General features: G+C 37.4%; 2 protein-coding genes and 1 long non-coding RNA gene across 3 annotated transcripts; all 3 read right to left on the bottom strand.

The window, feature by feature from the left end:
- Positions 1 to 46,934: 46,934 nt before the first annotated feature.
- Positions 46,935 to 47,285, bottom strand: LOC122023380. Its single transcript, XR_006123104.1, has 3 exons — positions 47,251 to 47,285; positions 47,083 to 47,173; positions 46,935 to 46,991 (listed from the first exon to the last, which is right to left on the bottom strand). It is a non-coding gene; the product is annotated as an uncharacterized LOC122023380 (long non-coding RNA).
- A 942-nt stretch (positions 47,286 to 48,227) lies between these two features.
- Positions 48,228 to 48,715, bottom strand: LOC122023117 (60S acidic ribosomal protein P2B-like). Its single transcript, XM_042581205.1, has 2 exons — positions 48,576 to 48,715; positions 48,228 to 48,508 (listed from the first exon to the last, which is right to left on the bottom strand). The coding sequence occupies exons 1-2, from the start codon at positions 48,661 to 48,663 to the stop codon at positions 48,228 to 48,230; spliced, it is 369 nt and encodes a 122-aa protein (XP_042437139.1). The 5' UTR covers positions 48,664 to 48,715.
- A 57-nt stretch (positions 48,716 to 48,772) lies between these two features.
- On the bottom strand, positions 48,773 to 49,214 carry LOC122023116 (ethylene-responsive transcription factor 3-like). Its single transcript, XM_042581204.1, has one exon. It carries the CDS (start codon positions 49,076 to 49,078, stop codon positions 48,773 to 48,775), a length of 306 nt encoding a protein of 101 aa, XP_042437138.1. The 5' UTR covers positions 49,079 to 49,214.
- Positions 49,215 to 72,089: the final 22,875 nt, after the last annotated feature.

The following is a 72,089-nucleotide window of genomic DNA, read 5'->3' as shown; positions in this document are numbered from 1 at the left end:
GTGTTAATCTCCATGTGTTTAAGATATCGAATGCCCATTAATCAAATGAGTTACTGACACTCATTTAATTAACATCTAGCTCCAAGAATAGTACCACTCAACTTCATTGTCATGCCAGACTAGGTCCACCTGTAGGGTTTACATGACAATCCTTATGAGCTCCTCACGGGGACATCATCAACCTAGATTACTAGGACACAGTTTCCTTCTATAATCAACAATACACCATATAAATAATATTATTTCCCAACTTATCGGGTCTATTGATCCAACTGAATAAATCTCACTCATTGATAAGTTAAAGAAATAAATACTAAGTATATGTGCTTGTTATTATATCAGGTTTTGGAGCACACACTTCCATAATAACAGAGGTCATGTTCTTTTATGCAGTCAGCATAAAAAGAACAACCTCAAATGGTCCTGCTCAATACACTCATAGTGTACTAGTGTGATTTTATAGTTAAGATAAACTAATACCAAATTACACTACAACCATTCTAATGGTTTGCCCCAATCTATCTTGGTTGTGAGCTACTATTTATAATTTATAAGGAACTGATAACATGATCTTCTGTGTGACACCACACACTATGTTATCTACAATATAAATTAAATGGACAACTACATTTAACATAAATGTAGACATTTGACCAATGTGATTCTTATTTCAAAATAAATGTTCATACAAAAAGCTAGACTTTTAGTATACATCCTAACAAGAAGATCGATGGGTGATAGGCATGACCACTATGCTTCCCCTCATAAGCTAATATTGTAAGATAAGCATCACTGCATTATCCGTTGGTTAATTTATTCTAATCAAATATCGTTAACAATGAATTCATATATAATATGATTGTATCTGTTGACCATACTGCCTCTTCTGTCGAGATGCACTAAAAAAAATAACGAAGAAGTAATGTGTCTTGTATCAAAGTGGAACAAAAGATCAAAGCATGAGAATAAAAAAATATTAATGTAAGAACAGCCATCTAACTTTAACTTCTTGATCCAATGCACTAAATCATCAACAATTGGGTCTAATTTGCTACCAAATTGGTTATAGACTATCTTGACAATTTTGTTCTTCATCTCATCCAAGAGTTGAATTGGATCTTTTTCCTTTTATTCAATGTCTTTACTTTTTGGAACATCGGTGTCTTTGTCAATTACTTCATGGCCACCAGCAAATTCTTGTTGACCATCCATTTCACTTCCACCCCTCTCTGATGACTAGGTAGACTCTACAACAACTAATTGCTTATCAAGCCTTTGGATTTTGCCTTTCCTCTCATAGGAGACTTTTTTTTAGCACAAACCTTTCTTTTTTTACCAATACCGATAAGCCATTGTAGTGTTGGTGCTGGTCCTAGATGCTCTGACTTGGACTGTTCAGTATTCTCATGTAGTTAAACTATTACACCCGCATTTGATTCTATTATATCGAAAGCACTAGAGGGGAGGGGGGGGGGGGTGAATAGCGCTCGTGGCTTTCACTTACGTTTCGAAAAAGATTAAGAGTAAAATGTAGTGGAAAAGTAAATAATAATGCAAACACACAAACACCAAGTTTTTTTCTTAGTTCGGAGCCTCGGGCAACTCCTACTCCAAGTCTCATGCTCATTGAGTGTTTACTTTGGGCAATCACTATCAATATGGAAATATTACAGTTTATAGTACAACGATTAAGTACAGTAAAATCATAACAAAAGTTATACCGACAATGAAAACTGTAGACTTTGAAGCTTCGAGTTGTCGGTGTCTTATCACAGCTTTATCGGAATGTTTTTCTAGCAGCACATGGAAGAAAGATCACAGATTTGAGTTATTCCCTTGCTGTTGCTCGAACCTGCCTTATAGACATCCTTAATCCGAATATGCTTCGAGGCACCCTCTATGGATTCGTTCCTTTAGGATAACCCACAAACAAGCGAACTTCTGTTTGTGATTCCAACTTATCAGTGTCTTCTTTCAGCACATGTGCTGGACTATCCCAAATCTGAATATGCTTCGGACTAGGCTTACGCTCATCCCATAATTCTATGGGAGTAGAGGGTACTGACTTAGAAGGTACAATGTTCAGAATGTATACTATCGCTTCTAGAGCATATCCCCAAAATGAATTTGGTAATTCTGAATAACTCAGCATTGATCTAACTATTTCCATAAGAGTCCTATTCCTTCGTTCTGCCACACCATTCTGTTGGGGTATACCAGGTGCAGATAGTTGGGATTGAATCCCAGCCTCTGATAAGTAACTCCTAAACTCTCCTAAGAGGTACTCTCCACCACGATCATGTTGGGATGTATACTAAAAGCCTAGCTTTTTGTATAACATAAGAATCACATTGGTTAACTGTCTGCATTTATGTTAAATGCAGTTGTCCATTTAATTTATATTATAGATAACATGGTGTGTGGTGTCACATAGAAGATCATGTTATCAGTTCCTTATAAATTATAAATAGTAGCTCACAACCAAGATAGAATGGAACAAACCATCGGAGTGGTTGTAATGTAAATTGGTATTAGTTTATCTTGACTATAAAATTACACTAGCACACTATGTGTGTATTGAGCAGGACCATTTGAGATAGTTTCTTTTTATACTGACTACATAAAAGAACAAAACCTCTATTATTATGGATGTGCGTACTCTTAATCCTGATATAATAACAAGCACATATACTTAGTACGTATTTCTTTAATTTATCAATGAGTGAGATTTAGTTCATCAAATCAATAGGGCCGATAAGTTGGGAAATAATATTATTTATATGGTGTGTTGTTGATTATAAAAGGAAACTATGTCATAGTAAATCTAGGTTGATGATGTCCCCTTGAGGAGCTCATAAGGATTGTCATGTAAACCCTGCAGGTGGACTTAGTCCGGTATGACAATAAAATTGAGTGGTACTACTCTTGAAGTTAGATATTAATTAAGTGAGTTGTCAGTAACTCATTTAATTAATGGACATTCGATATCTTAAACACAGGGAGATTAATGCACTCATAATAATAAGAAGCTCATAATGTAATTTGGGATTGATGCGGTAGTTCAATAATAATTCTTTAGCGGTATGAGTTATTATTGATGAACTTGAGTTGAGTGTTCGGGGCAAACACAGGAGGCTCAAGCCCATCGGGAGACCAAAACCAATTTCTCCTCTCGGTCCCTGTTGTAGCCTCTATAAAGCCTTGTATCCACAAAGTCCACTTCTTACCTAAGTAATGGGCTGGACGCATCCTTGCTTGGAGCAAGGGGGGCCGACTAAACATTATTTGAAGCCCAAGAGGTGGTCGGCCCCAAGAACATCTTGGTATCCAAGATGTGGCCAACCACATAAGTTAAAAGGAAGTTTTAATTTTTGTTTAAAACTTTCCTTTTTAATGGCCACATGAAGAATAAAAGGAATTTTTAATTTTGTGTTAAAAATTTCCTTTTATAGCCATCCTCATGATTTTAAAATATAGTTTTAAAATTTTAAAATCTTTCCTTTTATAGCAATCTACAAAGGATTAAAGAGAGATTTTAATTTTATTAAAATCTTTCCTTATTTGTAGTTATCTAAAAGAGATATTTTAATTTTTTTAATAAAACTTTCCTTTTTTGTAACCATGATTTAAAAAGAGTAGTTTTAATTAATCTTTTCTTTTTTTTGTAGTTGTCGACATATTTTAAAAGAGAGAGATTAATTTTAAAACTTTCCTTTTATTGTCATGTACAATAGGAAATTTAAAAGAGAGAGATTTTAATTGTTGATAAAATTTCCTTTTTTAAAGAGAGACCATAAATAAGGAAGTTTTAATTATGTTTAAAACTTTCTTTTTTTGCCATGACCAAGGATTATTAAAGAGAAGGAGAGGGTGCCTCATGAGAGATACAACCTAAGTCTTGTCTCCTCTCTTCTCTTCCTTGTGGCTGGCCCTCTCTCTTCCTCTTCTCACTTTGTTTCTTCTCTTAGGCTTGCGACACCATCTTCTTCTCTTCCCTTTCTTCTTTCTAAGGTCGGCACCTATCTCATTTTGGTGGCCGAAACTTGAAAAGAAAAGAAGAGATCCTTGGTGGTCGGTTCTTTAGAGGGGAAGAAGAAGAAGAAGGAAATTTCCTATTTTGGCATCCCTTGGTGGTTCGAGTTTCTTGGAGGCAAAGAAGTGGTTCGGATGGAGTTATCTTGGTAGATCGTCGCCCACACGACGTCTAAGAGGGGGAGAGGAATACAACAGAAGATCAAGAGGTCATTAGCTACAAAGAAAGGTATAACTAATTAATAGTTTCTGCTTTGAATTAATTAATTAGTTTTCTTTGCATGGATTCTGAAACACCAACACAAGAGGCTAGCAGTTTTATGTTTCAATTTCGTGTTATCGATTTTGTATTTCGATTTTGCGTTTTGATTTTATGTTTCTATTGTGGTCTCTGTAGTTAAACCTAGCGTTACTGTAAGAAGTTAAATATCTAATGTCTTTGAAAGGCTTTGTCTAGGAAGTGGTGGATGATCCCATAACCAAGAAGGCCTAGTGTCTCGCCATGTTTAACCTGGAAGTCAATCTTTGAAATAGATATTTAATCAACTTCTGTAATATGGTTTAACTTGGGAAGATCACATCGGTTAAACTTGGAGTAAAAAATGTTAAGTATCATTTTTAATCCAAGTTTAACTTCTAAAGAGCAACTTGGATGAATAATGTTAAGCATCATTTGCAATCCAAGTTTAAATTCAGTAGAGCACATGGGTAGCTAGGTTAAGTTATATGATTGTATAAATTTTTGTACAGGGGAAACAGAACGGTGTTCCGAATAGCAACCAACAATTGGTATCAGAGCTAGGTTTATGCCTCTGTATGTTTGGTTTTCAGTTAATTATGCACTTTTCATACATAAGTTTAGGCAGGATAATAGTAGGATGTGCAAATAGATTAACTCTGTGGTTGCAGGATCCAACTATTATGACCTATTGTGATTGTGTGTGATTGGACCGTCGGATATGTCGAGGGCATTTTATATGTGTGCATAATTGTAATTATCAAATACAGCAGGAGCTGTATTAGTTTTAGGATTTTATATTTTTGTTCGATCTAGATTACATGTACATTCCTTTGTGGAATATAGGATCGATAAATGTAAAATTTTATTTTGTCGTGGATCGTATCCTTGCGATGCGTGGTGCTATTTAAGGACCAGAGGCGCCGCGGAAAAGGAAGTAAGATAGATGTGACGACATGACCCATTGGCGGTGGCTAGGGTTGACGACACACAGAGGATAGCTATGGATGAGGCCATAATAGTTGGAAAATTAGTTTTCATATTTATTGCCTTTTATGTTGTGATGCGCTGTGTTTGTGTGCTTGTGTGCATGTTAAAATTCCTCGTTTCTAAATAACTAAGTGGGAGAGGAATTAATTAAATTCCATGATCTCCATTACTGGTTTGTAACTAATGTATTCAAACTTGCGCGTTGGCTCTGAGTGCCTTCCTTCACATCGGATGAGTTTGTTTGCAGATCACTAGAACAAACTTCCTTAATGGATGATTATAGGAAATTATTTAGGAGCGTGTGATCTTCTCCAACTGAGAGGCACAATCCTATTTAATGGATTTAGTATCAAATAATAGTATATATTTAGGCACATTTAATAGTATTCTCTCCATCGGAGTCACTACTATTATTTGTGTGACTGAAGAAAAATCAACTATTAATTTGTCATAAAGTTAGGTTGACAAGATAATAAAATTAATGGGTAAAATCCCCTCTTACAAATGTTTGAATTTGTATACGTCCACACTAATGTGACATATAAATTTCATGGTGTTTGAGGTAATTTTATTTGTCATAAAGTTAGGTTGACAAGATAATAAAATTAATGGGTAAAATCTCCTCTTATAAATGTTTGAATTTGTATACGTCCACACTAACGTGGCATACAAAATTCACGATGTTTGAGGTAATTTTATTTGACATAAAGTTAGGTTAACAAGATAATTAATGGGTAAAACTCTCCTCTTACAAATTTTGATTTTGTATACGTCCACACTAACGTGCCATACAAAATTCACGGTGTTTGAGGTGTTGGTGAATTTAAATGATATTTTTGAGGAATCAATATTATTTTAAATTCTAAAGTCTTGACCAAATGTTTTGTGATTCTTAGGATGATCTTCAATCCCCTTGCTGTTATATTGAAAGAGAACAAACTTACTAGTCCCAAGTACATTGATTGGAAATGAAACTTGGACATTGTCTTAACTGCTGAAGGCTATAAGTTCGTACTTTTTGAGATATGTCCAAGCTTGCCTAATAGTGATTCTAGTGAAGAGGAGATTGAGTGTCATAAGAAATGGGTCAGAGCAGATGAGATTATGCAGTGTTACATTTTGGCTTCTATGTCAAATGTACTGCAACATCAACATCAGGACATGCTTACCGCTTATGACATGATGCGTAATCTCAAGGAACTCTTCAGACACCAGAATCAGGCTGCTAGGCAGGAGGCTATGAGAAACTTGATGATGAGCACCATGACTAAGGGAACACCTGGAAGGGATCATATCCTCAAAATGATGGCTCTTTTGAATGAGATAGAAGTCCTTGGAGCAGAAATCGATGGGGAAACCCAGGTCGATATCATTCTCCAAACACTGTCTAAAAGTTTTGAGCAGTTCTGCATGAATTATAACATGAACAAAAGAGTTTATTCGTTGGCGGAACTTTTGACAGAACTTCAAGCAACAGAAGGGTTATTTCGTCAAAGTTCTCAAATTCACATTACTGAAAACATTTCTTATTCTAAACTAAAAGGGAGAAAGAAGAAAAAGAAACAAGTTGATTCAGCAAATCGATCTCTCGGGACTGGATCGAAAGTAGGTGTGAAGAAGTCGAAGGGCAAGTGCTTCACATGCAAGCAGTCTAGACATTGGAAGATGGACTGCCCTCTTAGAAAGGAGAACAATAAAGGTATATCTTATTCTCTAGTAGTTAAAACATGTTTAGTGGTGTTATCTACCAGAACCTGGTGTGTAGATACGAGATCCACTGATCATGTCTGTAATTCATTGCAGGGGTTCCAAGAAACTCGACGACTACATGAAGAGGAGATTACCGTCTACATGGGCAATGCTATGAAAGTGACGGCTATTGCAGTGGGAGATATTTATCTATCTTTAGATAGGAATAAAATATTGATTTTAAGAAATTATCTTTATGTACCAAGTTTTAGAAAGAATTTGATTTTAGTTTCTAAAATTATGAATGGATATTCTGTTTCTTTTGGTAAAGAAAATAGAGTAGTTTTGGTACGTTGTCTGACAATTTGTATACTCTAAATCCAATAACTCCCACAATACAACAAAATTCATTTTGGGGATATGCTCTCGAAACAGTAGTGAACATGGTACCTTCTAATTCAATATCCTCTACTCCCATAGAATTATAGAATGTGCGTAAGCCTAGTCTGAAGCATATTCGGATATGGGATAGTCCAGCACATGTGCTGAAGGGAGACACTGATAAGTTGGAATCACGAATAGAAGTTCGCTTGTTTGTGGGTTATCCTAATGGAATGAAAGGTGATTTATTTTATAGTCTTAAAGATCAGAAGGTCATTGTTAGCACTAATGCCCGATTTTTAGAAGAGGACCATGTAATGAACCACAAGCCCATGAGTAAAATTGTTCTTAAGAAAAGACACATCTACTTTAGTACCAACAGTACAAGATGAGATACCATAAGAAACTGCAACACGTGTCACAAATGATACATAATTACAAATAATGTCTCATCGTAGTCGGAGGGTTGTTTTTGGGAGAGTGTTCAGGACTTGATCCCTGTTGAACATGAACCTGATCCCTGGACATATGATGAAGCAAGAGATCTTGGAACATCCGGTTTAATGAAGTGATCCTGTCTTATGGATTTATTCAGTGACCGGATGAGTCTTGTGTATACAAGAGGAGTGACGGAAACGTGGTGGTATTTCTTGTACTATACGTAGATGATATTTTGCTCATTGGCAACAATGTCAAAGTGTTGTCAGATGTAAGGGTATGGTTGTCCAAGTGTTTTGATATGAAGGACTTGGGAAAATATGGACATATTCTTGGGATCAAAGTAATAAGGGATCACAAGAAAAGGATATTATCCTTATCGCAAGCTTCATACATCAATACTATCCTAGCTCATTTTAACATGCAAAACTCCAAGAAAGGTTTTCTACCTTTTCGGCATGGAGTACCCTTATCTAAAGAGATGTCTCCTCAGACATCAAAGGAGATAGAGGAGATGAATGCGGTTCCTTATGCTTCGGCTGTAGGAAGCCTAATATATGCAATGCTATGCACGAGACTGGATATCTATTTTGCCATGGGCATGGTTAGTAGATATCAAAGTCACCCAGGACTGGGACACTGGACTGCCATAAAGCATATATTAAAGTACTTGAGAAGGACTAGAGATTATATGCTAGTTTACAAGGCAGATAATTTGCTCCCTGTGGGTTACACGAATTCAGATTGAATGGGACAATAGTAAGTCGACCTTGGAGTTTTGTGTTTACTTTAGGAGGTGGAGTCATAACAATAGAGGAGTGTTAAGCAAAAATATGTTTCAGACTCCACCATGGAAGCTGAGTATGTGGTGGCCTTTGAGGCAATCATAGAAGCTGTATGACTCAGAAACTTCATGATGGACTTAGATATGATTCCTGGTTTGCCCAAAATTATTATAATTTATTGTGATAATAGTGGTACAGTAGCAAACTCGAAGAAACCATGAGTCCATAAGGCAAGTAAACACATAGAGCGCAAGTACCACCTAATACGAGGAGAGTTTGTTGTCGCCAAGATTACATCAGTAGATAACCTGGCAAATCCTTTCTCTAAGACCTTTCCAGCGAGAGCTTTTGATGGGCATGTTGAGAGGATAGAAATCTGATGTATGGCAGTATATATGGCAGCATTGTCTTTTAGTATAAGTGGAAGATTGTTGGGATGTATACTAAAATCCTAGCTTTTTATATAACATAAGAATCACATTGGTCAACTGTCTGCATTTATGTTAAATGCAGTTGTCCATTTAATTTATATTGTAGATAACATGATGTGTAGTGCCACACAGAAGATCATGTTATTAATTCCTTATAAATTATAAATAGTAGCTCACAACCAAGATAGAATGGAACAAACCATCGGAGTGGTTGTAGTGTAAATTGGTATTAGTTTATCTTGACTATAAAATTACACTAGTACACTATGTGTGTATTGAGCTGGACCATTTGAGGTAGTTTCTTTTTATACTGACTACATAAAAGAACAAAACCTCTGTTATTATGGATGTGCGTACTCTTAATCCTGATATAATAACAAGCACATATACTTAGTATGTATTTCTTTAATTTATCAATGGGTGAGATTTAGTTCCTCAAATCAATAGGCCCGATAAGTTGGAAAATAATATTATTTATATGGTGTGTTGTTGATTATAAAAGAAAATTGTGTCCTAGTAAATCTAGGTTGATGAAATCCCCTTGAGGAGCTCATAATAATTGTCATGTAAACCCTCCAGGTGGACTTAATCCGATATGATAATAAAGTCGAGTGGTACTACTCTTGGAGTTAGATATTAATTAAGTGAGTTGTCAGTAACTCATTTAATTAATGGACATTCGATATCTTAAACACAGGGAGATTAATGCACTCATAATAAGAAGGAGTCCATAATGTAATTTGGGATTGGTGCGGTAGTTCAATAATAATTCTTTAGTGGTATGAGTTATTATTGATGAAATTGAGTTGAGTGTTCGGGGCGAACACAGGAAGCTCAAGCTCATCAGGAGACCAAAACCAATTTCTCCTTTCGGTCCCTGTTGTAGCTTCTATTAAGCTTTGTATCCACAAAGTTCACTTCTTACCCAAGTAATGGGTCGGGCGCATCCTTGCTTGGAGCAAGGGGGGCCGACCAAGCATTATTTGGAGCCCAAGAGGTGGCCAGCCCCAAGCACATCTTGGTGTCCAAGATGTGGCCGACCACATAAGTTAAAAGGAAGTTTTAATTTTTGTTTAAAACTTTCCTTTTTAGCGGCCACATGAAGAATAAAAGGAGTTTTTAATTTTGTGTTAAAAATTTCCTTTTATAGTCATCCTCATGGTTTTAAAAGAGAGTTTTAAAATTTTAAAATCTTTCCTTTTATAGCTATCTACAAAGGATTAAAGAGAAATTTTAATTTTGTTAAAATCTTTCCTTATTTGTAGTTATCTAAAAGAGATATTTTAATTTTTGATAAAACTTTCCTTTTTTGTAACCATGATTTAAAAAGAGCAGTTTTAATTAATCTTTCCTTTTTTATAGTTGTCTACATGTTTTAAAAGAGAGAGATTAATTTTAAAACTTTCCTTTTATTGCCATGTACAATAGGAAATTTAAAAGAGAGAGATTTTAATTGTTGATAAAATTTCCTTTTTTAAAGAGAGGCCATAAATAAGGAAGTTTTAATTATGTTTAAAACTTTCTTTTTTTGCCATGACCAAGGATTATAAAAGAGAAGGAGAGGGTGCCTCATGAGAGATACAACCTAAGTCTTGCCTCCTCTCTTCTCTTCCTTGTGGTCGGCCCTCTCTCTTCCTCTTCTCACTTTGTTTCTTCTCTTAGGCCGGTGACACCATCTTCTTCTCTTCCCTTTCTTATTTCTAAGGTCGGCACCTATCTCATCTTGGTGGCCGAAACTTGAAAAGAAAAGAAGAGATCCTTGGTGGCCGGTTGTTTAGAGAGGAAGAAGAAGAAGAAGGAAATTTCCTATTTTGGCATCCCTTGGTGGCTCGAGTTTCTTAGAGGCCTTTGTGGTTCGGGTGGAGTTATCTTGGTAGATCGTCGCCCACACGACGTCCAAGAGGAGGAGAGGAATACAACAAAAGATCAAGAGGTCATTAGCTACAAAGAAAGGTATAACTAATTAATGGTTTCCGCTTCGAATTAATTAGTTAGTTTTCTTTGCATGGATTCTGAAACACCAACACAAGTGGCTAGCGATTTTATGTTTCGATTTTGTACTATGGATTTTGCGTTTGGATTTTGTGTTTCTATTGTGGTCTCTGTAGTTAAACCTAGGATTACTGTAAGATGTTAAATATCAAATTTCTTTGAAAGGCTTTGTCTAGGAAGTGGTGGATGATCCCATAACCAAGAAGGCCTAGTGCCTCGTCATGTTTAACCTGGAAGCCAATCTTTGAAATAGATATTTAATTAACTTCTGTAATGTGGTTTAACTTAGGAAGATCACATCGGTTAAACTTGGAGTAAAAATGTTAAGTATCATTTCCAATCCAAGTTTAACTTCGGAAGAGCAACTTGGATTAATAATATTAAGCATCATTTGCAATCCAAGTTTAACTTCAGTAGAGCACATGGGTAGCTAGGTTAAGTTCTGTGCTTGTACAAATTTTTGTACAGGGAAAACAGAACGGTGTTCCGAATAACAACCAACAGATCAGACCGTAGTGTCTTGATACTTTTACCATGATGTTTCTCCACATCAGCCTTGTACTCTTTGAACTTATTAAAACACTCAGACTTGCGGTGCATCAAGTAAATGTACTTATATCTCGATTAGTCGTCTATAAAAGAGATGAAATATTTGAAACCACCTCTTGCCTGGATAGTCATAGGTCCACACAAATCAGAATGATCCAATTCCAACACATCTTTGGCTCCGTACCCCTTAGCCTTAAAAGGTCTCTTGGTCATTTTTTCTTCCAAGCAAGACTCGCAGGTTGGAAAGTTTTCCACCACCAATGAACCCAAAATTCCATCGACTATTAACCTTTGAATCCTACTCAAGTTAATATGACCTAGCTTTAAATGCCAAAGATATATTTGGTTCATTTCCGAAGGTTGCTTTCTCTTATTAGAAGATGTGTTATTAATTTCCATTTGTTGTATCATGAGAGTTATTGGATTTAGAGTATATAAGTTGCCAACCAATGTACCAAAACAGATAACTTCCTTATTTTTCTTGATAACAACTTTGTCATCAAAAGAGACAGATTATCCATCCTTAAATAGTTTAGAAATTGAAATCAAGTTTTTTCTAAAACTTGGTACGTAAATATAATTTCTCAAAATCAATGTTTTATTCCTATCAAAAGATAAACATCTCCCACTGCAACAGTCGCCACTTTCGTAACATTGCCTATGTAGATGGTGATTTCCCCTTCATTTAGTCGTCGGGTTTCCTGGAACCCCTACAATGAATTGCAAACATGATCAGTGGCTCCCGTATCTATACACCAGGTACCGGTAGATAACACCACTAAATATTTTTCAACAACTAATGAATAGGATACACATTTGTTATTCTCAATTTTGCGAGGACAGTCCACCTTTTGTTTCTAATCAATATAATTAGGACTAGTAAATTTGTTTTCTTCTAATATAATAGCTAGGGGATTGAAAGTCATTTGAAATCTTAAGAATCATAAAATATTTGGTCAAGACCTTAAAATAATATTGATTTCTCAATATCATTTAAATTCACCAACACCTCAAAACACCGTGAATTTTATATGCCACGTTAGTGTCGACGTATACAAATTCAAACATTTGTAAGAGGAGGTTTACCCATTAATTTTATTATCTTGTCAACCTAACTTTATGACAAATAAAATTAATAGTTGGTCTGTCTTCGATCAAATATTTGGTTAAAACCTTAGAATTTAAAATAATATTGATTCCTCAAACAATAGCATTTAAATTTACCAACACCTCAAAACACAGTGTATTTTGTATACCACAATAGTGTGGACGTATACAAATTTAAACATTTGTAAAAGGAGGTTTTACTCATTAATTTTATTATCTTGTCATCCTAACTTTATGAAAAATAAAATTAATAGTTGGTTTTTCTTCGGTCACACAAATAATAGCAGTGACTCCGTTGAGGAGGATACTATTAAATACGCCTAAGTGTATATCATTACTTGATACTTAGTCCATTAAATAGGACTGTTCCCCTTCAGTTTGAGAAGATCACACGCTCCTAAATAATTTTCTATAATCATCCATAAAGGAAGTTTGATCTAGTGATCCACAAACAAACTCATCCGTTGTGGAGGAAGACACTTAGAGCCAACGCGTAAGTTTGAATGCATCATTTACATACCAGTAATGGAGATCGTGGAATTTAAATAATTCCTCTCCCACTTAGTTATTTAGAAACGAGGAATTTTAAGATGCACACAAGCACACAAACACAACACACACATCACAGCATAAAAGGCAATAAATATGAAAACTAATTTTCCAACTATTATTGCATCATCCATAGCTGTCCTCCGTATGCCGCTAATCCTAGCCGCCGCCAACGGGTCATGTCGTCGCGTCTATCTTGCTTCCTATTTGCTGTGCCTCTGGTCCTCAAATAGCACCATGCCTCACAAGGATATGATCCACAACAAAAATAAAATTTTACATTTATCGATCCTATATTCCACGAAGGAATGTACATGTAATCTAGATCGAACAAAAATGTAAAATCCTAAAACTAATACAGCTCCTACTGTATATAATAATTACAATCATGCACACATATAAAATATCCTCGACATGTCCGAGGGTCCAATCACACACAAACACAAAAGGGCCATAATAGTTGGAACTAGGATGCCTGCAACCACAGAGTTAATCTATTTGCACATCCTACTATTATCCTGCCTAAATTTATGTATGAAAAGTGCATAATTTAACTGAAAACCAAATACACAGAGGCAAAAAACTAGCTCTGATACCAATTGTTGGTTGCTATTCAAAATTATGTTCTGCTTCCCCTGTACAAAAATTTATACAAGCACAGAACTTTCCTAACAACCTATGTGTTCCTCATGAGTTAAACTTGAATTGGAAACGGAACTTAACATTCTGACTTCAAGTTCAACTCATGTATTCTTTAGTAGTTAAAACTTGGATTGTAAATGATACTTAATATTATTAATCCAAGTCCATCCTATGTTACAGAAGTTAATTAAATATTTATTTCAAGGATTGACTTCTAGGTTAAATATGACGAGGCACTTGACCTTCTTGGGTATGAGATCATCCACCACTTCCTAGACAAAACCTTTCAAAGAAATTAGATATTTAAACTTCTTACAGTAACCCTAGGTTTAACTACAGAGACCTCATGTAACACCCACTAAGCTTTTAAGATAAGTATATGAATGTAGGATTTTGCCTTAGAAAAATAAAAGGAAGTGGGTTGAAGCAAAAAGAAATAAAATGAAATAAAAAGAAGAGGAGGTCAAGGATTGAACCTTGAACCTCTTATATTATAATTTATAGAATTAATTAGTAGAAACCAATTGGGATAGAGAGAAGATATTGATAGCAAAGGAGGGAAACTCATGATAAGGGTGAGAGTAAAAGTTAGCCAAAAGAAAACAAGAAAAGAGCAAGAGAAAGGCAACTTGCCTTCCTTCCTTCTCTCCCTCTTTCTCTCTTCTCTTGCCGAAAATAAAAGAGGCTAATTAAGGGGATTCATTCCCCCTTATTTCACCATGAATGATGAGGATAAATAAATAAATAAAAATAAAAAGAAAATAGAAAAAAAGGCTAAGGGAGAAGGAAAGCAAAAACTAATTTTGCTACTTCTTCCTCCTTAACATAAAAGGGAGCAAGTAAAGAGAAGAATTCTAATTTTTCTCTCATTTCTCTCATTCTCCCCTCTCCATCACCGAGAACCCCAGCCCCCTCTCCTCCATCTTCGGCCCCAAGCCAAGGTTTTCTCCTAAGAAAGCCTAAGATACAAGGAGGACTTAGCAAGAGGAACAAGGGAAGGGAACTAGAAGAAGAGGCTACTTCTTCCATCACCATACCTTAGATCCACAAGCGAAAAGGATGTACGCTTCCCCTCACCTGTGGTACAAGGCTTTTTATGTGATTTTCGGATTTTATGAGGATTAGAAAACCTAGAATAGAATTTAAGAAAATTCGGCCAAAGAAGAGTTTCAAATCTAGGAAGGTTTAAACAAGTCATCATTTCATGATATTTTTCTATGCTATGTAGGAAGGTTTTCCTTCATGTTTTTATACCTATATGATGCTTGGTCAGAGGAGTACCTAACCCTAGAATTTCGGCCAAAAATGTTTTAAAGAGGTTAGGGAAATCATTGTTTAACCAAACTAGTACAAGATTCCCTCCATGAATTACTAAGGATCTTTTATTGGTTTTTCTTGCTTGAAAGTTACTTGGAACCAAAGGAAATCCCCTCATATGTTTCGGCCAAGAAAAGAACTTAGGGTTAGGAAGACCTTTAAAATTTAAGTAACCATGTTTATATGATAGAATATAGAGTTCTCTTAAAGAATTGTATGTTGAATATTGCTAGAAATTCATGAACTCTTCATTAAGATTTTCGGCCATGTTAAGATGGATAGCTTAGGAAAGCTTAAACAAAATTTTAACATGCTCAAGACCTTTGTGATATTAAGATATGAAAGTGGTTTAATGCTCTCATGCTTAATTAGGGTATAGAGAATTTAGTTACATGATATATGACTTGTAAGGTCACAAGGGTCCTAGCTTGTTTATGAACCAAATTTGTATATGATGTTCTTAGTAATTTTTGCCATGAAACTTACTTAGGTTTTCCATGCTTTAGGCCACTTAAAACCTAGTTTAGAGAATGGTAGGTTTCGGCCATGAGGAAAAATAAAAGAAAAAGGAAAAGAAACCTAGGAAGCCTAAGATACAATGCACATGTATGTTTATTATGCTTGTCTTTATACATGCTATGAAACTTGTATGACTTCTTATGCTTTTAGGCTATTTGAAGCAAAGTTAACCACTGATGGGTCTCAGCCAAGTAGGGTTTAAATGACCTAGAGGCCTTAGAATTGAAACCAATTGTGTTAAAAATGCTTCTTATGGAAATATGATAATGTGTTGATTGTGTCACATACTTGTATAATTTTTCCATGACCTAAATGGACCATTATACGTCTCGGCCATGAAGGGATAGATGCCCTAGAAACCCTAGAACAAAATTTAAATATGCTCATGTCACTCTACATGAAATATGACAAGTAGAAAGCCAAAGTTCTCATGCTATATGTTGCTTAATGACCTAAAATGAGGCTAGGGTAAGTTTCGGCCATACCCTTTGTATGATACCTTATTATGAATTTATATATGATGTTAGTTCAAGTTCACATGCTTGTATGCTTGTTTTTAGCCCTAATGAATACTTGTGAAATTTTGGCCATGACATATGTTAAGGGCTTGAAGAACTTAGGAATTAGCTCAAATATGATTACTATGTTACTTGGAAGAAAAATGCTATAAATATGGTGTAAGGTTTCCATGCTTTCATGACATTTGGGACCTTGTTTCACACCTGATAAGGTTCGGCCACATGAAGTTTAGGGACTTGGAGAACTTAGAAACCAAGTTAATCATGCTTATAATGCTTCCTATGAAATTGATGTGATGATAATTTAGGTTCCACATGCTTGGAGGTTGTTTTTACCTAAATTGAGATCTAAGGGGGTTCGGCCATTATAAGAACCCAAGGGATTAGGAAGCTTAGAATCCAAGTTAACTATGTTACCATGTTTCTTATGATAGTATAATCACATGATACACCCTTATGCTTAAACATGTATGCTTGTGATTCATACTTTCCATGATATGACATGTGCTAAAAATATGCATGCTTTTATGATATGCTATGTGGATAGAAATATGCATGCTTTTATGATATACTATGTGGATAGAAATATGCATGCTTTTATGATATGCTATGTGGTGAAAATATGCATGCTTTTATGACATGATGTATGCCTAAGTGATGCATACCTTTATGATATGATGTATGCCTAAGTGATGCATACTTTTATGACATGATGTATGCCTAAGTGATGCATACTTTTATGATATGATGTATGCCTAAGTGATGCATACTTTTATGATATGATGTGTGCCTAAGTGATGCATGCTCTTATGATGTGTGATATGTATAAGTATGACATGTACTTTACTTTATATGGCTTGTACCAAGGGTGGGCTCCATAAGCGCCCCGGGGTCGATGGAATAAGACTCGGGCCTCGTTAGGGATGGACTCCTAAGTGCCCCTAGGTCGATGGAGTAAGACTCGGGCCTAGTATGTTTGCCTTGTAGGGTTCAAGACTTGCTACCTTGGACCTACATAGGTTGCGCGCAATATGTAAGTGGTACATAGCCGGGAACCCCTTTAAGTTGAGAATATGTTCAAGTATATATGTAAGAAGAAATGGTTTTAAAGATCATGAGACATACACATATTTTTCGGATACATATTTTTAAAATTATATTGCATATACCTTATGATCATGTTGTGATGATGCTATGATTTATGATATGCCATGATTAGATATGATTATGTTATGTTTCATGCTATGCTTGATATGCCATGCTACCTTATGATGATGCTATGATATGCCATGATTAGATATGATTATGTTATGTATCATGCGATGCTTTAAGAGATGATATGCCATGACTAGTTATGATTTTGTTATGTTGCATGATATGCTTAAAGAGTATGATATGTTATGCCATGACTAGTTGAGATCATGTTATGTTGAGATATTCTTTGATCATGTGATGATTTTCGATTTTAGTGAGTAGGAAAGGAACTTACTGAGCCATGAGTGCTCATAGCTTACTTTCCTTGTACCACAGATAAAGGAAAAAGCTGAATGAGCTAAAGGAGCAGCAGGAGAGGCAAGGAGATGTGTGTGGCGGTGGCTAGGCAACCAAATAAGAACCTGCTTTAAGAACTTTTAAGAATTATGCTTTGGTTTCGTAAATTGTAGTACTATATGGGTAACTTGATGTTATGTTTCTATTTATCTTGTTATCATGTTATGGAAACCATATTAGTGTAGTTCGGATTTGAAAACAAAAGAAAAGTTTTATTAAACTAAGAAAAAAAATTATTTTAAGTCTTCTGCTGTAATATGTACATAGAGTATCGTAGCCCCGTCCCTTAGGGTTAGCAGGGAGGGCGGGCGTTACAGGTTGGTATCAGAGCCAGGTTATTTTCAGCTCACTACACACACATCAAGCCTCCGACCTACCGCTCCAAGTAAGAATGCTTATGTTTAATTTTCTTGTTATATGTTGATGCTTAATTTTCATGTTATATAACTTATGCTTTATTTATTTTTCTTCCTTGTTATATTGCCTATGCATTATTTTCCTTGCTACATTGCTTATGCTTTATTTCCTTATGTTATACTGTTTGTCACTCTATTCCTTATTTTTCCTTAGGTTTTTTTTTTATGCTTTAGTTTCATGTTTTGCTTGTTTATGTTTGATGCTTTATTCCATGCTTTTAGTTATAATTTAGATTAGGATTACGTATTGGTAGCTTAGGAATAATACCAGAACCAATAGATAGAAACAAAACAGTACATTAGATGGGCTAAAAATGATAACCACTTACACTAGTCTGTTTGTCCTTATTTAGATAAACATGGTTAGGACACGCAATGCTCGAACCGGAGGGACAGCGACTCCACCAGACCTGACGCAGGTAGTCGCAAACCTCCAGCATCAAATCGCGGAGCAACAACAACTGATCACTACCTTAATGGGTCAGCAAGGCAACCCAGTTACCCCACCGGCAAATCAGAATGCACTACCGGTTATACCTACAGCCGCGCCAGTGCCCTCGGCAGCTCCTACTCCGATGGTCCGACAAGAGGCCTATCTGATTCAGTGGCAAAGGCTCAAACCGGAAGCATTCTCGGGAAACTGCGAACCATGGGATGCACAAGCCTGGCTCAACACCGTGGAAAGCATAATGGAACTACTGGATTGGCCTGAACTTTAATCTTTTTGCTCGTCCCGGGCAAGTAAATAACTAAAGAAATGACCGAGGTTGCACCCCCCCCCCCCTTTACCTTTCTTAATCATATTCAGAAGATAGTAAAAAGAAGTCACCTAAAATCATGAAGTTTCAAAAACTCAAGCAATCATGAACATCATTCTTACTTCGGTTAATCACTCAATGATTTCATCCATCATGAATAAAATGAAAATAATAACACAACTAGTCCTCACATGGTAGTTTTCAGTAGCTCTCATCCTAATTTCAAATTCATGTAATGGTAGAGATCACTCAAGCTACTTATGGAAAAGGCACTACCATATGCTTGCTCTTCATCTAATTCTCACCTCCTTCTCAGATATCAAGATACATCCTTATGAAGGTTCATTAAAAGTATAAAGGAAAACAACAGCAAAAGCAAATGGAAGCATTAGAATTAGAAAGGCAAGTAAAAGAACAAAGTTTAGAGTAGAAGTGGAAGACATGGAGTTAGGATGCTGTATGATACTAATTTTCAGCCATGGCTTTCAATTCTGTACTCTTAATCTTTGTTAATGTTGCAGATTTTTCTCATGGCAGACACTTCAATTAGCACTTCCTTGTTGGTCTCACTTCTGTTTCCAGCATTCTGCATTTAAATTTGAAAGTTGGCACATTTCCATGCTATATCCTTCATTCCCTCTTTTAATTTGCAGATTCAACAATTTTTTTTTTTCAGAACGTTTTCAATCAAATAAAACAGATTTGGTTCTGCAGGTGGCTCCAAAATGTCCTTTATGGCAGATTCAGCCATTGCATGCTATTGCTTCCATCTACAGCAATTTCATGATATCCCCTGATAATTTACAGATTTGCTCAGAAATAATGTGAATCTGTACTCGTTCGTCTGTGATAGGACATTGAATTCAAGCAGAGATTTGGCACCAAACTGATTTCAGCTCCATAGTTAAACACTGCTTCTGTATTTTTGTTTCCAGATGGCATTTCTGAATTTCATCATTTTTTTTTTATATTTTGAGCTGCCATAGAAGGTAGAATATCATTTATTTCAGCACAATATAGAGCTTAACTTGAGTTTCTCATTGATTAAAATATGCCACTAGATTTTGATACTCCATTTGATACTCAATAATTCCCAGCTTCTTAATTCTACATACACAGATTGCACTGATTCAGTAGAGTTTGGCTGCCACAAAATTTGTAATTTAAGAAATCAGATATTAACACTTAAATGTTCCAACCAAATTCCCTAAATTCCTTACTCACAACCGAAACAGATATCAGTAAAGTCTCATTATAAGCAATTCAGTGTTTTGGACAAAACCCAAGCTGCAGAATTATTTCAGATTTAACTTTTCAGCTGTATTTTTCTGTTTCTGTGTCTATTTCACCGTCTACAAATCATGCAAGTTATAGAGAAACAAGATCATCATTTCAACACAATCAATCAACAGCTGGATTCTGATTTTCCAATGATCCAATAGCTCTACACCATATAGCACAGTTTAGTGCCATTCTGAATTTCTCATATAGCCCTGACTTTGTACCAACTACACATCATTAGCTGCCCTAAATTCTCAACTCCTCTTCATCTAGCTTCTTGTGATCCCTATTGATGCATACTTCACAGAATTACAAGCTTCAGCAATTCTAACTTGTTACAACTTGATCTCCAGATTAGCACAACAATAACCATTAGCAGCATTTCTGAAATTTCTGCCTGGCTGATTTTTCAACTTTCATGTTTGTTTTAAATTGAACCTTCCAAAAGACTATTTTATCCATCATCCCGTAACAATCAGTTACCATTAAATCCCTTCCATCCGAAAAGATCAAGATGCAGTCTTGCACATTCCTGCATATCAACTACTAATTCTGTGATTAAGCATTTTCTGCATATGCTTCAACCTTAGGACTAATATCCTTGCTCTCTCTTCTCTGGTCTCACTTGTCCCATTCCATTCCCTATACACTCAAGAATCCATTGAAACTGAATATATCTTAACTTCATTTCTCTGCTTCTTTTTTTTTTTTCTCTGCAGTTCTGTTTTTGTTTCTGCATTGCTTCCCTTTAATCCATTTTTAGATTAGACTTCATCCGATTCCTGACAGCCACTACAGCCACTGATTATATGCAAAATGGTCATGAAAAGTCTGAAATACCATTTGTTTCTGCATCTTGTACTACTTCCCTTTAGCCTCTTGATCATTAAAATGTTGCATATGATTCTTGATACACTTTGATACCAAACTTCAACTCTTCATTTTCTGCACAGTTTCCTCATTTTGATGCATCTGACCTTCCTGTTTTGCACTCCCAGCAATCTTTGAATGCAGTATCATTTCATAACTTGATATCCATCAATTAAGGCTTCCCAATTCAGGCTTTTCTTTTGCTGTCCCTGGTCACTGCTGCTGTTACTTTCAGTAAATAAGCTTCAGACTTTGTAGTGGTTAATGACACCAGAATTCCCTTTTTCTCTTCCATTCAAAACCCTCAATGAAATTATATTAAGTTGAGCATACATAATCACACTCCTGCTCACAGATTTGAATGTATCAAATGTTGGCACACAACTCATCAATCATCCTCAATCAAAGACTAAATATCTACCAAATATCTCCCCCACACTTGAATTTTTTTTTGTCCGTCCCGGTCAAAATAAAAGCATCACACAACATCCCTTGTATCCATATCCAAGATAATAAAACAAAGGAAAAGATAAACGATATGATGATATAGGAAAAGACAATTAGTGATAACTAGTGGGGAATTGAAATAACCTTCATTCAAATGATTTAATCTCCGATCAAGTGGAATATTGAAAAGATTCAAGCAAGTTCTAGAGTGACAAAGACCATCAGTGCATCACACAATTTGGCTCAATCCTCACTAGGCAAGCAAAAGTTATTATCTCAAATTATCAATTAGAATCCATCACTAAATGTTAAACTTACGCAAGCCTAGAATTCATTTATGCAACAAAGACTTGAAACTTCATGCTCAAATGTAACTTTATTTTAAAACCTCTAAAATGATATAAAGAAGTGTAAAGGGAGGTACCAATTATTAACCAAAAACTACCAAATTTGATTCAATGGTTTTTACAGGGACATGATTCCTAAAATTTGAATTATTATATGTGAAAGTAAAACTACTAAGAAAACTAAGAAGTTAAATCGGCCACCAAATGATGATATCTTATTCACTATGACCGAATTCATTATTAGAAAACATAAAAACTACCAAAACGAACAAGTGAATTATTCATGTAATTATGTAATGACATGTATATCTACAAAGACATGAAGTAATGAGAAATAGCAAGTCTTCCCTGTCACATTGAATAGATGGCTTTGGTACTGTTCAATTCTTGCATTACCATCCCTTTTGCTCCTTCATGAAATATCTTTAGCCTATGTCCATTTACTTTGAATTTCCGATCAGTAGACTATTCCTTTATTTCCAAGACTCCATAGGGGAAAATGTTAGTCACACTAAAGGGTCCTTCCCAACGAGATTTCAATGTGTCTTTCATCAATTTAAGCCGGGATTTATACAAAAGCACTTTGTCACCAATTTTGAACTCCTTCCCTATAATGTGCTTGTCATGAAAATTCTTGGTCTTTTCCTTGTAGATCCTTGAGTTCTCAAATGCCTCTAGTCTAATCTCTTCAAGTTCTTGGAGTTGTAACTTCCTCTCTTTTCCAGCTGTGCTAGCATCAAAATTACAAGCTTTCACTGCCCAAAATGCTCTATGTTCAATTTCCACTGGAAGATGACAAGCTTTACCATACACCATCCTATATGGAGACATCCCTATGGGTGTTTTGAAAGCTGTCCTGTAAGCCCAAAGTGCATTATTTAATCTCTTACTCCAATCTTTCCTGTCAGGTCTCACTGTTTTCTCCAAAATTGACTTCACTTCTCTATTTGATACCTCGGCTTGTCCATTTGTTTGGGGATGATAGGGAGTGGGAATTCTATGTGAAACTCCATATCTGCTCAGCATAGTCTTCATGCGTCTATTACAAAAATGTGACCCTTGATCACTGATTATTGCCCTGGGCACGCCAAACCTGCAGAAAATATGTGTCCTGACAAAACTACAAACAACTGAAGAATCATCAGTCCTGGTGGGGATGGCCTCCACCCATTTGGAAACATAATCAACTGCTAGCAAAATATATGAAAATCCAAAAGAGACAGGAAATGGACCCATGAAATCAATGCCCCATACATCAAAGACCTCACAAAATAGCAAAAAATGTTGAGACATTTCATTTCTAGGTCCTATGTTCCCAGTTCGTTGACACCTATCACATGATCTACAAAAAACATAGGCATCACGAAAAAGGGTGGGCCAATACAATCCACACTCCAAAACTTTCCTTGCAGTCCTCTGTGGTCCGAAATGTCCCCCACACTCAAATGAATGACAAAATGCAAGTACAGACTGGAACTCAAAATCAGGTATGCACCTCCTAATAATCTGATCACTACAAAATTTCCACAGATAAGGATCATCCCACACATAATATTTTGAATCACTTTTCAATTTGTCCTTTTGATCTTTTGAAAATTGTGCAGGAAAAACATTACCTACTAAAAAATTAACCAGATCTGCATACCATGGAGACTCACCATGCACCCTGAAGAGCTGCTCATCTCTAAAATCATCATCAATAACCGTGTGGTCCAAATCCCCTTCAATTCTGCTCAAATGATCTGCAACCAAGTTCTCCTTCCCACTCCTATCACGAATCTCCAAATCAAACTCCTGGAGGAGAAGCATCCATCTAATCAATCTGGGCTTAGCATCTGGCTTCTTGAGGAGAAACTTCAAAGCTGCATGATCAGAAAATATAACCACATGAGAACAAAGTAAATATGATCAAAATTTATCTAAAGCAAAAACAATGGCAAGAAGCTCTTTTTCTGTCGTGGTGTAGTTTGCTTGAGCAGAATCTAAGGTCTTCGATGCATAACAGATCACATGTGGTACTCCCTCTACTCTCTGTGCAAGTACTGCCCCTATTGCAAAATTCGAAGCATCACACATCAGCTCAAAAGGTAAAGCCCAATCTGGTGGCCTGATGATAGGTGCAGAAATCAAAGCCTCCTTCAATCTCTGAAAAGCTTCCTTACACCTCTGATCAAACTGAAACTCCACATCTTTCTGAAGCAACTGAGACAGTGGAAGAGCGATATGACTGAAGTCCCTAATAAATCTCCTGTAGAAACCTGCATGGCCAAGAAAAGCTCGAACATCCCGCACGCATGCGGGGTAAGATAAAGAAAATATAGCACTAACTTTAGCAGGATCTACCTCAATACCTTTTCTAGAGACTATGTGTCCTAAAACAATACCATGCTCAACCATAAAATGACATTTTTCAAAATTAAGTACCAAGTCAGTCTCAATGCATCTATCTAAAACCCTAGACAGATTTTCTAAACATGCATTAAATGATGAACCATATACAGAAAAATCATCCATGAAAACTTCCATGCAATGCTCTAATAAATCACCAAAAATACTTACCATGCATCGCTGAAAAGTTCCTGGAGCGTTGCATAATCCAAATGGCATCCGTCTGTAGGCAAAGGTACCGAAAGGACAAGTGAAGGTGGTCTTCTCCTGATCCTCTGGGTCAATGCAAATCTGAAAATATCCCGTGTAACCATCAAGGAAGCAATAATGTGACTTGCCCGCTAGTCTCTCCAACATCTGATCAATAAAAGGTAGGGGGTAGTGGTCCTTTCTGCTTGCTTGGTTCAGCTTCCTATAATCCACACAAACTCTCCAAGAATTTTTCACTCTGGTGGGCACTAACTCATTCTCTTCATTAGTCACAACTGTCACCCCTGATTTCTTTGGAACCACGTGGATGGGGCTTACCCACTTACTGTCAGAAATAGGGTAAATGATACCTGCCTGTAGTAGTCTAGTCACCTCTTTCTTTACTACATCAAGGATCAGTGGGTTAAGTCTCCTCTGGGGTTGTCTCACTGGTTTCACATCCTCCTCCAAGTAAATCCTGTGCATGCAAATAGAAGGACTAATACCAGGAATATCTGCTAAAGTCCATCCAATGGCCTTCCTGTGCTGCCTCAAAATCTCTAATAATCTGCTTTCTTGTTCTGGTTCTAGATTCTGGGCAATGATGACAGGTAGCTGCTGGTTCTCTCCTAAATAAGCATACTTCAAGTGTGGAGGCAATGGCTTCAACTCATCTTGTGTCTGATCGATAGAAAGCGATCCTAGGGGTAGAGCTTCTCCTAAGCAATCCCCTACGCATAATTTCTCTTCTCTGGGCGATCCTAGGGATAGAGCTTCTCCTAAGCAATCCCCTACACATAAATTATCTCTCTCACTCGGAAATACTCCACAAGACTCATCATCCACTCCCAAGGCTGAAATATCCTCCTCTTCTGAAAACAAAAAATCACCTATACCACCCTCTGCAGCATCTGAGTCTGAATCAATCACTGAAAAGAAATTTATACTGTCCAGCTCCTCTGGAATATCCAGACTAAGAATTGAATGATCCTCTCTAGGATGCTTCATAGCTTCAAGAATACTGAATCGGACCACTGTGTCTCCTATCTCCATAGAAAGTGTGCCCGCATGAACATCAATCTTGGTCCTTGCAGTCTTCAAAAATGGTCGTCCAAGAATGAGTGGAGATCTATTGGCCAGATAGTCTCCCTCCATATCAAGGATATAAAAATCTGCAGGAAAGATAAGTTCTCTCACCTTAACCAATACATCTTCAATAACTCCAGCTGGGTGAGTCTGACTGCGGTCAGCTAACTGAATGACTACTCCTGTAGGTTGTAATGGTCCAATCCCTAATGTCTGAAAAACTGATTTTGGCATTACATTAATTGAAGCTCCCAAATCCAGCATGGCATCTTTAAATAGATTACTCCCAATTTCACAAGGAACCGTAAAAACTCCAGGATCTTCGCATTTCTGAGGAACTGTTTGAAGAAGTGCAGACACATTCTTTCCCATGCTAATTAACTCATTCCCCTTCAATTTCTTCTTGTGCACACAAAGATCCTTCAAAAATTTTGCATATTTTGGAATTTGCTTGATCATTGTGAGTAACGGAACATTTACTTCCACCTTGCTGAATAAATCCACAAGCTCTTGGAACTCCTTTGCTTTCTCCTCCTCTACATTCTTCCTTGGTTGAACTTTGCGTTGAGGGAAAGGCAATGGAATGCTATGCTCTGAATTCTGAAATCCTGCATTTCCAGATTTGCTGCTTTCTGAAGTTGTTGCTGTTGGAAACTGCCCATTTTGAGAAAACTTGCTGGAAATTTCTGGAATGCAACTATTTCTTCCTTGTTCACGCTCCATATCCATTGGATCAATGCAAATTGGGGTAGAACTCGAAGTTGGCACATTCTGCATTTCTGAAAATTCTTCATTGCTGGAACTGGATTGCTGGATTTCTGGAAAATTTTCAACAGCAGCTCTTCCTCTTGAAGATTCTGAAACTTTTCTCCCACTCCTTAAAGTTAATGCACTAACGTTCCCTTTAGGATTCAGAATTGTTTGAGATGGCAATTGACTCGATCCCTGAGCTTGAATCTGATTAATGCTAGAAGCCAATTGCCCAATCTGCCTTTCCTGATTTTGTTGCTGCTGAAGAATTTGCTGCATTAATTCCTCCAATCTCGCTTGCTGTGGATCTGAATTTGAAACATTATTGGAACCTCCTTGAGTTAAACTCATCCTTGTAGGTGCTGGAAGTGCTGGAATTGCTTGCTGGAAATTATGATTTTGAGATTGATAATGCTGATTCTGATTCTGATTCTGAAATTGCTGATAAGGCTGATACGATTGCTGATATTGATTTGCAGGTTGGTAATGATGCTGAAAACCTTGCTGGAAATTCTGATTATGCTGCTGGAAACCTTGCTGAGATTGCTGTAAATTGCTGGAATTGTGGCTGAAATGCTGATTTGAAGATGGATGTTGATAGAATGAATTGCCATACTTCAAATTTGGATGATCTTTCCAACCCGGATTATATGTAGATGAATACGGGTCATGTTTTTGTTGGAACTGAGCTCTAGAGAATGCTGCCAAAGATTCATCTTGATGGAGATTTGGACAAAGTTCTGAAAGGTGATCTTGACTCGAACAAATGCTACAAACTATGCTTTGTTTACATGGAAATTGCATATTCGGCACAACAGAAGGTTGAGTAGCATTGTTCAAGGCTAATTGTTTCACCAAGGTCGTTAATTCCATCAATGAATTCCTTATCTCCTTTTGTTCATTAGAAACCATTTGAATTTCACCAACTCCTCTAGTAGTGAGTGCTCTACTTCCAAATTGCTGTGAATTTTCAGCCATGTTCGAAATTAGCTCCCGTGCTTGTTCTGGAGTTTTGTTCACTAAAGCTCCTCCGGCTGCTGCATCTATCATACTTCTGTCCATAGGTAATAAACCCTCATAGAAGTATTGGACTAGTAACTACTCACTGATTTGGTGTTGAGGACAACTTGAACATAATTTCTTGAATCTCTCCCAATAGTCATATAATGTCTCTCCCACCACTTGCTGAATCCCACAGATGCTTTTCCTAATAGTTGCAGTCCTTGAGGCTGGAAAGAATTTCTCTAAGAAAGCCTTCTTCATATCAATCCATGAAGTAATAAATCCCGGTGGCAAATAATACAACCAATCTTTTGCTACTCCAGTAAGTGAAAATGGAAAAGCCCTTAGCTTGATATCCTCTTCTGAAATTCCTTGTGGCTTCATGGTTGAACAAACCACATGGAATTCATGCAAATGTCTGTTTGGGTCCTCTCCAGATAATCCTTGATATTTGGGAAGCAAATGAATCAACCCTGATCTCAGCTCAAAATCACCAGCTAGAGTTGGATAAGTGATGCATGAATATTTAAAAGCCTCATCAGGAGCTGCAAGCTCCTTCATTGTCCTACTATGATCAGCCATGGGGGTATCTGAAGATGATAAAGAACTTCCTGAGTCCTCTGAAATTTTCTCCTGAATTCTCAAAGCTCTGAAGGTCCTTTCAATTTTCGGATCAATATCAAGTAACTTATCACATGAAGACCTGGTCATACCACGAAAAATCAATAATTAGAACAAAAGTGGATAGGCAATAAAATCGAGAATGTGAAAGCAAAGAAAAGATAAACTATGCACAATCTAAAAACAAACAAACTCTACTAGGTTCCCCGGCAACGGCGCCAAAATTTGGCAAGTCCACAACTAGTGTCACGAATGAACTTCAAATTAATTCAATGTTTGAAACCCCTTAACTACTCAAAGATATGACATAGCATAGAGCCCAAGTCGATTTCTCAAGGAACCTAGCAAGTGAATGCTTGATTTAGATCCAAATCCATGTTTTTGAACTAAATCCTAGATAAAGGTAGAAGTACCAACTAACAAAGACAATGCAGAGAAATGAAGTAAATTGCAGAATCTAATTGCAGAATCTAAATTGCAGAAATTTAATTGCAGAAACAATAAATTGCAGAATTCTAATGACTAAAATCTGAAGAGAAGTAAATGAAACAAAGCAATTCTCTAACATTGTCGACTACTCAAAATTGAAACGATTAAAGTAATTCTAAGCAAAAAAAAACACTTGCAATCAAACAATCACTACTCCTTAATGCTAAAACAATAACATTATTCTCTGAAACAAACTGGAAACGAATTACACTAGAAGACTCTATTGAAATTGTTGTATCAAAGAACAAAAATAGAAACTAACTAATCCAACATAAACTACTGAAATTACTGCCTCTAGAACAAAGAAGAAACATGCTGGAAACTCTGCAGCAAAGAGCAGGAATCGAAGCTGTAGCTACTACAAAACCCAGAACTATTTAAACTCAACAAAATTCACTAGAATGATTGAATTGAAAACAAGGATCGTAGCTAATTTATTAACAAAAGCTTGCTGGAAATGCTGCATTACAGAACAGGGATTAAAAGAAAAACAATTCTGGAAAGAAACTAATCTCTACACTAAACTGAGCTACAAACGAAATCTAGATCTAGCTAAAAACAGTAATAAAATGCAAGATTAAAACTAAACCAATTCCAATCACAACCAATTCTTGAATCACAACTCTTGTCGTCACACAAGAGTCCTCACTTGAAACCTCAAATGCGAAATCTAGAAAAGCAGAAAAGGGAACGCAGCTGATCTGAGTTCAGATCTGAAACCCGCTGATCTTAGCCAAAGAAACCTCTCTGGAAGAACACAAGTTCAGATCTGTGCTAAATTGTCGAAATCTGGATATGTGATTCAAATCTGTGAGCAGCTGTTGCTTGCTGATGGAGCGATGATTGCGGCTGGAATCAAGTCGGTAAACACCAGAGAGACCTCTCTAACTCTTCCCGATGATGGCTGATGATCTCCTGCTATCAACACCGTTCGAACAGGGGCGGAAATGAAGATTTGAATCGCAGCAAAGCTTGCCGTCGAGACCTCTTTGGCAAGCCTCCAGCTTCAGGAAATTAGGTCAGCAGCTTCCTTGCATCTTCCTCTATGGATCTGGAACTCAAGATGAGATTATCACTGGAATCGGGGGCATGCGCGCGCGCTCACGGAGGAGAAATCGCCGATGGCACGATGAACAGTAGGCGCAACCACTGTTCATCCATGATTTTTTTTGGGTTTTATACCAAGGTTTGAACCGGGATTTGCATTTGGCTTAGGGCTTAGTTTAGGAGGAAAATTAGGGATTTGATGATAAGGTTTGACATGGGTTAGCTCAAGAGGAAAGCTCCATTTAATGGATCGGGCCCAATCCAAATTCTTGTAGTCCAATGAGCCTATTCCTTCAAAACAAATAAATACCATTATTAGATAAGATTCCACAAGAAATATATAGAAAATGCAACAAGGCTCTAAATAATTCTCAACTCATAAGATATAAGATAAAACAAGAATTAATCATATGAGAAGATGCAAAATACTCAATTCAAGAGCCCAATTATGCACAAAAAATACTAGATATCAATGGGTCAGCAAGGCAACCCAGTTACCCCACCGGTAAATCAGAATGAACTACCGGTTATACCTACAGCCGCGCCAGTGCCCCCGGCAGCTCCTACTTCGATGGTCCGACAAGAGGCCTATCTGATTCAGTGGCAAAGGCTCAAACCGGAAGCATTCTCGGGAAACTGCGAACCATGGGATGCACAAGCCTGGCTCAAGACCGTGGAAAGCATAATGGAACTACTGGATTGGCCTGAACACGAGAAGGTCAAATGCGCGTCGTTCTGCCTTACCGGAGATGCCCGGATGTGGTGGGACAGAGTAAAGGCGAAAAGACAAATAAACCAAATGCAGTGGACGGATTTTAAGATAGAGTTTTTAGAGGAATTCTTCCACATGCAAGTGACCAACAAGCACTATGATGAGTTCACTGAGTTCCGGCAAGGTGATATGTCAGTTAACGAAGCCGTCAAGAAATTCAACCGCCTAGCACGTCTGTGCCCAGAACTGATCCGTACTGAAAAAGAAAGGGTCCGGTTAATGTTAAAGATGCTCTGACCCGAGATAGCTCTGAACGTAGCCGGCGGAGTTAATAGACCGCAAACTGCAGAGGAGCTAGTCAGCAGTGCCCTGATAACCGAGCACTACCAGAAAGCAAATAACAAGGGCAAGAACCAAGCACTGACCGGAGGACAAAAATCGCACAATACCAGAACCGACTGGAAAGGAAACTCAGGTGGAAAGAGGAAACAGTGGAACAACACAAAAGGTGGTCCGACCAATAAGCAAACCAAGTACCCTCAGTGTGCCACATGTGGAAAGATGCATTCTGGAGTATGTCTCCTAAGCACCCGAAAGTGCTACAATTGCGGAAAGGAAGGTCATTTGGCAAGAAATTGCCCTACTCAGTCTCAGGCACTACCTCTGCAGAACTTTCAGAACAGGAGTGCCGCCGCACAGCTTCACCAGATGCAAGCTGCCATAGAAGGGACTTCAATTAGCCAAGGAAGATTGGAAGCCCCTCCCACTATGACGAACGGCAGAGTTTACTCTCTTACCAAGGAGGACGTGGCGAATGCCTCTACTGTTGTCACAGGTCAGCTACTTATTTACAATCAGTATGCTGTAGTATTATTTGATACCGGGGCAACACACTCGTTCGTCTCAACACCTTTTATGAAGAAGCTAGATATACCACTCCGAACTCTAGAGGACACATTCTTAACAACCTTACCATCCGGGGAGATTATGCCATCGGACCATATGCTGCAAGCAGTACTCATTCGGATCGCAAACAGAGAACTCTACTGCAATCTGATAGTACTTGATATGCAGGATTATGACATAATATTGGGCATGGATTTCCTTAGCAAATACAGCGCTTCAATCGAGTGCCGCAAAAGGAAAGTGATTTTCCGACCCGAAAATGAACCAGAGTTTGAATTTTTCGGGGAATCAAAAGGAACGGAGAAGTTATTGTCATCTATTAAAGCACAAGGGATGTTAGATAAAAGATGTATGGGGTTTCTAGCGCACGTGGTTAACACCAATCAAGTCAAAGACCAGAAATTAGAAGATGTCAGAATAGTATGCAACTATCCAAGAGTATTTCCTGATGAACTACTAGGGTTGGCCCCTGACAGAGAGATAGAATTCAGAATCGAATTGATTCCTGGTACTCAGCCGATTTCAAAAGCACCTTATCGTATGGCTTCGGCTGAATTAAAGGAGCTTCAGGAACAGTTATCCGAATTGCTTGACAAGGGACTTATTCGTCCTAGTCACTCTCCATGGGGAGCTCCAGTACTGTTCGTAAAGAAGAAGGATGGGTCTATGCGAATGTGTATAGACTACCGAGCGCTGAATAATATGACGATCAAGAACCGGTACCCACTCCCACGGATCGATGACCTGTTCGATCAACTGAAGGGTGCGACCATTTTCTCAAAGATAGACCTACGATCCGGTTATCATCAAGTGAAGGTGAAACCAGATGATATACCAAAAATAGCATTTCGAACCCGATATGGACACTATGAGTTCATAGTTATGCCTTTCGGAGTAACCAACGCTCCTGCAGTATTTATGGACCTGATGAATCGGATATTTACGGCATATCTTGATAAATTTGTAATCGTCTTTATTGATGATATACTTATCTATTCGAGAACCCCAGAAGAACATGCTGAACACCTGAATACTGTACTACAGATCCTTCAAGAGAAACAACTATATGCAAAATTCTCCAAATGCGAGTTTTGGCTTGATCGAGTAATATTCCTAGGTCATGTCATCTCCAAAGACGGAGTTATGGTGGATCCAAGCAAAATCGAAGCTGTAAATAACTGGAACAGACCAAGGAATGCCAGCGAAGTCAGGAGTTTTCTCGGGCTAGCAGGCTATTACAGGAAATTCGTAGAGAATTTCTCCAAAATTGCAGCCCCTATGACAGCCCTCACCAAGAAAAATACAAAGTATGAATGGACAGAAGCTTGCGAGAAGAGTTTCGCGGAATTAAAAAGGAGACTGACCAGTGCTCCGATTCTTACTCTCCCGGAAACCAACAGAGGCTTCGATATGTACAGTGATGCTTCCATCACAGGACTTGGAGCTGTACTCATGCAAGATGGCAAAGTCATTGCCTACGCTTCTAGACAACTTAAAGAGCATGAGAAGAATTATCCCATTAACGACTTAGAACTAGCAGCCGTGGTCTTCGCTCTCAAAATATGGAGACACTATTTATATGGAGCCCAGTGTAAGATTTATACCGACCATCAGAGTCTGAAATATTTCTTCACGCAAAAAGACCTGAATATGAGGCAACGCCGATGGCTCGAGCTAGTTAAAGATTATGACTGCGAGATTCTTTATCACCCAGGAAAGGCGAACAAAGTGGCCAATGCACTCAGCCGAAAGTTCAGTGCCACCTGATGTAGCTATTTTAAAGTTCGAGGACGAACTTTTTATGAGGTACGGGGTACTGTAACACCCACTAAGCTTTTAAGATAAGTATATGAATGTAGGATTTTGCCTTAGAAAAATAAAAGGAAGTGGGTTGAAGCAAAAAGAAATAAAATGAAATAAAAAGAAGAGGAGGTCAAGGATTGAACCTTGAACCTCTTATATTATAATTTATAGAATTAATTAGTAGAAACCAATTGGGATAGAGAGAATATATTGATAGCAAAGGAGGGAAACTCATGATAAGGGTGAGAGTAAAAGTTAGCCAAAAGAAAACAAGAAAAGAGCAAGAGAAAGGCAACTTGCCTTCCTTCCTTCTCTCCCTCTTTCTCTCTTCTCTTGCTGAAAATAAAAGAGGCTAATTAAGGGGATTCATTCCCCCTTATTTCACCATGAATGATGAGGATAAATAAATAAATAAAAAGAAAAATAAAATATAAAAAAAAAAGGCTAAGGGAGAAGGAAAGCAAAAACTAATTTTGCTACTTCTTCCTCCTTAACATAAAAGGGAGCAAGTAAAGAGAAGAATTCTAATTTTTCTCTCATTTCTCTCATTCTCCCCTCTCCATCACCGAGAACCCCAGCCCCCTCTCCTCCATCTTCAGCCCCAAGCCAAGGTTTTCTCCTAAGAAAGCCTAAGATACAAGGAGGACTTAGCAAGAGGAACAAGGGAAGGGAACTAGAAGAAGAGGCTACTTCTTCCATCACCATACCTTAGATCCACAAGCGAAAAGGATGTAAGCTTCCCCTCACCTGTGGTACAAGGATTTTTATGTGATTTTCGTATTTTATGAGTATTAGAAAACCTAGAATAGAATTTAAGAAAATTCGGCCAAAGAAGAGTTTCAAATCTAGGAAGGTTTAAACAAGTCATCATTTCATGATATTTTTCTATGCTATGTAGGAAGGTTTTCTTTCATATTTTTATACCTATATGATGCTTGGTCAGAGGAGTACCTAACCCTAGAATTTCGGCCAAAAATGTTTTAAAGAGGTTAGGGAAATCATTGTTTAACCAAACTAGTACAAGATTCCCTCCATGAATTACTAAGGATCTTTTATTGGTTTTTCTTGCTTGAAAGTTACTTGGAACCAAAGGAAATCCCCTCATATGTTTCGGCCAAGAAAAGAGCTTAGGGTTAGGAAGACCTTTAAAATTTAAGTAACCATGTTTATATGATAGAATATAGAGTTCTCTTAAAGAATTGTATGTTGAATATTGCTAGAAATTCATGAACTCTTCATTAAGATTTTCGGCCATGTTAAGATGGATAGCTTAGGAAAGCTTAAACAAAATTTTAACATGCTCAAGACCTCTGTGATATTAAGATATGAAAGTGGTTTAATTCTCTCATGCTTAATTAGGGTATAGAGAATTTAGTTACATGATATATGACTTGTAAGGTCACAAGGGTCCTAGCTTGTTTATGAACCAAATTTGTATATGATGTTCTTAGTAATTTTTGCCATGAAACTTACTTAGGTTTTCCATGCTTTAGGCCACTTAAAACCTAGTTTAGAGAATGGTAGGTTTCGGCCATGAGGAAAAATAAAAGAAAAAGGAAAAGAAACCTAGGAAGCCTAAGATACAATGCACATGTATGTTTATTATGCTTGTCTTTATACATGCTATGAAACTTGTATGACTTCTTATGCTTTTAGGCTATTTGAAGCAAAGTTAACCACTGATGGGTCTCAGCCAAGTAGGGTTTAAATGACCTAGAGGCCTTAGAATTGAAACCAATTGTGTTAAAAATGCTTCTTATGGAAATATGATAATGTGTTGATTGTGTCACATACTTGTATAATTTTTCCATGACCTAAATGGACCATTATTCGTCTCGGCCATAAAGGGATAGATGCCCTAGAAACCCTAGAACAAAATTTAAATATGCTCATGTCACTCTACATGAAATATGACAAGTAGAAAGCCAAAGTTCTCATGCTATATGTTGCTTAATGACCTAAAATGAGGCTAGGGTAAGTTTCGGCCATACCCTTTGTATGATACCTTATTATGAATTTATATATGATGTTAGTTCAAGTTCACATGCTTGTATGCTTGTTTTTAGCCCTAATGAATACTTGTGAAATTTTGGCCATGACATATGTTAAGGGCTTGAAGAACTTAGGAATTAGCTCAAATATGATTACTATGTTACTTGGAAGAAAAATGCTATAAATATGGTGTAAGGTTTCCATGCTTTCATGACATTTGGGACCTTGTTTCACACCTGATAAGGTTCGGCCATGAAGTTTAGGGACTTGGAGAACTTAGAAACCAAGTTAATCATGCTTATAATGCTTCCTATGAAATTGATGTGATGATAATTTAGGTTCCACATGCTTGGAGGTTGTTTTTACCTAAATTGAGATCTAAGGGGGTTCGGCCATGATAAGAACCCAAGGGATTAGGAAGCTTAGAATCCAAGTTAACTATGTTACCATGTTTCTTATGATAGTATAATCACATGATACACCCTTATGCTTAAACATGTATGCTTGTGATTCATACTTTCCATGATATGACATGTGCTAGAAATATGCATGCTTTTATGATATGCTATGTGGATAGAAATATGCATGCTTTTATGATATGCTATGTGGTGAAAATATGCATGCTTTTATGATATGCTATGTGGTGAAAATATGCATGCTTTTATGACATGATGTATGCTTAAGTGATGCATACCTTTATGATATGATGTATGCCTAAGTGATGCATACTTTTATGATATGATGTTTGCCTAAGTGATGCATACTTTTATGATATGATGTATGCCTAAGTGATGCATACTTTTATGATATGATGTGTGCCTAAGTGATGCATGCTCTTATGATGTGTGATATGTATAAGTATGACATGTACTTTACTTTATATGGCTTGTACCAAGGGTGGGCTCCATAAGCGCCCCGGGGTCGATGGAATAAGACTCGGGCCTCGTTAGGGATGGGCTCCTAAGTGCCCCTAGGTCGATGGAGTAAGACTCGGGCCTAGTATGTTTGCCTTGTAGGGTTCAAGACTTGCTACCTTGGACCTACATAGGTTGCGCGCAATATGTAAGTGGTACATAGCCGGGAACCCCTTTAAGTTGAGAATATGTTAAAGTATATATGTAAGAAGAAATGGTTTTAAAGATCATGAGACATACACATGTTTTTCGGATACATGTTTTCAAAATCATATTGCATATACCTTATGATCATGTTGTGATGATGCTATGATTTATGATATGCCATGATTAGATATGATTATGTTATGTTTCATGCTATGCTTGATATGCCATGCTACCTTATGATGATGCTATGATATGCCATGATTAGATATGATTATGTTATGTATCATGCGATGCTTTAAGAGATGATATGCCATGACTAGTTATGATTTTGTTATGTTGCATGATATGCTTAAAGAGTATGATATGTTATGCCATGACTAGTTGAGATCATGTTATGTTGAGATATTCTTTGATCATGTGATGATTTTCGATTTTAGTGAGTAGGAAAGGAACTTACTGAGCCATGAGTGCTCATAGCTTACTTTCCTTGTACCACAGATAAAGGAAAAAGCTGGATGAGCTAAAGGAGCAGCAGGAGAGGCAAGGAGATGTGTGTGGCGGTGGCTAGGCAACCAAATAAGAACCTGCTTTAAGAACTTTTAAGAATTACGCTTTGGTTTCATAAATTGTAGTACTATATGGGTAACTTGATGTTATGTTTCTATTTATCTTGTTATCATGTTATGGAAACCATATTAGTGTAGTTCGGATTTGAAAACAAAAGAAAAGTTTTATTAAACTAAGAAAAAAAATTATTTTAAGTCTTCCGCTGTAATATGTACATAGAGTATCGTAGCCCCGTCCCTTAGAGTTAGCAGGGAGGGCGGGCGTTACACCTCAATAGAAGCACAAGATCAAAATACTAAATCAAAACACAAATACGAAACACGAAATCGCTAGCCTCTTGTGTTGGTATTTCAGGATCCATACAAAGAACACAAACTACTTAATTTGAAGCGGAAACAATTAATTAGTTATACCTTTCTTTGTAGCTAAAGACCTCTTGATCTTTTGTTGTATTCCTCTCCTTCTCTTGGACGTCGTGCGGGCAACGATCTACCAAGATGAAATCCACTCGAACCACTTCTTCTTCTCCTAGAAAATCTGGCCACCAAAGGATGCCAAAATAGGAAACTTTCTTCTCTTCTTCTTCTCCTCCAAGTAGTCGACCACCAAGAAGATGGAACTTCTTTGATGTGCCGCTGGCCTTGAGAGAAAGAAAACAAGGAGAAAGAAGAGAAGCAAGGGCTGACCACCAAAGGATAAGGTTGTCTCTATTTCAAAGGCACCATCTACCTCTCTTTATAATCCTTGGTGAATGCAAAAAAGGAAAGTTTTTTTAAACAAAATTAAAAACTTCCTTTTAATTTCTATATGGCCGGCCATAGCTTAATCAAAAGAGGAAATTTTAACAACAATTAAAATCTCTCTCTTTTTAAATTTCCTATTATCCATGGCAACAAAAGAAAAATTTTAAAATTAATCTCTCTCTTTTAAACATTGTAGATGACTACAAAAAGGAAAGATTAAAATTAAAATTTCTCTTTTAAATCATGGTTACAAAAAAGGAAAATTTTATCAAAATTAAAATCTCTCTTTTAAACATTATCGATAATAGGGGTACAATCGAATCGAGCCGAATATATAGAAAAATGTAAGGCACGAATTCGGCTCGAAATAGGTATATTCGAGTTCGAGCTCGATTTGAAGTTCAAAAAATTTAAAATGTCTGGTTCGAGTTCGGTTCGAATTAGGCCTCGAGTTCGAGTTCGGCTCGAAATATTCGAACATGTTCGCGAACTATTCAAATTATTGCTCGGAAATAGGTTCGAAAGGCTTGAAATTATTTATTTAATATATATTTAACTTATATTAATAAATATTAAGGTTCGTGAGCAGCTCGCGAACGACTCGAATAATATAATTTGGACTCGAGTTCGGCTCGAAAAAAAGTTCGAACATGTTTGAGTTCGACTCGAATTCGATAAATTCGAATACGAATCGAATATTTTTTGAGCCGGCTCGAAAAGCTCACAAGACGGCTCGATTCGTTTGCAGCCCTAATAGATAACTACAAATAAGGAAATATTTTAATAAAATTAAAATATCTCTTTTAATCCTTTGTAGATAACTATAAAAGGAAAGATTTTAAAATTTAAAATTCTCTTTTAAAACCATGTGGATGGTTATAAAAGGAAAGATTTTAACAAATAAAATCTCTCTTTTAAACTCCATGTAGATGGCTATAAAAGGAAAAATTTTAACACAAAATTAAAAACTCCTTTTATTCTTTGTGGTGGCCGACCCCTTGCTTGGGCACCAAGCAAGACTTGGCCGGCCACCTCTTGGGCTCCAAGCTAATGCTTGGCCGGCCCCCTTGCACCAAGCAAGGATGTGCCCGGCCCATTACTTGGGTAAGAAGTGGATTTGGTGGATATAAGGTTTTATAGAGGCTACAACAGGGACCGAGAGGAGGAATTGATTTTGGTCTCCCGATGAGCTTGAGCTTCCTGTGTTCGCCCCGAACACCCAACTCAAGTTCATCAATAGTAACTCATACCACTAAAGAGTTATTATTGAACTACCGCATCAATTCCATATTACATTATGAGCTCCTTCTTATTATGAGTGCGTTAATATCTCTGTGTTTAAGATATCGGATGCCCATTAATCAAATGAGTTACTGACACTCACTTAATTAACATCTTGCTCAAAGAGTAGTACCACTCAACTTCATTGCCATGCCGGACTAGGTCCACCTGCAAGGTTTACATGACAATCCTTTTGAGCTCCTCAAGGGGACATTATTAACCTAGATTACTAGGATACAATTTCCTTCTATAATCAACAACACACCATATAAATAATATTATTTCTCAACTTATCGGGCATATTGATCCAACTGAATAAATCTCACCCATTGATAAGTTAAAGAAATAAATACTAAGCATACGTACTTGTTATTATATTGGGATTAAGAGCACACACTTCCATAATAACAGAGGTCCTGTTCTTTTATGCAGTCAGCATAAAAAGAACAACCTCAAATGATCCTGCTCAATACACTCATAGTGTACTAGTATAATTTTATAATTAAGATAAACTAATATCAAATTACACTACAACCATTCCAATGGTTTGCCCCAATCCATCTTGGTTGTGAGCTACTATTTATAATTTATAAGGAACTGATAACATGATCTTCTGTGTGACACCACACACTATGTTATCTACAATATAAATTAAATGGGCAACTACATTTAATATAAATGTAGACATTTGGCCAATGCGATTCTTATTTCAAAATAAATGTTTATACAAAAAGCTAGACTTTTAGTATACATCCTAACAAGAAGATCGATGGGTGATAGGCACGACCACTATGCTTCCCCTCATAAGCTAATATTGTAAGATAAGCATCACTGCATTATTCGTTGGTTAATGTATTCTAGTCGAATATCATTAACAATGAATTCATATATAATATAATTGTATCTGTTGACCATACTGCCTCTTCTGTCGAGATGCACTAAAAAAAATAATGAAGAAGTAATATGTCTTGCATCAAAGTGGAACAAAAGATCAAAGCAGGAGAATAAAAAAATATTAATGTAAGAACAGTCATCTAACTTTAACTTCTTGGTCCTATGCACTAAATCATCAACAATTGGGTCTAATTTGCTACCAAATTGGTCATAGACTAGCTTGACAATTTTGTTCTTCATCTCATCCAAGAGTTGAATTGGATCTTTTTCCTTTTATTCAATGTCTTTACTTTTTGGAACATCGGTGTCTTTGTCAATTACTTCATGGCCACTAGCAAATTCTTGTTGACCATCCATTTCACTTCCACCTCTCTCTAATAACTAGGTAGACTCTACAATAACTAATTGCTTATCAAGGCTTTGGCTTTTGCCTTTCCTCTCATAGGAGACTTTTTTTTAGCACAAACCTTTCTTTTTTTACCAATACCGATAGGCCATTGTAGTGTTGGTGTTGGTCCTAGATGCTCTGACTTGGACTGTTCAGTATCCTTATGTAGTTAAATTATTACACCCGCATTTGATTCTGTTAGATCGAAAGCACTAGAGGGGAGGGGGGGGGGGGGTGAATAGCGCTCGTGGCTTTCACTTACGTTTTGAAAAAGATTAAGAGTAAAATGCAGTGAAAAAGTAAATAATAATGCAAAACGCAAACACAAAGTTTTTTACTTGGTTCGGAGCCTGGGGTGACTCCTACTCCAAGGCCCATACTCGTTGAGCGTTTACTTTGGACAATCACTATCAATCCGGAAATATTCCAATTTATAGTACAACGATTAAGTACAGTAAAATCGTAACGAAAGTTATACCGACAATGAAAACAGTAGACTTTAAAGCTTCGGGTTGTCGGTGTCTTGTCACAGCTTTATCGAAATGTTTTTCTAGCAGCACACGGAAGAAAAATCACAGATTTGAGTTGTTCCCTTGTTGCTGCTCGAACCTGCCTTATAAAGCCTATTGCGGGCGCCTCCAACACCATGGAGGGCGCCCTCATCCGCACCGAATCTGTAGCGTGAATGAGCTCTAACCACTTCGCCGCTCATTCGCTCGAGGGCACCTCCAACCGCATGGAGGGCGCCCTCCACTTGCATCCAGGGCGCCCTCAGTTCCATAGAGGGCACCCTCTGCTCAGCGTCCAAGGCGCCCTCAAGCTCCATGAGGGCGCCCTCGCACTTTAGTGAGAGGAGGTCTTCGCATGCGACCCGAGGCACCTCCAAGCTCCATGGAGGGCACCTCGAGTATTGTTTATCCAAGGCAAGGATGTCCAATTCACTTCCTGCAAAATACGTTAGTCTAACAAACCAAAATACCCTGCAAAACAAAGTTAGCACAATAAAGATATGTAAAATTAAAGTATTTTATTGTCATTAGACTGTCCAGTTCTGACTTCGGATTCCCGACCGAAAATCCTAGGTCGAACCGACACCTACTGTTCCCTCACCGAGGAACGCATCCTCACCTACTCCACTCAAGAGAGTTTATCTGTTGCCAGTTGATTCTCCATACCAACTGAACTTTTGCTCAGACCCTGAGGCTCCAGGACTTTCTTCTGGACATCCGCTCCACGACCCGCCCAGTCTTTCACCTGGTTTGTGACACCAGGACTTTCCACCTAGAGTCCTCGACTCTAGGACTTTTGCCCGAAGCCCTCGACCCACCAAGACTTTCCGGCTAGGGTTACCACCCCCTATGACTAAGGGTTACCACCCCCTAGGGTTTTCAATCTGCCTAACCGCAACTAGGACTTTTGCCTAAGTACACTTAGGACTTTTTTGCAAACTCATTCACACACATTAGATCTCAAATAATCTTAACTTTAAACCCTTTTCCATTATCAAAATTTAGGTTCAATCGTCAGATGCTTTCCGCACCAACAGATTCAATTATCAAATCTTTTAAAGCTATCAAACAGTCCTTTACATCAATTAACAATTTGATCTCATTTATCATGTCTTTTTTAGATATGACATTGTCCATATCTTTTTTCACCTCTTCAATGTGATTAAGAAATTGTTAATTTTCTTTTTCCTTCTCAGAGATGATAAAGGAGCAGTCTCTTTTAACCTCATCTATGTGTTGAAGAAGATCTTCAATTTCTCTATCCTTTTGAGAGATTATAAGGTCTTTTGCTTGACAATATATATATGTTTCTTTTTTAGGATCATGCTGTGAAGTATTAGGGGAACTAGTGTGAGGCTGATGCAATAGCATTTCTAGTTTGTTGAGTTAATGGTGCAATTTTTTATAGCAGATAGGCCTTTGACTTTGTTGGAATCATGCCAATCAATACATAATCTAGTGACAAATGGTCTATCATTCTTTTGACATTGCTTACGTGAGAGGGAGACTTTGTTCATCTTAATAACCTGGGAAACACATTCGGTTGTTGTGGATTGATGATAGGGACATACTCACACATCCACACCTACAACATGATCATAATATGTAAATGAAATAATAAATAGTAATACTATGAAAAAACATTCTAACTTATAGTTAATAAAGTTGGAAATCCCTTTAGTATGGAAAATGTCATCGTACCAACATCCTGTGGTTTTGGTTTCAATGTTACTACCAACCCAATTGACTCTATTTGAGGAGTCATGTAACTATAGAGCGCATGCCACCAGTTATACCTAACTAGGTTGTCAAAATCATCTAGGCGGTCTATTAGTGATAGCACATGTAACTTAAGAATGTTGCTAGTGTTGGTTGGTCCAAGGAAGATCGTACCGGTTCCACTGTACAAAAATTTTGTACAAGTGTTGAACCTTTCCTAACAACTTATTGTGTTCTTTAGAAATTAAATTCGGAATCACAAACGGAACTTAACATTATTGATTCCAAATTTAACTTATCTGTTCTTAATGGTTTAGATTTGGATCGCAAGCAGAACTTAACACTATTGATCCAAATTCACCTATGTTATAAATTCTATTAAATATTAATTTCGAAAATTGGCTCCCAGGTCAAACATGGTGAGGCACATGACCTTCTTGGGTATGGGAGAATCCACCACTGCCTTGACAAAGCCTCTTAATGAAATTCAATATTTAATTTCCTAAAATAACATTAGGTTTAGCCAAAAAGAACAATCGAATCACAAATTCGAAAAACAACAAAAAAAACACACAAACTCGAATCATAAATTCAAAACTCTAGAATCATATGCCTCTTGTGTTTGGAATTCATACAAAGAAAACTAGCATGGTGCGGAAAATAATTACTAGTTATATCTTTCTTTGTATATAACGACCTCTTGATCTTCTACTGTATTCCTCTTCTTATCTCAAACATTGTGTGGGCAACGACCTACCGAGATGAGAACCACCCAAGCCCTTCTTTCTTCTTCACCAAGTTTCAGCCACCAAAGCTCCTCCAAGGATGTAGAGGTTCAGCAACCACCACCAAACTCCAAGGGAAGCTAAAAACAAAACTTCCTTGCTCTCCTTCTTCTCCTAACTTGAACCGGCCACCAAGGATGTAACACCCCACCCTCCTCCCTACTGGTCTGTGAGAGTGGAGTGCTACTGGACTACTAACTTATCTTAACTATGTTGCTCACATGTAAATATAAGTATGTAACAGCGGAAAACATAAATAACTCATCTATACATACACTACAACAAAATCGCTCATAGACATCGGTTTTCCACCGGTGTCTATTTGATTTTCGACCGATGTCTATGAAGCCGATGTTAAAAGTCTGCCATTTTAGACATCGGGTTAAAACCGGTGTAGTATCACTTAACGACACCGGTCTTCGAATCGGTTATTAACCGGTGTAGTATCACTTAACGACACTATTTCATCAACGGTGTAAAACCGATGTAATATTGTATGTTAATAACACCAGTTTTGGCAGCGGTAAATGACCGATGTAATATTACTTTATAACACCGGTTTTACATCGGTGGAAAACCGATGTAATATGTATATTTTTTAACAGCACAGATTTGATTTTAAAACCGACAATAACAAAAAAAAAACACAAATATTCATAAATTGTACAAATATTCTTCATTCAATAATATCCATAAAATACACAAATATTCACAAATTATATAAATAATCTTCTTACAACAATATCCATAAAATACCCAAACATTCTTTTTACATCAAAAGCTAGCTAATAGATATCAAAATCAAAGTATAACATTCTGTTAACACATCAAGGTACAACTGTCTCAAATGTAATCTAGCATGCATTCAGCCCACTCGAACCGCACTTCATCAATTTCAACTCTGGAGTACTTGAGATTTGTAAACTGTAAAAACACATAAATCCACCATATGTCAAATAACTAAAACAAATGTGTGCATGTATCAAATAAAATAGAATACTGAGTTTTTAAAGGCTGTTGTGGAAGATAACGAATATAACATAGAATCTAAAACTTTCATATATGACACTTAGTATATGCTGCTTAGAATATAACATAGATAATTTGCTCCTTCTAATTCAAGTGTACAGATTGATAAGAACTGACAGCATCATACAACAACTTACTAGGCATGATAATGGTTGAACAAAGAAATATGACTACACAACAAATCCAGTGAAGGAAGCATAAAAGAACAAAGCTACCTCTGATGAAGAGATATACTATTTATTGTACTACCTCTGATACCATCTTGGTATCCTGAATATCCTGCACTAAGCCCCCTATTTTCTATGATTTCTGCTACCAACCACAGCAGCAAGGAATGCGGCAAGAAGGCAGCTGCCTCCTTAGTTCAGCACTCAAAACAAGTTAGAGCTTCCTTTTGAACACTCAAACTAGAACACTCAAACAAGTTAGAGTTAATGTGTATTTATCCTTTTTGTCTTGTCTTTTGATCCAGATGTGAATTAACTAGAAAACTCTACATGTTTTGCTTCAAATAATCTCTCAACTGTACAACCTTCAGTCATTATTGTCTTTCTCATGTTTTTTTAAGGTCGACTTGGGGAATCCATCCTTTGACATAAGGCATTACATCCAGGTGCCTAATTGCTTGAGATAACAAGTAGATGGCAATAAAGGCGCACCTTTAAACACTGCATTTGGAAATATTAGGGTAATTGTAACTCTCTTGTAAGCCACCAAAAGTTCTTTTAACAAACTAGACGTGAAGCTGAGGCATTGATGGGCAAAACTAAGATCAATTGGCCTTTTAACCCCAAGTAAGTAATACCTACAGGAACCCATAGCAGTTAAAAAAAAGTGTAGGCTGACATCTGAAGGATTTGCAATTTAAACTAAGAAAATTAGATAAATTTCTCACTATCACCCAGCTTAAAACCAGGGATACAGACATCTGTAAAGTCAGCATCTTCTTCCTCAATTAATTTCTTTATTGTTCCAGATGTTGTTTGACATATTAGTGCTTTCCTCATATGCTATATTTATCAACAGCTCAAAGAACAGATGTAAAGATAAAATTGACCTATTTGATGCAATATGTGACGGCAAGAACAGCCCAGGACATCATACCAAATCGGCAGTTTGTAAAAACCTTGATGTCAAAGTTTTTGCCGATACAAGGATACAGTTCCATGCCCTGCACAAGAAAAAAAAAATTGTCCACAACCTGTATAAATTGCAATTACATTGATAGGAAAAATTAGGCTGAAAAGCATTGCCAAGTAATTCATTTGTTCATTATAGAAGGATATTAATACATGAGATACAACTTGCATAATAACAACACATAGCTAGAAAAAACTAGCATGAAGAAAGGCACAAACCAAATGGTTGAGCAAAAGGAAGTCCAACAATATCAACAAGAGGTAAGATCCTCATGTGGTTTTAATGGCAATTATTTAAAAGCAAAGAATAACCTATTCCACCTAAGGTTTCCTCTGCCAGGACCTCATATTAGTGAATATACTTCTCCGTGCAAGAAAATTGAACAAGCAGTGTGAGGCAAGTGTTTATTGTATAGCCAGAAATCAAACTTTACTGATAAAAAGAGGAGAATTTCAATTCTGTCAAGATGCTCTTTTCCCAACAACTTAACATGAATGGAGCTTTAGAGATTGAAAAGTTCATGGAACTGCAGAACTAGCTTGAAAAGCTTAAATAGAGACCAGGCAGGAAAGTATTCCAATGCGCCATATTCAAATTGACTTGTGACATCCCAATTCATTGGGTATTCCTTATAATGAAAGCTAGAATGTGGTTGCCGAAATCAAAGACATCATATTCTAAGCCATGTTTAAAGAGTTTTTACATGTATGTGATATTATATAAGATCCCATCATCATAGTAAAAATAATCCTATTGTTGCAACAGAAGTACATGCATATGTGTATTATAGTTGGCAGTGAGACCAAGGATGTGAGAGAATTTTTTTTCCATGACGGTGAATATATGGCAACATTGAATATTGGTGGGCAAGTGTTTTAGATTTCTAAATAAATCATTTCATAAGATTTCACATAATGGAAAAAATACTTGAAGGTTTTTTGTGATTCAGTTGGTTCCACAAGTAGATATGGTTAGAAAATATCCTCTGAACTCTTAAGTCAACATATCTTGGATCACGAACAAACACATATAGAGTAGGCAATGAAACATTTGAAAATAAAATACTAATGAAGTCACAAATAAGGTTATTCATTTGTACCAAACATAAATATTTAACTAATTTTTTTTAAGGAAATTGCATTTTCCAATGCAATTTGATCTCATGGTACTCCTTTTACGACTAAAACCCTCAACACCAAAACATGTTATAGCACAATTCCCCATGGAAATATCTAGAGCATTAACTACTAGTCTTGGGTAGTTCTGCTCCCTGGTGTTGGCTAATGATTGAGACTTAACTATTCAGCAAAACAAATCATAGAGTGATTTTCCTGTTTAAGTCTGTGATCAAGAGCATATATTACTTTCTATACTAAAAAAGAAAATGAATGAGGCTGCATTGAATTTATGACATTTGACTTTAGCAAATAGACGTGCTTTTTTAATGTTTGTTGAGGATAAACATGCACAGTTAAGAAGCAAAAGAGAATCAATTGGTTAAAGAGACAACCAGAAGAAAGTAAGACTGCTACATATTCTACAAAGTACACTTACATACACAAATATAGTTTAATCTATATGCAGATTGGAGAAATCTCATGTAACCATTAGTACAGAGAATGGAAATGCAAGAATAGAGTGCACCCATGCAAACATAATTGTAATATGTAAAAATAGTGATACATCTGGGAACAAGTAACAGATAAAATCCTTCACTATCAAATATAGCTAATAAAAGTTTAAGCATTGGCACATAACCTGCCATGATTAGGTAACAGTGATTAAAAGTAAGTGCAGGCCGTCTTTGTTTGACTGAAGCTGCATCATCCTAAAGATGATGATGCATGAGCAAATGAAGGTCTTACTGAATGGTTTCAACACTCATCTAATTATCAGAAGAATAAAGTTGACCATATTATCATGTACCTGCTGCAATGGTTTCTCTCCCTGGCCAACTTTAGCACCAGAGGAGTGCACGTCAGGAGCACTAGCTAAACCCAATCTCGACTTATGGAGTAGAACTCTATTTTTCAAATTGTGTATCTATTTATGACCATATCAAAATGAAATATTAATAATTATACTGTCCCAAGTAAAAAAAGGTTATTAGAAAAAATATTTCAAAAGTATTAACCTGTTTGGATCTTCCATCATCCAGCTTTTGCCTTTTAATAGCTTGATTTTCTTGTGCAATTCCAATAGACGTTATATTCTTTGCAGCAACACTACCAGGACACCAGTTATAGATAAAAACATGTCATGGTAATTCATGATAGAATATCTGCAAAATCGAAATCCTTACTTGGTCACATTCTTAGCATTTTTTGAAGATTGGCCAGAGGACAACTTGCTTTTCTCCTTTAAAACAGATGGTTTTTGAATTGAAACAGTTCTCGTAGCAGTTAAATTCTTTGAACTGCTTAGTGTTGCTACTCCTTTCCTTGCTCTCAAATTAGGAACAAAGGGCAGTAATAACCATAGGAAAAGCTAGATTGAAATTTACAGAAGCTCACTTTCAAGTATAACAAAATGCACAACACTAAGCTTCCCAGAATAAGTGCTGAATAAATTTCTCCCAGGTGATCATACACGACTGCTGGGCTGAAGATTCCAAACCTTCAAAGATAATTCAAGAAGCACTGGTCATAGTTAAAAGTTAGAAGTATGTTAAAATAAAGATAAATACACATGAATTGCCAACCGATGTCAAAAAATGTGCATACATGTAGAGGAAAATAAGAGATGCAACTAGGTGTCTATAAACCACTCATCTAACTCCCTGCAGAGAAACAAAATCCTACGTATGCACAACAATACGAAAAAGTATGAAATTAAACCATTTAATTACATACTTGAGGTATGAGTTAAACATAGGAGATCAACAAATTTAGCAATAACAATGGTAATCATCATGGCGACTTATCATTAATACTAACAAAGATTTCCTTTTTCCCTCCACCCCTTACATCTTCAACTCTAATTAATCCAAATACTTGAGAGTTTATGCACTTTACTAACAATATTCAGTCTTTGTCTGCATGACTTTATGCCTCTGTATATGCTTTGTGAACCTTGATCACAAGATAGGAATTTACCATGTGCTATTAAATTTGGAAAAAGTGGCATACTTATAGCCGTTTAAGTGATATGCTAGTATATAAAATAAAAAAGATTGCCATTACCTTCAAAACTTACAACAAATAGCAATCAAACCAATCTCCATAGCTTGTGTTTTCCAAAAATAGAAATTGGAAACGAGAAAGAAAAAAAACCACAAATTTATGTCGGAAACGAAAATTTGCGGGAGGGAAAGACAGGGAGTTTCACCTCGTCGGATTCCTCCTTCTCCTCCACCTTCTCCTCCTTCTTAGGCTCCTCTGCAGCTGGGGTGCCGCCCGCGCCGCCGCTACCAGGGGCGGCGACCCCGATGGCAGCCACAGAGCCACCGGAGGGCACGGAAGCGAACTTCTCCCGGCCGGCAGCGATGACTTCCGTTATGTCCTTGCCCTTGACTTCCGCGAGGAAGTGGTTGATCCTCTTATCCTCTGCCTCTGCTCCCACTACAAGCAAGAAACAAGGATCACCGAAATGAAACCAAGATAAATATGAGAGGGAAGAGAGTTCGACCTGATTCAAGGATGGATCTGATATCATCGGCGGAGGGGTTGGGGTTGCCGCCGAGGACGGCCAGGAGATAAGCCGCCACAATTTTCATCTTCGCTTCGAGATTTGTAGACGACGATGCCGCTGTTGCAAGGTCTCGGACCTCTCGGTGATGAGTGCATAGAATGAGGTGGGTCGGCTTAATTCCAATTTGTATCTTATCAAAACCCTAGGGTTGGGTCAGCGGAGGGAGGGCAGCGGAATGCAGGAGTAGGGGTGGGAGACGCAGCGGCGGCGGCTAGGGGAAAGTTGGTCTTGGCCTTGGAACCACGGAACACGCGAGCGGCGGAGTTGTAGGCCAGAGCGGCAGCCTCGGCCGAGTCGAAGGTTCTGAGCCACACCCTGACCTTCTTCCAGGGGTCCCTGATCTCGGCCGCGAACCGCCCCCATGGCCGCTTCCGCACGCCGCGGAACCGCGTCTCCGCTACTGCCGCCGCCGGCTCCACCAGAACTCGGCCTTTCTTCATCTGGCCAACAGATCGACGGAATGAAAAGGAACAAAAGAAGGGGGAAGAGGGAGCGAGAAATGGGATCAAAGGAAGAGGAGTGCTAATTTCGCCATGTCGAATTGTTCAAAATTGGGGAGATAAATTGGCTGGTTGCTTCATCCAAGGCGAGGAGAAACCCAAAAGAAAGGGCGCTAAGAAAGTCCGCCAGAATTTTGGTTCATAGACACCGGTTTTAAAAACCGCGGTTAAAATCGATGTCTATTAATGAAAAAAAGGCGATCATAGACATCGGCTAAAAAAACCGATGTCTATGAGCGAAAATCTGCGCTCATAGACACCGGTTTTTGGAAAAACCGGTGTAAAATACTCAAAGACATCGGTTTTTGCTTAAAACTGTTGTTGTTCCACTGATGTCTATGAGCGATTTTGTTGTAGTGATACTACTCAAGCTTATGTTCACATCTAAATCTATACATCAATCTGAACATGCTAAACACATATCTTTTAATCTGAACATGCATGCAATAGTACTACAACTCAAATCATGAAACCATTGTACATAGCAATTAATAGGAAGAGTTCTAAAACAATAAGTATTCAATAGCCAAATCCAGCAACATGGAAGAAAATAGTTCTAACATACTGAATACAAAATCATAATGAATTTTTAAAACTAAGTCCCAAGGCTTCTATAGTCCAAATATCACACATCCATCCGCACCTCTTTGTCGCCTTCCTTTGCTATAACTTTTCCTTTCCTTTATCTACAATAAGAGGAAAATGCAACTATAAGCAAAATTACTTAGTAAGCGCTATCTAACTCACAAAACTCGAATATGCATGTGAATATATTGAAATGCTAAACATGTAAAACTGCTCATCTGATAGCAAACAACAATAAGAAAGTTCTAACAACATGCTAGCATACAAGAAAACTAAACTTGCTGAATTTTAAACCTATGTGAAGCTTATTTCACTTGTTTAAAATTTATACTTTTATACTTCAAAATAATAATCTTTTCTTTCTTGGGCCCAGGCGTAGTACCAATGCGCGCTCCCTAATAGGAACTGAGGTAGCGAGCCACCAGTCCTACGAGGGTAAAGACCTTGGTCTTACCAGGGCCGAGACCTCGGAAACAGTCACCTGGATTTGTTTAACGACAACCTCGGAAGTCGGGTACTAGCCTCTTCAAATAAAATACTTGTTTTTGTTAATACTTCTAATAAAAGAATGCTTCTTACAAAATTGAAATGTTTAAACAATTCTAACATTGAAATGCTTAAAAAAAAAATCTGTCTACAAAGCTTTAACAAGAATCTACATACTATGCAAACAAAAATTCTGCTGGTTAAAGGGTTAATGACAACAGGGCTGTTCTTACCCGTGGAAACACAAGAGGAGTGGGTTGTTCTAAGCTCCATATGGGGTTGCTCGTATGAAAACTTTGAAGAAAAAGAATTCTGACGTTTGTCACTTGGCCAAGTAGTATCCATCTGCCTATGGTGATCTGATAAGTTACCTACGCCATTAAAGTCAGGAGAATCCGTTTCTTCTAATTTGTCATCTGAAAGGTGTATCATCTGAAGGTACACCTTTGATTCCTTTAAAGAACTTAGGAGCAGATAAAGAAATACTAAATCATCTACTAAAAGTGAGGACATTTCATCCCTTAGTAAAGACAAGTCAATTAGCTTAAGCAAAAAATGCCATCTGCTAAAAAATAATGCCGCTGCTATCAAAGAGTTGATACGTGAATATGATGATATACGAACATACACTTAATACACTTACACATTCTAAATTATTTCCAACAAAGCAAAGCATGTTTGTACCTAGAAAGCAAGTTGTACCACTTCAATTGCCAACTAAAAATGAAGTAGGTTTTCTTGATAGACAAGAATATGGGATCAGAAAATCTTAAACCTCCTAAACTAGATAGTTGGTTTATTCCCTTGCTTTGAGATTCACGGCAGCACTCCAAACAAACAGCATGTTCTGAAACCAAAAGAAAAAGAGAATCGAAGCTCGAAACTACCCTTGCTGCAGGTGAGTAGTGCTTACCTCGTTATTGGACTTACAACCGAACAACAAGGCTTCTAGGGTTTCGGATAGCTCGAATTCCCGGTGACTCCTTGTGTCTCCGTGTTCTCCTTGCCGAGAGGATCGTGAGGCGGTGAAGAACTCTCAGATTGGACCCTTGGCCGGCCACCGGAGACGAGCCCTAACTCCCCTCTATTTTCCGCCCAAGCAGCCGTCGCACGCGAGAGAGAAGAGGAGAGAAGAAGTTTAGGTTTTTCGGAAAATAATCCCTAAGTTCTCCCTTTATAACTCTAATATTCTATTATCAACTACTCCATAAATTAATTTCGCTATCTCTTTTATTAGCACGACCCTCATGGGTTCTTGGTCATCACGCTTCACTTAAGACTTGGGTCGGGTCAGAGGTCGCGGGTTCGAACCTCGGCCGAACCTATTTATTTTTTGAAACTTCTTCCTTTTGAGAAAAATACCAAACGAACTCCAAAAATTACATAAAAATACTCTAAAAATTCCTAAAAATCTCTAGAATATTTCTACAGCATTTCTATATATTTTTAAGCACTATTAAGACTTGTAATGAGGAAATTTGGGTTGTTACAAAGGACTCCTCTTGTGTTGATGCCGCCGGCCACAAAGGAGGAAGGGAAAAGGAGGAGCTAGAAACAATGGCCGGCCACCACCAAGGAAGAGAGGGAGGAAAAATAGAATAGAGTTATTAGCCATGAAGGCACCCCTACCCCCTCTTTTATAATCCCAGGTCTTGGCAAATAAGGAAAAATTAAATAAAACCTTCCTTATTATCTTTGCCATGAAAAGGAAAATTTAATTGATTAAAATTAATTTGCTTTTCTTAAATATCATGGCCAACCACCTAAAGAGCTCCAAATTAGGCAAGTTTTAAACACAAAATTAAAACTTCCTTATTTGTTTCCGAAAATTTTAAAATTAAAAATTCTCTAATAATTTTTCCCTTCATGGTTGGTTATAAAAGGAAATTTTATAAATTAAAATCTTTCTTTTAAACATGTAGATGATTTCCAAAAAGAAAGTTATCTTTAAAATTAAAATCTCCTTTCAATCTATAAATAAGGAAAGATATCAAATCTTTTCTTAATCTTTTGTAGAAACTTATAAAAGGAAATATTTAATTTTAAAACTCTCTTTTAAATCATGAACATGGTTACAAAAAAGGAAAGTTTTATCAAAATTAAAATCTTCCTTTCAATCTACAATTAAGGAAAGATATCAAATCTTTTCTCAATCTTTTGTAGAAAGCTATAAAAGGAAAGATTTAAATTTTAAACTCTCTTTTAAAACCATGGAATTCACATAAGAAAATTTTAAAAATAAAAATACTTTTAATTTTCTTAGGGACGACCACACCATGCTTGGGCTCTAACCATTGGCCGGCCACCTACTTGGCTCATCCTATTGGTCTTGGCCGACCCCTAGCTTGGGCTCCAAGCTAGCTTGGCCGACCCCATTAGGATGGGCATAAAGGTGGGTATAGGTGGGTATAATACTTTATAAATAAGAGGCTACGATAGGGACCAAGAGGAGGAATTGGTTTTGGTCTCCCGATGAAATTAAGCTTCCCGTGTTCGCCCCGAACACCCAACTTAATTTCATCAATAATAATTCATTCCACTAAAGAACTATTATTGAACTACCGCACCAATCCCAAATTACATTTTGGGCTTCTTCTTATCATAAGTGTGTTAATCTCCCTGTGTTAAAATGTCGAATGTCCACTAATTAAATGAGTTACTGACAACTCACTTTAATTAATATCTTAGTCCAAGAGTAGTACCACTCAACCTTATTGTCGTGTCGGACTAAGTCCACCTGCAGGGTTTAACATGATAATCCTTATGAGCTCCTCTTGGGGACATTATCAACCTAGATTACTAGGACACAGTTTCCTTCTATAATTAACAACATACACTATAATTAATATCATTTCCCAACTTATCGGGCCGTTTGATTTATCGAGCTAAATCTCACCCTATGATAAGTCCAAGAAATAAATACTAAATATATGTGCTTGTTATTATATTATGATTAAGAGCACACACTTCCATAATAACTAAGGTCTTGTTCTTTAATTAAGTCAGTATAAAAAGAATTTACCTTAAATGATCCTGCTCAATACACTCAGAGTATACTAGTGTAATTTATCAGCCAAGATAAACTAATACCTAATTACACTATGACTATTCCAATGGTTTGTTCCTTTCCATCTTGTCGTGAGCAACTGTTTATAATTTATAAAGAATTGATAACATGATCTTCTGTGTGTGACACCACACACCATGTTATCTACAATATAAATTAATCAAACAACTACACTTAACTTGTAGATATTTGACCAATGTGATTCTTATTTCTAAGTAAATATTTATACAAAAATATAGGCTTTTAGTATACATTCCAACAATTTCCCACTTATACTAAAAGACTATGCTGTCATATACCCTGCCATACATCTGATTTCTATCCCCTCAACATGCCCATCAAAAGCTCTTGCCTTAAGGGCCTTAGTGAAAAGATCCAAGTAATCTGTTGATGCAATCTAGGCGACAACAACTTCTCCTCATTATACGATATCTCGTATTGGGTGGTACTTGCGCTCTATTGTGTTTACTTGCCTTATGGACTTATGGTTTCTTCGAGTTTGCTACTGTACCACTATTATTACAATAATTTGTAATAATTTTTGGGCAAACCAGAAATCATGTCTAAGTCCATCATGAAGTTTCTGATCCATACAACTTCTATGACCGCCTCAGAGGCTGCCACATACTCAGCTTCTATGGTGGAGTCCGAAAAACACCTATGCTTAACACTCCTCCATTGTTATCGCTTCACCTCCTAAAATAAACACAAAACCCCAAGGTCGACTTACTATTGGCCCTATCTGATTGGAATTTTGAATCCATATAACCCACATGGAGCAAATCATCTGCCTTGTAAGCTAGCATATAATCTCTAGTCCCTCTAAGGTACTTTAATATATGCTTTATGGCAGTCCAGTATTCTTGTCCAGGGTTACTTTGATATCTGCTAACCATGCCCATGACAAAGCAGATATCCGGTCTCGTGCATAGCATCCATTATGCTTCCGATAGCCGAAGCATAAGGAACTGCCTTTATGTCCTCTATCTCCTTTGATGTCTTCGGAGACATCTCTTTAGATAAAGTTACTCCATGTCTAAAAGGTAGAAAACCTTTCTTGGAGTCTTGCATGCTAAAACAAGCTAGGATCGTACCAATATATGAAGCTTGGGATAATCATAATATTCTTTTCTTGTGATCCCTTATTACTTTGATCCCAAGAATATGTGCATTCTCCCAAGTTCTTCATATCGAATTGTTTGGACAACCATACTCTTGTTTCCGACAACACTTTGATATTGTTTCCAACTACCAAATATGTTATCTACGTATAGTACAAGAAATACCACTACATTTCCATCACACTTCTTGTATACACAAGACTCATCCGGACACTGAATAAATCCATAGGTCTGGATTACTTCATTAAACCGGATGCTCCAAGACCTTGAAGCTTTGCTTCAGTCCATAAATAGACCGATTAAGCTTACATATTAGATGCTCTTTGCCCTTCGCAATGAACCCCTCTGGTTGCTTCATATGGATGCTTTCTTCAAGACTTCCATTAAGGAAAGCTGTCTTGACATCCATTTACCAAATCTCATAATCCATATGAGCAGCAATAGATAAAAGAATTCGGATAGACTTAAGCATGACTACCGGTGAAAAGGTTTTCTTTTTCAACAAGCCTTGCTTTGAAAGTTTTCATCTTTCCATCTATCCCTCTTTTTCTATTGTAGACCTATTTACACCCAATGACTTTTACACCATTTGGTGGTTCTACAAGCTCCGAGACTTTATTAGAATACATATATTCTAATTCTGTTATTCATTGCTTTTTGCCAAGATGCTGCATCCTAATCTTGGAGCGCTTTGTCATATGTCCGGGGATCAGGTTCATGTTCACCAGGGATCAAGTTCAAAGACTCTCCCAAAACATGAATTTTTCAGGTTGCCTAACAACCCTCCCACTACAACGAGGCACTGTCTGTAATTGTGTATCATTTGTGATACGTGTTGCAGTTTCTTTTGATATTTCATCTTGTATAGTTAGTACTAGATTAGACATGTCCTTTATTATTTCCTTAAGAATAAATTTACTTATGGGCATGTGGTTCATTACATAGTCCTCTTCTAAAAATCGAGCATTGGTGCTAACAACCTTCTGATTTTTAGAACTATAAACCTCCTTTCATTTCTCTAGGATAACCCATAAACAAGTGAACTCTTGTTCTTAATTCCAACCTATCAGTGTCTCCCTTCAGCACATGTGCTGGACTATCCGAATATGCTTTTGACTAGGCTTACGCCCATTCTACAATTCTATGGGAGTAGAGGGTTCTGATTTAGAAGGTACTATGTTCACTTCCGTTTCTAGAGTATATCCTCAAAACGAATTTGGTAATTTTGAATAACTCATCATCGATCTAATTATTTCCATAAGAGTCCTATACCTTCTTTCTACCACACCATTCTGTTGGGGTGTACCAGGTGCAGTCGGTTGGGATTGAATCCCGACCAATGATAAGTGACTCCTAAACTCTCCTAAGAGGTACTCGTCACTACGATCTCACCGTAGTGTCTTGATACTTTTACTTTGATGTTTCACCACATCAGTCTTGTACTCTTTGAACTTATCAAAGCATTTAGACTTGCGGCGCGTCAAGTAAATTTACCCGTATCTTGAATAGTCGTCTATAAAAGAGACTGAATATTCGAAACCACCTCTTGCCTGGATAGTCACAGGTCCACACAAATCAGAATGAACCAATTCCAACACTTCTTTGGCTCTATACCCCTTAAACTTAAAAGGCTTCTTGGTCATTTTTCCTTCCAAGTAAGACTCGCAGGTTGGAAAGTTTTCCACCACCAATGAACCCAAAAGTTCATCGGCTATTATCCTTTGAATCCTACTCAAGTCAATATGACCTAGCCTTAGATGCCAAAAATATGATTGGTTCATTTCCGAAGGTTTCTTTCTCTTATTAAAGTTAGAAGATGTGTTATTAATTTTCATTTACATCGTGGGAGTTATTGGATTTATAGATTGTCAACCAACGTACCAGAACAGATAACTTCCCTCTTTTCTTGATAACAACTTTGTTATCAAAAGAGATAGAATATCAAGTTCTTTAAATAGTTTAGAAACTAAAATCAATTTCTTTCTAAACTTGGTATGTAAAGACAATTTCTTAAAATCCATGTTTTATTCCTATCAAAGGATAAACATCTCCCACTGCAACAACTGCTCCTTTTGCAGCGGTGCCCATGTAGACAGTGTTTTCCCTTTCATATAGTTGTTGGGTTTTCTGGAACCTGCAATGAATTACAGACATGATCAGTGGCTCCTGTATCTACACACCAGGTACCGGTAGATAACACCACTAAACATGTTTCAACAACTAATGAATAAAATACACCTATATTGTTCTTGGTTCTGAGAGGGCAGTCCACCTTAATGTCCAAGTTTTGTTTCCAATCATTATAATTGGGACTACTAAGTCTATTTTATAGTATAACAGCTAGGGGATTGAAAACCTAAGAATCACAAAACATTTGGTCAAGACTTTAGAATTTAAAATAATATTGATTCCTCAAACAATATCATTTAAATTCACCAACACCTCAAACACCATGAATTTTGCATGCCACGATAGTGTGGACGTATACAAATTCAAACATTTGTCAGAGGAGGGTTTTACCCATTAATTATCTTATCAATCTCTCTTTATGACAAATAAAATTACCTCAAACACCATGAATTTTATATGCCACAATAGTGTGGACGTATACAAAACCAAACATTTGTAAGAAGGGTTTTTCCCATTAATTTTATTTTCTTGTCAACCTGACAAATAAAATTACCTCATACACTATAAATTTTGTATGCCACGATAGTGTGGACGTATACAAAACCAAACATTTGTAAGAGGGGGTTTTAATTTTATTATCTTGTCAACCTATCTTAATGACAAATTAATAGTTGGTTTTCCTTTGGTCACACAAATAATAGCAGTGACTCCGATAGGGAGGATACTATTAAATGTGCCTAAGTGTATACCATTACTTGATACTTAGTCCATTAAATAAGATTGTATCCATTTTGATAGGGAAGATCACACGCTTCTAATTAATTTCCTATAACCATCCATAAAGGAAGTTTGATCTAGTGATTTGCAAACAAACTCATCCAATGGGGAGGGAGGCACTCAGAGCCAACACGCAAGTTTGTCGCATCACTTACAAACCAGTAATGGAGATCGTGGAATTTATCTACTAATCCCTCTCCCACTTAGTTATTTAAGGTGAGGAATTTTAACTATGCAAGCAAACATCACATGCACACACACATCACAGTAAATAAAGTAATAAATATGGAAATTAATTTTCCAACTATTATGGCTTCTTCCATCACTGTCCTTCGTGTGCTGCCAGCCCTAGGGTTCATGTCGTCGGGTCCATCGAGCTTCCTTTTCTGCTGCACCTCTGGTCCTTCAATAGCACCACGCCTCGCAAGGACACGATCCGCGACAGAAAAAATAAAATTTTACATACATCGATCCTATATTTCATAAGGGAATGTACATCAAGTCTAAATCGAACATAAATGTAAAATCCTAGGGCTAATACAGCTCCTACTGTATTAGTTAAATACAATCATGCACACACAATAAAATGTCCTTGACATATCCAAGGGTCCAATCACACACAATAACCATAAGTCATAATAGTTGGAGCCTGCAACCACAGAGTTAGCATATCCTACTATTATCCTGCCTAAATTATGTATGCCATGTGCATAATCTAAATTAAAAACCAAACACACAGAGGTAAACCCTAGCTCTGATACCAATTGTTGGTTGGTCCTAGAAAGATCGTACCGGTTCCACTATACAAAAATTTTGTACAAGTGTTGAACCTTTCCCAACAACCTATTGTGTTCTTTAGAAATTAAATTCAGAATCGCAAACAGAACTTAACATTATTGATTCCAAATTTAACTTATCTGTTCTTAATGGTTTAGATTTGGATCGCAAGCGAAACTTAACACTATTGATCCAAATCCACCTATGTTATAAATTATATTAAATATTAATTTCCACCACTGCCTCGACAAAGCCTCTTAACGAAATTCAATATTTAATTTCCTAAAATAACATTAGGTTTAACCAAAAAGAACAATCGAATCAAAAATTCGAAAAACAACAAAAAAAAACATAAACTCAAATCACAAATTCGAAACTCTAGAATCATATGCCTCTTGTGTTTGGAATTCATACAAAGAAAACTAGCATGATGTGGAAAATAATTACTAGTTATACCTTTCTTTGTATGTAACGACCTCTTGATTTTTTACCGTAATCCTCTTCTTATCTCGAACGTTGTATGGGCAATGATCTACCGAGATGAGAACCACCAAAGACCTTCTTTCTTATTCACCAAGTTTCGGCCACCAAAGCTCCTCCAAGGATGTAGAGGTTCGGCCACCACCACCAAGCTCCAAGGGATGCTAGAAACAAAACCTCCTTTCTCTCCTTCTTCTCCTAGCTCGAACGGGCCACCAAGGACTCCTCTTGTGTTGATGCCGCCAGCCATAAAGGAGGAAGAGAAAAGGAGAAGAGCTAGAAACAATGGCCGGCCACCACCAAGGAAGAGAGGGAGGAAAAATAGAATAGAGTTATTAGCCATGAAGGCACCCCTACCCCCTCTTTTATAATCCTTGGTCTTGGCAAATAAGTAAAAATTAAATAAAACCTTCCTTATTATCTTTGCCATGAAAAGTAAAATTTAATTGATTAAAATTAATTTGCTTTTCTTAAATATCATGGCCGACCACCTAAAGAGCTCCAAATTAGGCAAGTTTTAAACACAAAATTAAAACTTCCTTATTTGTTTCCGGAAATTTTAAAATTAAAATTTCTCTAATAATTTTTCCATTCATGGTTGGTTATAAAATGTAATTTTATAAATTAAAATCTTTCTTTTAAACATGTGGATGATTTCCAAAAAGAAAGTTATCTTTAAAATTAAAATCTCCTTTCAATCTACAAATAAGGAAAGATATCAAATATTTTCTTAATCTTTTATAGAAACTTATAAAAGGAAATATTTAATTTTAAAACTCTCTTTTAAATCATGAACATGGTTACAAAAAAGGAAAGTTTTATCAAAATTAAAATATTCCTTTCAATCTACAAATAAGGAAAGATATCAAATATTTTATCAATCTTTTGTAGAAAGCTATAAAAGGAAAGATTTAAATTTTAAACTCTCTTTTAAAATCATTGAATTCACATAAGAAAATAAAAATCATTTAAATTTTCTTAGGGCCGGCCACACCATACTTGGGCTCCAAGCATTGGCCGACCACATACTTGACTCATCCTATTGGTCTTGGCCGACCCCTAGCTTGGGCTCCAAGCTAGCTTGGCTAGCCCCATTAGGATGGGTATAAAGGTGGGTATAGGTGGGTATAGGTGGGTATAGGTGGGTATAATACTTTATAAATAAGAGGCTACGATAGAGACCGAGAGGAGAAATTAGTTTTGGTCTCCTGATGAAATTAAGCTTCCCGTGTTCGCCTCGAACACCCAACTTAATTTCATCAATAATAATTCATTCCACTAAAGAATTATTACTGAACTACCGCACCAATCCCAAATTACATTTTGGGCTCATTCTTGTCATGAGTGTGTTAATCTCCCTGTGTTTAAGATGTCGAATGTCCACTAATTAAATGAGTTATTGACAACTCACTTTAATTAATATCTTAGTCTAAGAGTAGTACCACTCAACCTTATTATCGTGTCGGACTAAGTCCACCTGCAGGGTTTAACATGATAATCCTTATGAGCTCTTCTTGGGGACATTATCAACTTAAATTACTAGGACACAGTTTCCTTCTATAATCAACAACACACACTATATGTAATATCATTTCCCAACTTATCGAGCCTTTTGATTTATCGAGCTAAATCTCACCCTCTGATAAGTCAAAGAAATAAATACTAAATATATGTGCTTGTTATTATATTCGGATTAAGTGCGCACACTTCCATAATAACTAAGGTCTTGTTCTTTTATTAAGTCAGTATAAAAAGAACTTACCTTAAATGGTCCTGCTCGATATACTCAGAGTGTACTAGTGTAATTTATCAGTCAAGATAAACTAATACCTAATTACACTATGACTATTCCAATGGTTTGTTTCTTTCCATCTTGTCATGAGCAACTGTTTATAATTTATAATGAACTGATAACATGATCTTCTGTGTGTGACACCACACACCATGTTATCTACAATATAAATTAATCGAACAACTATACTTAACTTATAGATATTTGACCAATGTGATTCTTATTTCTAAGTAAATGTTTATACAAAAAGCTAGGCTTTTAGTATACATTCCAACAGCTAGTAGTAGAAAAAAAATACATACAAAATAATCAGCTGGCAATACTATTGGTGCATGGAGCACTATAATCGAACCTATGTTTTGATATTGTCAAAGGTTCAAATTAAATCTTGTTATTATCTAATGAATTAATTCAGTGTGTAGGATGCTCAACTTGGAAAATCCTAGTAGGTCAACTAGACCCGATACTAAGAAAGGGAAGTCTCAGTAGATCATGGAACCAGACAGGAAGTCCAGATGGGTCAACTGGACTTGACAACTGGCGGGTGGACTCAATAGGTCTAGAGGGCTCGATATTGAGTCAAGTGGAATTCCTGGTAACCGATCCAATGTTGAGTGATTAAGTCCAAACAAATCTGGAGGATCTGATGTTTGGCAGGTGAATTGAGGTAAGCTACTGGAGAGAGTGCAGTGAGGTCATGTCCCGGTAAGGAACAAACCTTAGGCATTGATCCAATCAAAGAACCCGATGGAGGTTTCTAAGTTGAAATCAGGACAATCTATACTGTCTTACTTATACATTGATATATCGACCGATAGATAGATTGGCCAACTGAAAGGATCAGTCAATCGAATGATTTTCCAGTCAACCGAATGATGCCTATAAAAGAAGGCCTCAAGCATTAAGCCATGAACAACTCTGACCTCCGATTCATTCTACCCCTGCTACTCTTCATGCAAGTGCAAGTACCTACACTTCGAAAAGCTATCCAACAACTAAGCTTGATCTTCATAATTATTGGTGTTGGTAATTCTACTTTATTATCTTGCATAATTCCATTGTAATCATAATTGTATGAAACTGCTTCCTCTGGAAGAACTATACTAGATTATCCATCAAAAGTGATTAAGGATCGTGGGCCTTGGAGTAGCAGATGACTAAACGTGTCTTTGTGTCTATTGTTTTTATTTTCGCTACACTTAGATTTGGTTTTACGAAATGGAAAAGGAAAGATTTTTGAACGAACGAGATTCACCCCCCCCCCCCCCCCCTCTCGTCTATTATGATCCAATAAATATAGCTTCTCAGATACTGGATTTTCAGGGGATAGTGAACTCCTTATAAGTTTTTCCATGTAACGACCCGACCCTCTTGGCCCATTTGGCGACCTCTCATGTCGTCGACCGTCGGCCCTTATGTCGTCGGCCCATTTGGCGACCTCTAATGTCGTCGACCGATGACCGTGTCGTTACTCACTAGGACTTTCCACCCCTGGCCAGTGGATTTTTGCCTCCCCCAGGATTCGAACTCTAGACCTCCAGGCTTAAGTATTAGAGTTTATGAATCCTGGTAACCAAGTGAGATTTTATTGTAACGACCCGGCCCTTTGGCCTCTTGGGCGACCCTTGTGGCGGCCCAACTGGCGGCCCTTATGTCGTCGGCCCATTTGTCGACCTCTCATGTCGTCGACCGACGACCACCCTTTGGCCGTGCCGTTACTCACTAGGACTTTCCACCCCTGGCAGTGGATTTTTGCCTCCCCCGGGATTCGAACTCTAAACCTCCAAGCTTAAGTATTAAAGTTTATCTTGGAGGTCTAGAGTTCGAATCCTAGGGGAGGCAAAAATCCACTGGTCAGGGGTGGAAAGTCCTAGTGAGTAACGGTCGGCCAAGGGTCGTCGGTCGACGACATGAGAGGTCGCCAAATGGGCGGACGACATAAGGGTCGATGGTCGACGACCCGAGGATCTCCAAATGGGCCGCCAAATGGGCCAAGAGGGCCAAGAGGAACTGTAACGACCACCCTTCTTACTACTACTCTCTAAGGGCGACCGTTACCTAACTATTACTCTAATTACTAGTGTCACTTATGCTAATATTAGCAACACTTAGATTTATCATGGCCCCAGAGGAAGTCCTACCGAAAATTTTTGGCAAAATCTTTCCTGTACCGGTGACCAAATCAACCATACAGACACTATATACACAGCCACAAGCGGCTGGAACATACTTTTTTCACAACCACGCAGTATAATAACACAATAAGAAAAAGGAAACTACTCTAGCAATAACAAACAACTATATCACTCCAACAATAGGACCCAACTACAAGTGTGGAATAAACGTAATTACAATCTCAACTCATAATAATATTTAAAGAAACTAAAAGAACTCTAAACAGAAGAGTCCTGACAATTTGCTAGAAAACTCTGGATCTCTCCATAGTCCAGTCATCACACACCTTCATCACCACCACCTTGTCGCCTTCCTTTCATATTTTAGTTTTTCCTTTATCTGCAGTAGGAGGAAAAATAGATCTATAAGCGAAACGCTTAGTAAGTACTATACTATCTCACAAAAACTCGAAGTGCATAAAAATGCAAACGATACTGAAATGCTAAAAGAAATCTACTCATGCTCATCTAATAGCAAAGTACTCAAATAAACTGCATATCATGATATACAAGAATAAAGCTGAATACTGGAAATAATACTAAACATGCTCACTAAACTGATAAGAAAGTAATGAAACAAATGTTGTATGCTTAGAAATAAAGAAACTAAACTTTGGTTGATTCTAAACTTAGGTGATACTTGTTTCATTTACTTATAGCTTTATACTTGAAATTAATCTTTTAATTTCTTTTACTTTTACTTTTCTTTCTTCTTCTTTTTCTTTGGGCCCAGGCTTAGTACCATCTTATGCGCGCTCCCTAATAGAGACTGCTGTAGTCCCACAGGGTAAAGACCTCGGTCTTACCAGGGCCGAGACCTCGGAAACAGTCACCTGGATTTGTTTAACGACAACCTCGGAAGTCGGGTACTAGCCTCTTACTTTAATTTACTTGTTATCTCTTTTTAACTAGACCTTGGTCTTTTTCTTACTTATAGCTGCTCATTATAGCAAAGAAAGTCCAAACTAAATGCTATGTGCATACATGTATATGCTAAAATCTGTTCATGCATATCTTACAGCAAAGGGAAACAAAAATCAGCATACTACTATATGTTATAATCTGTTCATGCACATCTTAAAGCAAAGGGAAACAAAAATCAGCATGCTACTATATGCTAAAATCTGTTCATATGAATACTAAAAATCTGCACATGTGAATAACAAAAATCTGCACACGTGAATCATTAAAAATCTGCGAATGAAACAGAATTAAAAACTAATACTGCTCATGCTATTCTAATACTGCCTACTTTAAATAAAGGCTGCCCTTCTAACTAAATAAAGGTTGTTTTTGGCCTTTGAGTTGCAAGGAAAATGCTAAACCATTCTAACTAATTAAAGGGATGTTCTTGCCTTTTTGAGTAGCAAGAAAAATGCTAAACCATTCTAACTAATTAAAGGGCTGTTCTTGCTTTTTTGAGTAGCAAGGAAAATGTTAAACTTATTCTAACTAAATAAAGGGTTGTCCTTGGATAAGGAACTACTCATGCTTATTAAGAAACTTTTCTGCTTAAAACAAAGCTGTGAAATTCCGAAACTGAATCACATGTTGAAATGCATAGGAAACTAAGCAACTGAAATGCAAAGAAACCAAACACTGGAATGCTAGATAAGGTAGCAAAATAAGCTAACTCTGAATTGTTATAACAAGGTTGTTTATGCCCATCTGCACAGTCCCAAAAGAAAGACAAACTTGCTGAAATTTATGGGCAGCAGGTAGATACACAAGGGTACAACACTGAAGTGCTAAAGACATGCTTAAAACATAACTAGGTGTTGGGACTAGAGGCTGTTCGGACATCAAAAAATTTGAAAATAGAAATACTATGGCAGGAAATGCTCTAATCTGCATGGTATAAAGAACTAACAGCATAGGCAGAACATGCTATCACTTAACTGCATAAGGAAATTAACAGCATAAGCAAGAAATGCTACAATCTACACGGTATAAGGGAACTAATAGCACAAGACAGCTACATATCAAACCCTAAACCTTTCCCCTCTTGTATCCTTAATGAACTCACGGCAGGGGCTTTTTAAAACCATTTATATCCTTCCTTGAACCTCATGGCAGCAAACATGCACTGGGCGATCTGTACAGTATGACCCAAACACAGGGAAAGCAAGGAAACAAACCGAAACATAGAATGCATGGCAAAATACCTAGCAGCAACTGAAGGAAAGAATGAATAACAACCCTAGCATCATCTATTCGGCACTGCAAATTCTGTGAGCAAGGAAAACGAAAACCTAACGTTCAGAGCTACTCCTACCACAGGCGAGTAGTACTTACCCTTGCTTTTAGAACTTACAACCGAAGAGAAGAGGCTTCTAGGGTTTGGATAACTCGAGTTTTCCGACTACTTCTTGCACCCACGTCTTCTCCTTGCCGAGAGGATTGTGAAGATGAAGAAATCTCTCAGAAAAAAAACCCTCCACCGACCGCCGGAGTGAAGCCCTAGCTTCCGCTATGTTTCCACGCAAGCAGCGCCGTCACGTGAAGGAGGAGAAGAAACTTTCGGGTTCGGGAAAAAAATTTAGGTCTTTTTAAAACTAGGATTTTCCATTATAACTATACCTTAAATATATTTCTCTCCATACTTGGTTAACAAAACCCGCATAGCTCAGTTGGTTGGCTGCGTTCGGTTGGGTCAGGTCCGGCCGGAGGTCTTGGGTTCGAGTCTCACCTTCAACGTTTTTTGTCAAAACTTCTTTCTTTTTGTAAACCTACTAAACGACCTCCAAAAATTACGTAAAAATACTCTAAAAATTCTTTAAAATCTCTAGAATATTTTAAAAGCATTTCCAAATATTTTTATGGACTTTTAGAACTTGAAATAGGGAAAATTGGGTCGTTACAATCCCCCATACCTTATAAAAAGTTCGTCCTTGAACTTAGAATAGTTCTGAATATTTCTATCTCATACTGTCCTCATGCTCCCAAGTGACTTCCTTGTACTTCTGTTTATGCGAGATGACCTTCACTAGTGGTACTTCTTTATTTCTTAGTCTCTTGACTGCTCTATCCACTATCTATGTAGGTCTGCTCTCATAACTAAGATCCTCTTGGATCTGCACTGACTGAGGCTGAATCACTTGGCTTGGGTCGTGGAGACACTTCTTTAGCATGGAGACATGAAATACATTGTGTATTGCTGACATGTCTTGTGGTAAGTCCAGCTTGTAAGCTACTTTCCCAATTCTCTCTATGATCAGGTAAGGTCCTACATAGCGAGGACTTAATTTGCCCTTCTTGCCAAATCTCATCACTCCCCTCATAGGAGAAACCTTGACAAGGGCTGAATCTCCTACTTGGAATTCCAATGGCCTATGGCGTATGTCAGCATAACTCTTCTGTCTGCTCTGGGCAGTCTCAATTCTCTGTCTGATTTTCTGGATCGCCTGAGTAGTCTCATCTATCAGCTCTGTCTGAATGCCCAGCTCTACTTCCATTTCTTTTCTCTCACCTGCTTCTTGCAAGCATATGGGCGATCTGCACTTTCTGCCATACAATGCCTCATAAGGTGCCATCTTGATGGTGGCCTGAGAGCTATTGTTGTAGGCAAACTCGGCTAAACATAGATATTTGCACCAACTTCCCTTGAAATCTAGCGCACAAGCTTTGAGCATATCTTCTAAAATCTGATTTACTCGCTCTGTCTGTCCATCAGTCTGAGGATGGAAAGCTGTGCTGAGAGCTATTGTTGTAGGCAAACTCGGCTAAACATAGATATTTGCACCAACTTCCCTTGAAATCTAGCGCACAAGCTTTGAGCATATCTTCTAAAATCTGATTTACTCGCTCTGTCTGTCCATCAGTCTGAGGATGGAAAGCTGTGCTGAACTTGAGTTTAGTGCCTAGTGCATTCTGAACGCACTCCCAAAAGTGTGAGGTGAAGCGCCTATCCCTATCAGAAATAATAGATTTAGGAACTCCGTGAAGCCTAATTACCTCCTAACATATAGCTGGGCCAACTGCTCTATAGAGTGGGATACCTTGATGGTTAGAAAATGAGCAGACTTGGTCAATCGGTCTACTATTACCCATATCGCATCATATCCATTTGTGGTTCTTGGGAGACCTATTATGAAGCCCATGGATATGTCTTCCCACTTCCCCTCTGGTATTGGGAGAGGTTGAAGAACTCCTCTTGGCCTCTGGTGTTCTGTTTTGACTCTCTGACATGTCAGGCAGGTACTGACATTTAGCAACGTCTCTTTTGAGTCCAGACCACCAGAACCTCTGTTTCACGTCTTGGTACATCTTGGTGGAACCAAGATGCATGGAGTAAGGGGTACTATGAGCTTCCTCTAGGATTTTCTTTCTCAGTTCTTCATCCTTGGGGACACAAAGGCGGTTTCCCTGATAAAGAATCCCGCTATCTGTTACTCGAAACTCTGATTTGTCTTCTTTCTGTATCCCTTGCTTGATCTTCTGAATTTCTGGATCTTCACTTTGCTTTCTCTGTATATCCTCGAGCAAGGTAGACTCTAAAGTCAATGCAGAGAGTTGCCCTTCAATAACTTCAAGTCCGAAATCTGACAACTCCTTCTGCAGTGATAGGGCTAATGATGACAAAGACATCAGGGATGCACTGGATTTTCTGCTTAGTGCATCTGCCACTTTGTTAGCTTTGCCTGGGTGGTAGAGGATTTCACAGTCATAGTCTTTGACCAACTCTAGCCACCTACGCTATCTCATGTTTAAGTCTTTCTTGGTGAAGAAATACTTCAAGCTCTTGATGATCTGTGAAGATTCTGCACTGGACTCCATACAAGTAATTTCGCCAGAGTTTTAGTGCAAAGACCACAGCTGCCAGCTCAAGATCGTGAGTGGGGTAGTTCTTCTCGTAGTCTTTGAGTTGTCTGGAAGCATAAGCTATAACTTTTCCTTCTTGCATGAGTACAGCTCCTAGGCGCATCTTGGAAACATCACTGTAGATGTCAAAACTCTTGTCACTTCCTGGAACAGTCAGAATAGGAGCACTGGTCAGTCTCCTCTTGAGCTCTTGGAAACTCTACTCACATTTGTCTGACCATTCAAACTTCTTGTTCTTCCTGGTTAAGGTCGTTAGTGGAGATGCTATCCTAGAAAAGTCCTCCATAAACTTCCTGTAGTACCCAACTAAACCAATGGCGAGACTTGGTCAATCAGATGAGCTAGGTTGACTTCGAGACAGAGTTTTATGAAGAATTCTTCCGTCAACGGATCACCAATAAGCATTTTGAGGAGCTTATAGAATTCAGACAAGGAGACCTGTCAGTGGAAGAAGTAGTACAGAAATTCAATAGGCTAGCCTGTCTATGTCCAGAGCTAGTAAGTACGGAAAAGGAACGAGTTAGAATGATGCTCAGGATGCTGAGACCAGTGATAGCACTTAATGTGAGTAGTGGAACTCACCAGCCCCAGACTGGCGAGGAGGTGGTCAGTAGAGCATTAGTCACTGAGCACTATCTGGACAGCATCAAGGCGCAACGAGAGCAACACAAGTCAGTCAAGATCGAAAACAAGACAGTGGGAAGCCAGAAACCTCAGTCAAGTGATCAGAATTGGAAGGGCAAGGGTAACAAAAGGAAACGAGGGGATACAGGAGGCAGCCAAAAGGGAGGTCCAATAGACGAGCAGGTTAAGTTCCCTTCCTGCCCTAAATGTGAGAGATCACATCCAGGAGCCTGTCTTTTAGGTATGACCGGATGCTATTAATGTGGCCAAGAAGGACATCTAGCTAGAGCATGTCCTAATAAGTTTATGGCACCTCAGCAACAGTTAGTGCAATATGAAGGCAAGCCTGCACAGTTACACCACATGACAACATCACTAGAGGGACCCTATCTCGGTCAGGAAAGGTTGGAAGCCCCACCCGTTCCAATCAATGCCAGAGTATTTTCTCTCACTAACGAAGAAGCTGCCGGTACCTCCACGATAGTCACAGGTCAAATACCTACCCTTTAGCATTTAGCTACCATCGTATTTGATACTGGTGCTACCCACTCTTTTGTGTCAATTTCTTTTGCCAAATTTAACAAGTACCCACTGTCCAAAATTATTCTAAGTTCGAGGACGAACTTTTTATAAGGTATGGGGGATTGTAACGATCCAATTTTCCTCATTAGGAGTTTTAAAAGTTCTTAAAAATATTTATAAATGCTATAGAAATATTCTAGAGATTTTTAGAGTATTTTTATGTAATTTTTGGAGGTCGTTTGGTATTTTTACTAAACGAAGGAAGTTTCGACAAAAAAATGTTCAAGTCGAGATTCGAACCGTGGACCTCGGACTTGAACCGAGCCTTAACCGAATCCAGCCAGCCAACTGTTCCAGCGGGCATTTCTTATTAAAGAAGGAGAAATATTCTATTTAAGCAGTAGTTAATGAATAGAAAATAAAAAGGGGGTTCGGCAGGATTCGAACCTGCGACTCCATCCACGAGCCAAGCCGCGGCTGACCAAGTGATCAGGTCGTCGGTTCTGTTTAGAATAGGTAGCAAAATTATTTAACAAGTTAACAGAACACCAAGTTATAAAAGAGGAACTTAGGGCTGATTTACCCGAAACAAAATTCCTTCTCCTCACCTCACGCGAGCGGCGGCGATTCTTCTCTCGGGCGAAGACGCGGCTAGAAGCTAGGGTTCCTCCGGCGGCTGGCGAGGGTTTCTCTGAGGGGCTCTTCACGGGGTTGTGATCTTTGCGTCGAGGAGAAGCCGTGAGCACGAAGAAGAGTCGGAGAACTTGAGTTTTCTCCGAACCCTAGCAGCTCCTCTTCCCGATTTTGAGTCCAAGGATAGGTAAGTTGCTACTCACCTGCAGTGGGATAGCTCCGAGGTTTTATTCCTTGTTCTTTTTTTTTTCCCGAAAGATTTGGGACAGATTGTAGGTGCTTTGTGCTTTTGATCGGATTCTATGCTACTTAGTTCTATGCTTTGTGATACTGCAATGCAGTGAATTTGGGTGTTTCTGTGCCATAATGATTTTATCTTGCAAGTGTGTTATGTTAGGTTAGTAAGGATTCAATGAGGAGAGGGCTAAATGTCATGGAAGAATTGAAAGGTTTGGAGCTATGATTGAGGTTTCAGAGATGTTCTAATTGTTCTTGCTCGTGCTTAATCCATCGCATGCTTTCTGTTTTGGGTTCTGCACAGGATTTGAGATTGAATTTCTTGCTGCCCTATTTCTTTGGGTTGTTCGAGTTTCTAGATAGAAGTTTGATGAAATTGATTTATGTTGTAGGTTTCAGATCCTTGTAAATACTCAAATTGAGCATAGAGTCAATTATGTGAGAGCTACAGATCTAACAACGTTTTCAGTTGTTCTTGAGATGTTAGAAGCTTTAAGTACTGTAAATTTCTAGTGTTGGTATGTTTACACAGCTTTGAGGTTCATGTTAGAGGATTGGTTATAAAGTTTTGTAAGCGCATTCCTTTATGTTAGTATGGATTCGATGAGGTAAGGGTTAAAGGTCTTGGAATGTTTGGTGCTATGATATCTAGAAGTAGAAATAATTAGCAGGTTGTTTTCCTTTGACGTTAATGCTTCACCTAGTTTCCTTTTAAATTCCAGCAAGTGGCTAGTGAAGGTAGTAAAGGTAACAGGTTTTATGAAAATGTCTCTTCTACAAATGAATAAGTTTCTTTAAATCTTTCCACATTATTTGCAGAAATTTTTGATATGAAGGAAAGCATTCTGCAATTTAGAAGATTAAAACCAATTCCAATATAGAAACTTAAACTTAATCAGAGCCAATCATGACAACCAATAATTTTGTAGAAAAGATTTAGATTTCTAGTTCCTTATGATATTAGTTGAATATAAGCAGATTTAGATTTCTAGTTCTTTATGTTATTAGATGTGCATGAGCAGCTTTCCTTTTTAAAGAAATCAGTTTCTAATTTCTTTTGTATAGTATGCAGAAGTTAGTTAGTGTAGTAAGCAGATTTGATTAAGCTTATAGTGCAGAATTTTGATTAAGCTTGTATACAGAATTTTGACTGAGTTAGTAGGTAGATTTAATTAAGCTTGTATGCAGATTTAGTTTCAGTACAGTTTTATTAAGTATTCACATACAATTCTGTTAAGCATTTCAGTGCAGTGTTAATAAGCATATTAGTGCAGATTTGTATGAGACATCCTTTTAATAGAGGCATTAACAAGTATAAGAAAGATAAAGAAAAGAAAGAAAAGGCCAAGGCCTTAAGTAGATCCCAAAGTCAAGACTTTAGGGATTTTTGGCACACAAGGTGCTTATTAAAATGCCGAGGCATTATATATTAGAAGTATTAAAAGATAACAAGTATTTTACTTTTATCAGTGGCACTGTACTGGACTCTCAGTTGTCCTTGGGTTGGGCTCCCATAGTCGTCCCTAGGTTTAGATAACCTAGTATGTAGGACTCTCAGTTGTCCTTGGGCTGGGCTCCCATAGTCGTCCCTAGGTTTAGATAACCTAGTAAACCCTACTAGATTCGGGACCAGCTATCTCGGGTCTAGTTAGGGATGTGCGCATAGCAAGTACAGTTGTCGGGCCCAAGAAGAAGTTGATTACTATTTTGAAGTATTATAAGTATAAGTTTTTGAACAAGTGAAGTAAGTTTTACATAAGTATAAAAGTATTAAAGAAGAAGTTTTTAAACAAGTGAAATAAAAGAATAAGTTTAGAACAAATGAAATAAGTTTCATTTTGTTTTTAAAAGCAGCAAGTTGAGTTTTCTTTTATGCTAGCATGTTATTTAGATTAGCTTACTGTTCTTTGCTATTTTCTGAGCATGAGTAGCTTTAAATGTTTAGCATTTCAGCCTGCTTGATTGCTTTATTATTAGATAAGCATGAGTAGTCTTCAGTAAGTAATCAGTTAGATCATGTTATAGATATATGTACATGTATATCGAGATTTTGTGAGTTAGATAGTGCTTACTAAGCATTTTGCTTATAGATTGCACTTCTTCTTACTGCAGATATAGGAAGGCGACAAGGTGGCGCAGATGGTGTGTGATGCCAGGATTATGGAAGAGACTTGGGATGTTATTAAGTTTACTGCATTTTAGTAATTAATAAACAGGAACATATTTTTCCACACCCACGCAGCAATAATAACACAGTAAGTAAGCGAAAACTATTCTAGTAATAGTAAACAAATATCTAACTCCAACAATAGGACATATCAAGCTACAAGTATGGAATAAACTCAATTACAATCCCAACATCATAATAGTATTTAAACTAAAAGAACTCTAAATAGGAAAGTCTTGATAATTCCTTAACAAACTCATGATCTCCCCATAGTCCAGCCATCACACACTTCATCACCACCACCTTGTCGCCTTCCTTTCATACTTTAGCTTTTCCTTTATCTGCAGTAGGAGGAAAAAGGAATCTATAAGCGAAACGCTTAGTAAGTACTAAACTATCTCACAAAAACTCGAAGTGCATAAAAATGCAAACGATACTAAAACTGAAATGCTAAAAGAAAAGCCACATGTACTCATCTAATAGCAAAGTACTCAAATAAACTGCATACTCATGATATACCAGAATAAAGCTGAATACTGGAAATAAAACTAAACATGC

This window comes from Zingiber officinale, chromosome 9B, assembly GCF_018446385.1.
Source record: "Zingiber officinale cultivar Zhangliang chromosome 9B, Zo_v1.1, whole genome shotgun sequence".
Lineage (NCBI taxonomy): Eukaryota > Viridiplantae > Streptophyta > Magnoliopsida > Zingiberales > Zingiberaceae > Zingiber > Zingiber officinale.
The sequence above is the reverse complement of the archived record's forward strand: the minus strand, read 5'-3'. Positions and strand labels throughout refer to the sequence as shown.

Excerpts from the sequence above, each read along its gene's own strand:
- LOC122023117 (XM_042581205.1), bottom strand. The coding sequence starts at position 48,663 with ATGAAAATTGTGGCGGCTTATCTCCTGGCCGTCCTCGGCGGCAACCCC. Across the intron at positions 48,509-48,575 it reads CAGATCCATCCTTGAATCAG|TGGGAGCAGAGGCAGAGGAT; the intron begins GTCGAACTCTCT and ends TCTTGCTTGTAG.
- LOC122023116 (XM_042581204.1), bottom strand. The coding sequence starts at position 49,078 with ATGAAGAAAGGCCGAGTTCTGGTGGAGCCGGCGGCGGCAGTAGCGGAG.